This window comes from Dinoponera quadriceps, unplaced genomic scaffold (genome assembly GCF_001313825.1).
Source record: "Dinoponera quadriceps isolate SergipeBrazil2010 unplaced genomic scaffold, ASM131382v1 scaffold3271, whole genome shotgun sequence".
Taxonomy (NCBI): Eukaryota; Metazoa; Arthropoda; class Insecta; order Hymenoptera; family Formicidae; genus Dinoponera; species Dinoponera quadriceps.
In genome coordinates this window covers 1,136,675-1,208,763 of record NW_014557287.1, presented here as the reverse complement: position 1 = coordinate 1,208,763, position 72,089 = coordinate 1,136,675, and the positions used below count along the sequence as shown (strand labels likewise).

Here is a 72,089-nt window from a genome sequence, read left to right as displayed (position 1 = left end):
ATCGGCGAAAGAGATTCCGGTGACGTTCGTTAGGGGTTCACTTTGTGAGGATCAACGAGGAGACGAAAAGTTACGGGGGCCGACTAATTAATTAATTAGCCATCAGCGTTGCATCGGACGTGAGCGTGCAGCCGGTGGCGGAAAGTGCGCGATTTTCGTGGGAATTACGGAGTAATTATCGGCCGCACGTGTCTGGGCATTATTCCGCTCGAGTCTCTCGCAGGTAGCAATTATCCTCGTAAACTGGAAGACGGTAAAAAACGCTTTCCCTCATTACGCCATCAAGTATTTAAGTTGCACAAACGAACGGGACGCGCATTATGCATTTACTTTGGCGTTGTGCTGCCGCTTTCGCGTCCGAAGCGGCTTCTCATTATCCCCCGAGCGTTCGGAAGTAATCGGCGATTAGGATGGACGATTTCTCACGAATTATACATTATGTGCACGTACACATTCAGTCGCAATTAATATCGTGTGTTTCGCGCGCACACACACACACTGCCTCTCTCTCTCTCTCTCTCCCTCTCTCTCTCTTTCTTTGTCTCATGTTTGTGATAATAGCACCAAGTGCAATTTAACACGTTTCGCGCGTCCGTGCGCGCGCGTGTGTGCGTGTATTGAAACGAATTGATATTAAAATTCGTAAGTACAAGCGTTCGATTGAAATAAAACGGGTTTTGACATGTGTCGATTTGCATTTGCAAAAATTCACCGGACACCGGGGGGGAAAGCAACAGACGCAAATCGCCGCGATCCATCGATCGTGCACGCTCGTCAGCGACAAATGAATACGGTAATTTACCGTTTCATCGAGGCAACATCGAATCATTATGAAGAAATTACGCGCGCGCGTTCGGGGGACCGTAAACTCCGCTATTCTACTTTCGCCATTAAAAACTTCCACGGGAGGCAGGATGGAAGTGCGCGCGCGACGTTGAAAGTGGTTCGTTCCGTAACGGAGAAACGCGTCGTAACATTACGATGGGTAGATACAGGAGCTTCTACTTTAAGAACCAATCTCGGCAACGACTCGTGCGCAAATCGGCCGCATTCGTTTCATCGAGGGCAAAAATGTTCGTATGATGCTGTATGATATTGATATTGAATAGAGGAATACCGGATGTGATATTGAGCGGAGTACCTGATATTATATGATATCATATAGGAAAGAGAGGGGAATAAAAGATGAGGATATACTAATTTTTCTAAACTAAATTCTCAAACAATCTAAATTAAATAAAATTCTCATTTATTTATGAGTTTGCCATAAATTTATGTAGATGATGGGCAAAGGGTACTTTATGTGTTCAGAAAAAACACTGATCGTTATATTTACATTATTACGAAAATAAGGAAAAATCGACGAACCTTAAAAGTCATCATCTTATTGCCCTTTCCCTTACATAATTATGTGATGTTACACAATATTATATTATGTGATATTACACGATATCGTGTGGTATTATATAAATATAGAACGTATATGTTGGATTCGACGTTTCAGCAGAAGCGAAGCTTACTTTAACCATGCAGCGTTCATCGCTGCGCGTTACGCGGCGATTACGGGACGAGCGTAATAGTGAGCGTAATGGAATAACGGCGCGCGAAAGAAATAACTACCGTTGTAAAACGCGGAGCCGAGGTCGCGGCAGAAAGTATAACTCGAAAACGCCCGGCTTTTCCGCTTTTTCCTCCCGAGTTGTTTCCCCGACACTCGCGAACGGACGGCTCTAACTGCGACTACTAGTGTTTCGAGTCCCCCGACGAGTACTCGACTCGACCCTGACAGCGGCGCGGTGTAACGGCGGAGTAGCTCGCGCATCGCGCCCGGGGGTTAAATCTCGGTTGACGCGGGTCGCGGGAAAAAAAATTAATATCTCTCTTGTAAGTCGTGGTGGGATCGATAGAGAGACGGACCGGCGATATCTGGTGTATTATACATACGCGAGCGTGTCGCGCACGTAGTAGTGTGTCCCGCGCGCGCGTATGTCCGAGGGTCGGACAGTGCTACTGGCAGCACTGTGCTGATTTCTCGAGGGATATAACAGAACTTGGACCCGTACGTAATGTCAATCCAATCCACGTCCTCCTAATGCCTGTGCCCGACACCGACCTACCTCCTCGTGCTGCAGAATTGCAGTCATTCCTTTAGCGGCCCGTGAGCAGATCCTCCCTCTCCCTGTCGCCCGACCGACCTCCCTCATTCGAAGAGAGATTCCGCGAGGGCGCTCACGGGAATGAACGGCGCGGCTTTCTCGATCACGGGAGGGAGGAAAGCGCGTTTCAAGGGGATGCCGAAAGGTGCGACTAAAGTAGCCGGCGTGTAACGAAGCAATTCGCGGAAGTGCAATTAAAAGTTCCTAACCCGACGGCTCGCGCGATGGATCCCGCGACATGTGCAAGGCCATGTGCGCGCGTCCACACACACGGTCTCGCGCGACACGTGCGATCTACGAGCCTAACGACTTCCGGATCAAAGTTAACCGACCGGCAAGTCCGAGAGCGACGACGGCGAGGAGGACAAGAACGAGGACGACGACCATCCGGAGACGCCTTTCCACTTCACTCTCGTAACTAATTCGTTACATTCAAGTTTGAATAGCGTAATCCGAGAGCGGAGTTTCGTAATTGCCAGGCGGAATCTCTAAAGGGGATAGCCGCCAGTCTTCATGAGGAACTCATCGTCGGAATTACCGCTAACGGTGCCGGCGGTTTATTCGAAATGATCGTTTTCGAGTTTCGCATAATGCGCGTACGCACCACGGTAATGCATATCCGCCGGCCGTTGCTGCCGTTGAAAAAGCCACGCTTCGTCGCGATTTACGCGCCTTAATTGCGAGCGATATACACGAGCGTGTACGTATGCATCGTCCAAATTAGACTCATCGCGGGATTTTTCAGACGCGGGGATGTTGCAGCCCGCAATCCTCGAGGACTACGGCACTCCAGCCCCCTCTAAACCAGCGTGCTTCCAATCCTCTTAAAGTGCGCGGTACTTAACGCCGTATTTCGCGCTCCTCTTCCTCACTTCCGAGGAGCTTCGCGTACTTCTCCGCCCACCTCCCCGCGACCGCCCGACAAAAAAAAGAAAAGGACAAAGATTACGTCGATTGAGTCCTCGATACGATCTTGCAGTGAAGTCTGAATGAATGCGCGCTCGCGAGGTGACGGTTGATTCGGCGCTGCCGATAATTCGGTGAAATCATTTCGCGCGATCGACGAGCGGAACGCGTTGAATTTACTTTCACGCGGTGGAGAGGAAGAGAGATTCCTTTACAACCGGATTTCTCCAGCAATTTTCCGTCGAGCCGTTCATTTGTCCGCGATCGTTGCCGGCCGGGTCAACAAGGCGATTTCGCCCGGGGCAATCATCTCGTATCGAAGATCGGCCTCGCTAACATATTTAACTCGCCAACTTTTTCGTCAACACGGTTATTTTCCTCGAGTCAATTATCCCGGGGCGGAGATTGTTTTCAGAAGGATCCGAGTATCGTTACGAACGAAGGCGGAGGAAAACACGAGGCGGCGGAACTTAAGATCGGGGAGAAGTCCAATATTGTCCCTCTTGCATCCACGGTAACATAGGCGCGCGAGAGAGAGAGAGGGAGAGAGAGAGGGGGGGGAATAGAATCAGCTTTATTATGCTCTAGGATAAAACCTGAAAGAGTAACAAATGGCATAATATAACATAAAATGTGAATACATGGTATGTAGATGTAAATGCACTGACAATCGCTGCGGGGAAAAGAGAAATGAAAGTATAGTTTACAGAAGAATAATGAGAAACTGAAGTAATGGGATGAGGATGATGATGATTTGCTAATGCTTTGTAAACGCAGATTATGACTGAAAATAGTTGGTTCGAAGGATAATAATGAGAATTTTTTCATGGCCGACGGCAGCGAATTCCAACTCGTATGCCTGGATATGAAAAAGGATTTATGAAGAGGAAGAGGAAGAGAGAGAGAGAGAGAGAGACATTGACGAAAAAAGCGGCGTATTCGCGAAGTAGGGCCCCGCAGGGCGGTCGATCGGCCGAAAATCGACGGCGAATTCGATACAGGATGAAATCCCGTACGGGTCCCGTGATGAGCTAATAATGATGACACCGGTGGAATCGAGTAACCGGCCGCGCTGAAGACCGGTTCTCGTGCACTAATTAATTTGTTCGGCCGGCGCAGTTGGTAATGCGAAACCAACTCACGGCCCGACGGCGATCAGCGGTCCCATCGATCTCAAGACGCGCCCCAGAGAGCGCCGGTTTGTTCATTTGCGCGTACCGCCGGCTACATGTATCGTAGATACAATATGCCTAGCAGCCCGAGTCCATTTGTTTCTGACAGACGAATAGGAAAGCCTCAAAAACTTTGCTGACTGGATTTCGACTGACAATCCCGCGAAACGAGCGGGATTGTCAAGCGTAAAATTCGTTCGGCCGGGGGCGGAAAGGAGGGAGGGAGAGTGTGCGGGCCGATGGGTGAAGGTAGGACGAGGGGGATTGGCCGGAAATGGCGGATGTCACGGTTGCCCGAGCTCCGAACGACATGTTGGTAATCGAGAGAGTATTCAAATGCTTGGCTGATACGTGACCGTCGTCCGGAAGCGCACTCGCCGATGTAAAGCACCTAATGGCGTTTTGGATAACACAAACTTCGTCACGGCGTTCTCCCCCTGCTGCGCCCTCGCTCGGGCTCAGCTTTGTCCGACTTAAAATGAAATGCGAATCGCGAGCGCGAATCGTTTAACAAACGCGCATATGGATGCGCGTGGAAGTTAATAACAGTGATGATCCTCCCTTAACACGACGCGGCACATATACGGTAGCGTATTTATTCGCGTTCGCTCGCGACACCGGTCACGTTCCAGTTTGTTAATGAAAATGGAAATAGATCCGTCTGTTTAATCTATGTCTGGTAGAACCGTGAAAATGGCGCACAGGCGTCTTCCAAATAGCATGCATGTAGCGTGATAATGATGAAAATCGCATGTATATCTTCGGAATAAAGAGAAAGCCAATGGTCGACAGCTCGCATGTTTCACAGAAAAAGGTCAGCGCGCCGGAATAACTGTGAAATGTTTATTTTTCTTTAATATGCTTCGTAATCAAAATAGAAATCTGATGAATTATACGCACGTCGCTCCTCTCGAATTTCGTAACGAGATATATGTATAAAGCGTCCCACTTTCACCGCATTATTTTGTGATAGAAGACGATTCAGAGGCTATTTCTGCTCGGGGAAAATATCGAGGGAGACAATCGTTTTTCCCATCTGTGCAATTTTTAACATTTTTAACATTTTATATCTTTGCAAGTCTTAGATCGAGATTCTAAGACGGACTCTGTCTGAAATCAGCTTCGGTACCCATTTTACTTTCAATAGCCTGATTCGAGAATAGAATTTCTATCATTCTAAAAATTACTAATAATTCGACGTTCGTGCGAGGAGAAGTTTCGTCTTCAATTGGTTAATGTATTTAAAGCACAACGGGATAAAAATGGAATATCCCGCATAGGTAAGAATCTGAGAATCTGAGAATTACGTTTTCAAAATCGAGAGAGTCACCGTCTTCCGCCTCGATCGATGAAAGACAATCGAAGGACTTTATCATCAGGTTTCGATCAAACGCGATTTAACTCGCCCGAATGGCTCGCACACTCGCGTAATTTAATCTCTCTGACGTTCACGTCCGACTGCCCCCTAACTTGCTTAAAATTCGGCAGCCCGGGGGGTAAAATTACAGATTCAATCTAGACAGTTATCAGCGGGAGAACCCCCTGACAGAATATTCCGCCGGATAGCACGGCCAGATATCTCGGCTATATCGAATAGCTTAATCAAACATTAACAAGATATCGGACTGCTTAATGATCTTATATCATTTAAGCGACATTATAATCAGTCCGTGTCAAGAGCTATACATCGTATCTCTATATATTTCTCGACCGGAGCGGTCGGACACGCACTATTCGAGGCGTTGCACGATTGCAATGATCGGGAGAGACCGCGAGTCTAGCTCTTCCCCACGGTCGCGCCGTAAATCGACGGATGCGACGATATTGGCCGCGGGTCTTAATTGTTTTCGGGAACGGCGCGAGATCGGCCGGCGGGCGCAGCATGAAAATGCGCGCGGCCAGCCGGTACGTGCGCGAACGGCTGATCTCAAAATCCGTCGCCGTAAATCACGGCCCGCCGGCGTTTCGCATTATATGAGACACGTTCCAATAATCGCGAGAATTGCCCCGAAACCGTAATATACCGCGGCTCCTGCCGATAAAATTCCCTTTTGCCGTCTCCGGACGGTCCATATACGAGGCTGCAACGTGACGAAAGGGTCCTTCGGTAGGTGCCGGCGCGGATATAGTAAGGGATAAATCTCGCCGCGTGATCTATACCACCCGGAATAGATCGCGCGAGGTTGTCTCGGCCGGGCGAGCGAGTGAGCGAACGAACGAACGAGCGAGCCGAGCGAATTAAATCGCACGTCGAGCGTAAAAAAACTCCAGGATATGATCGAAACTTTTAACTAGCCCTCCCCTGAAAACTTGCGCGAAATTAACAGGTGATTAAGCTCCCGTAATGCCGCGTAAAACTTTCATTGGCATATCGCCGTTCGCTCCACACACCCCTCTCCTTTCCCGCTTCGCAGTTCTCTCAGCCCCTCCTCCTTCTCATCCCCTTCTCCCTTCTTCATCCCGCCTCCTACCTCTACTTCAGCTAATTAACTGCGCTGAATTATTCGTCATTTTAACGACGATCTTGGTAAACGCGTCTGGAAACTTCGACGACAGCCACACCGGAGAACCACCTCTGTGCTCGAAAAATCGAGGGACGAATGAGGGATGACAAAAATGCGGATTGTACTTACGCACGCGTGCAGCGCGCTTTTCTCTTTTAGAATCAGCGCCCGGCCGCGGGGCTTTCGTCCGGCAACGAAAGCACAGCTCGCGCCCTCCGCGCCGGCTTTGCGCGATAACGTTAATTGTAATGAATCTCGCGGATAAAAATCTGCGCCCGCCCCCCGTGCTTCCCTCTACAACCGTAAAACACGACTCTCGCGCGACATTCGCGACTTCCTCGTCGCGGGAGTCTCTCTCCGTGCTCGTCAATTAAACGGCGCTTTGCGCGCGCGATAATCCGCGCGAACGGCGACGGGGGGTGAATTTCGCGCCGCGGTCGATCGGATTTCGTTGCGGGATCGCGCGACAGTTTCAATCCGAGCCGCGATATCTCGCCGTCGGGATTAACACGAGCGGCGAACTTTCGCCGGGGAGCTAATTCTACGAAGATATCGATATCGAGCAACGTGTAACGTACGCTCCGCGTAATTTCCGCGGAATATTTTAGCGCGACACGTCGTGCCACAGAGAGTCGAGATGGAGCGCCTAACCCGGGCTGGAGAATTGATCGGCTCCCGGTGATTAAATTTCGCCCGATTGCCGATTCGTGAACGGCAGTAATCGAGCGCGAGAAGTGGCCGCGTGTGTCGTTTACGCTACCGCGCTGATTAGTCGTTACGAGGTCCGTGCACGTACATATACGTCCGTGTGTGCGTGCGTGCCGCGTAATCCGAAGGGGTGTATTAAATCCATCGCGTTCAAGGCCTGCCTTTTATGCCCTCGTTCCGCGAATGTCCGTGTATATCTTTATCGTTCGCTGCGCAGTACAGCGAGTGGCCTGTAAAAAAAAAAAAAGAGCGAGAGAACGAGGACATGAAATATTTCGCTACGGCGAGAGAGCCCGGCCGACCGACGTTCCATTAGTGCCCTCCCCTCGTTCAGCAAACTCATCATTATCGCGAATGTAACGGGTACACACTTGCGAGGTCCATCCTCTTTTATCTTTCCCTCTCGCTCTCTCCTTCCTTTAACAGCGCGCACCGTCCTCGTCCTCGTCTATTCGTCATTATGCGAAAAAATATTAGACGCAGCCGTGCTCCCCGTTAGGTAGCTAAAGTTATTTCGGGCGAGAGAGGGAGAGAGTAAAGAGTAGAGTTAGAGAGAGAGAGANGGGGGGGGGGGGGAGAGGAGCGCGCGCTCGGGGGATGAAGCTTCGTAAAAGTAAAACGTCGGGGCTGCTGGCCGAGGTGAACGAATCGCACGCGACGTAAGAAAGGGCCGGTTTGATTTTACAAATCGATCGCACGGCGCACTCGGAAGAATCCGGATTAAGGCGTCCTCCTCATCCTTTATCCACACATCACGCACGGCGGCGCACAATATTTGCGCGCGCGGCGTTTCGTATAATCCGCTCGTACGACGACCGGTCGCCCTCGACGCTTTTGCATCGCTTCTCTCGCTCTCGCTGCACTCTTGTTTATCACGACGATTGAAGAGACACGCCGTCTCGAATTCCGCCGAACGTCGGGAATTGATCAACGACCCTTGCGGCTCCCGCGACTTATCGCGGAATGGAGAGGCGAAAGTAAACTCGCGCGAGCCGCAGAATTCCAATTCGCTTAACACGAATCCCGAAACGTCGAGGACGCCGCCAATTGCGCCCGGGCTTATCGCTTAGTGATAATTCAGGTGCGAATTACTTTGGCGATTGCACTTAACTAATTGGCCCGTTAAATTATACGCTACACATTTTAATCAGCGATATCACGCCGCCCGCATTCGGACGATATATATATCTCCGCGTCGGCGAGCGTGCAAATTTGTATTTACTGCGAATCGCCGGATAATTCACCGCTTACCCTTTAATCACAGTAATGAATATCTCAAGCAAAAAGTCGCCCCGCCGCCACCGTCGACGACGACGACGACGACGGGTAACCGATGCTTTATGACTCGAGAGCCGTTTTTCAAAGCGCCCGAGGAGTTCCTAATCGGCGCCGGGAACGGGAGGGTGGGGCCGAATAAAGATCTAAGCCCCTTAATTGGCGTTTGATCACCGACTTATAGGAGCGATCTATGCCAAACTGTCGCTGCCTCATAATCAATCAAAGCGGCTGTGATTAATAGCCGGGGATAATGAAAAATGATCGACCCAAGGCGACGCGAGCGGCACGTAACCTGCATTCGCTCGCTTCTCGTATCGCCGTCGCGAAACGTTCTTCGCTAATGGTCGCGACGAAACTGTCGTACGTTTAACCAGAAACATATCCAGAGATATGTTTCATATTAATCGACGTAACCCGACTCGTCGGGATTCCCAACGACGGCGGGAACGTTTAATATTTCGAAGTCGCGGCAATGATGATTCTCGTCTTTCCGCCGAGAATGTTAAACGAGCTAAAGTAACATCGAAGAGGGATCTAAAGACGAAATATTAATTCTACATTTATTTTGCAAATTCTGTGATAATTGAGATACTGTTGGAGAATCTCGAGATATTATACAAGATATTTCTATATCGCTAAATGAGGCATTCGTTGCTTGCAAAATGGAGGACTTTTTTCTTCACACTGATATAAATTACAAATATATGACGGATGTCCCATTTACGCCCCGCTCTTTTCGCAATGTTAAGCTTTAAAAACGGGAAGGATCAGCCTAATTAACTAATATTGGATTATTCCTCGATAAAAGTCCAAATTTGGTCTCGGGATTGCGCGCCGAGTCGAAGTACTCGCTGGGCGCGGTTTAACCGCCCGCCCGAATTCGTTTTACTCGCGGGCGGTTCTTAATTCGCCGAACGTGCCCGGACGACGCGCGTTCGCAGCGCACACTCTGATCCAGTATTTAATTCAGGTGTCACCTGTGTGCTTAAGCACGCGCGTGTAAGTCTCGCGCTGCACTACGCGCCGCTCTACGCGAGCTAAATCAAACAACGCTGCAAATTGCAAATGGGAACTAATTGCTTTCGCGCTTTACTTACAACCGCAGTAACGTTTTAACAAGCTCTGACGCAGAGGCCTCTCGCAACGGGGAATTTAATGCTCATAAAGGACACAAGAGCGCAATACACAGAATTTCCAATTAGTATCGCCGACAAAAGTGAAACTCAATGAGGCGAGCGGACGTTCCGCACATCGATTGCATAATAACGAGAGAAAATCGGTAATTAGATTACAAGAGAATCGCGGTAACGCCCAAACGAGCGCGCTCCCGCATGCGTATACATCTCTTCGTCGCGCGCAGTCGCATAATTATTTTAATGCAACATAATTTGCGAAAGATACAAAGCGCTCGCGTAACTGCACGTATGATCAAAGCGGACGCGCAAGATTATCCTTACCGCTCCTGAATGCGAGGATTGTGTCGCGATTTTCGCAAATATCGCGCACCGGCAACGCGAGATATGTTAAATTAATCAATTTGCGGGGATTTCGCGCGCGCTGATATATATTTGCCGTCGCTGAAGCCCAGTCGTAATTTTAATCGCACATTAATCCTGCAAATTACATCGAGCTTGAAAAATCGATCGGACGTCTCGTGATTTCAATCCCGTGATTTAACAAAGGCTGTTGTCCTCAATGTTACAAACAAGTATCGTTGCTCCATTACAACTGTTAAAAAATTCTCTGTTATCTAGGTCTACTCAATATTCTACCGATATTTAATCTTTATTCCTTCTTAATTTACTTCATTAATTTAGAACTGGAATTTCGACCCGGGGAGCTCGCGGAGATTCCGTTATGTTGCGACACGCGAATTTTTCTACGCTTGAACGACGTAATCGGCCCAACGCGCACACATACAGACACCCACGCACATCAACGATGCTCCCGCTCTGCGAGCGTTCTCCGCTCCATCCCTAACGTCTTTTCCACGGGGCTGCTAGAGGAGGGTGTGGAAAGACGAGGAATTAATTAAACGTATTCAGGAAGATGAGCGAGGAAGGCTTTCTCGCCGGAAGGGCGATTGTATCATCGGCCCTCGTTATGAGTTTATCCCCGAGTCGACGAGCCTTTTCCAATGCCAGTAACGGGCGGCTGCTTATCGCTGCGTCAAAGTAGTTATGAGCTTAAGACGGCCCATAAAGAGTGAAATTTTACGAGGCTGTGCGAGAGAAGAGTACGTCGGAAGTTTACCTCGAGTTTCGCGCGCTCTCTTGATCATGATGGAGATCCATCTTCTCTCCCTCCCCCCCCCTCTCTCTCTCTCTCTCTCTCTCTCTCTCTATATATGTCTCCCCTTCTCACTATCAATCTGACGTCGGCGTTGCGCCTCGTCGTCGTGCGAGAGTACGCGAGTTTACGGAATCTTTTTATAAACTATTTTCCCAGCGAATATACGGAGGCGGCGGTAACGTCGATTCTATAAGCGCGCCGTTAAAGTCGGCGAGGTGAAATCACTTCGCGGATGCGATCTCGCGCTTTCCGCCGCCCCGCCGACGGGAGTATTTTTACGTCCCCTATTTTTATCGGGACCGAGCGAGCGTTTCCGAACGGGGGCGACGGGCGGCTAACGAGGTCCTTCTATCCTCCGGAGACGGTCCGCGCGGGGGGCCAACAAAACGACGCGTCCGCGGGGGATTTTCGACTCCCCGCTATCCTTCGGCGACGCCGCGGGCAACTCCCCCGACGAAGAGTCCTGCTTCTGTTATCGTCATCGCCGCCACTTCCGAAGGACCGGAAGAGCGATTTCTCACGAACGGAGATCACGTGCTGCGCGAGAGGCGGCGAAGGGGTGGCGCCGGTGATCCTCGAGGGGACGCATCGGCGACCGGGTGCGTCGTATAATGCGGAGCATCGACAGCTTTCATCACGCCACACGCTTGTTTGCCGAACGGTGTTTGTCCGCGCGGCTCCGGCTATCGTTAGGGTGTTTACCCTGATGATACAACTGTATGCACAATGTAGGCTCCGCCCGGGCACTCGTATGTTGATGGCGGCGACGTGCCGCACAGGCTGTGCGCACGGCTGGATATCTCTGTTTGTCCATCCGGGGATACGGTCGGATGCGATGTTCGATTCCGTCGTCGCTGTGTTCGCGCCGGAATTATCGAGGAGGAGCCCCTCCGCCACGGATTCTGAGACGAGGCATGCGACGACAATCGTGGACGTCGTCGCCGCGTATTTTATACACCCGCGAGTACGCGTCCATTAGCGCGTACAAATGAACGCACACGCGGTATATACACGCTGAATTATGACGAGCGCGTGCAATTAGGTTGTCATTTAAATAAATATCCATTAATTGCGCGCCGCGCGTATTAGTCACGCGCGTTACGGCAATTACGGCGCTCTCGGTCATTTAAACGTGTTAAAAGTTGCGCCGCTCGGATAAATATCTATCAATTAGACGCGTTATTACACTATGTTTTAGTTATCCGCGCGGGTTAATTAATACGTATGTATTTAGTCGAGCGGCACGAGCGCTCCGACGTGCCGAGGAAGAGAACGGACGCGCGGTTTCTCCCTCCCTTTCCTCTTTTCCTCCCTCCCGATTTCCTCGTACGAACGGAGCCTGAAATATCGCGCGGCTCGTCACGGCAACGCGTATATATACGTATCCGCGGGTATTGGCTCGGTAAGTGGTGATTTTCGAAACAGGCGCACTGAAATACGGGGCCGAATGGAGTTGCCGGAAAGTATTAATGCGAGGTATGAAGTAAGATAAGTGAACCGCGGCGGCCGTTACGCGTTCCCCCGCGGCCGGATATCTGGGATCGCGAAACTAATTCCAGCCTCTAATGGTTCTGCCAATAGCAATTTCTGTAAGACTGAATAGTGATTCTCAGATATTAAGAGCGAGAAACTTTCCTCCGGCGTCGCGAGGGCGAACGCAGGTCTCGCCCGTGCAATTTCCGTGCGCCTCCCTCTCTTTCTCTGTCTCACTCTCTCTCTCTCTCTCGCTTTCTTTCGCTTCCTCTCTCCTATCCTATCCTATCCTTGTTCCGTTCTTCTGGCTATTCCCGAACGCCCGGTAGAGGCATTAAACACCTAATGGGCTTTTTTTCGATACGTCGATAGCGAAAAGAACCGCAATGATTGATTTTCGTCTAACTACGGCGAAACTTTTTATTCCGGGCGCCGCGAAGAACAATTCAATCTAAACCAGATGGAAACCGCAGCGCCGTTTATAAACGTCCACCCTTAGTCAATCGCTATAAATGCTGTTCGATTATCGCTCGCTGAGGAAATCAATGGCGCTGAGGGTCCGCATGAGGAGTTACACAGGGTATAGGATATACATGTATATATCAGGTTGTTCATTTATTATTTTTGCTTTCCTCTCTTTTGTTAAAACAGCTTGTATTTATGAAACACTAGACCAACACAGACGCGCGCCACACGCATTTAGCTAATTACTGTGGTGTGAAAAAACAGACTTCAGTTTGCGCAACTGGATAAACGCCAGACTAAAATTCGTCGACGAGGAAATGATATCTCTGTTACCGTCGAGGGACCTCCGCGCGTGAGCGATTTTAAGTCGCGATAAAGTTACGTAAGAAAATTGACCAATCACAGTTGATTATTCTCCTCGAGAAATCATCAATCGCGCTCGGGCAATTTTCTTGCGGATTTACGGTCACGATGGGAAGTCGCTTACGTGCAAAGGTCTTAATCCGCGCGATGACAGCCGCGGCTCGGCGTAGCAACGACTCGAGATCGAGATTTCAAGACGGCCGATCGCGGAAAAGCGGCAGATAAAAATTTCCCACCCGCCGCCTCTCTTTTCCGAGGTGGTTACTCGTATTTTCGCGCGCAACGGCTATTCGCACCCGCGGCATTCCCGCGTTTCGATAATTCAGTCGTCGCTCGCGCTGCGACGTGATACGCTCGTAAATAAATTCTCCAATTATCTGACCTTACCGTTAATCCCACCTCTTCCGGCGTCCGTCTCTGATCTATAGTTTCAAGTTTCGACGCGCGTTATCGTCCGGCCGTATTTCTTCGGCGCGTCAATTTCCAACGCGCGACACCTGTGCGACGTAATCGGACGATTCATCGGGAACGTGTCGCGAGATACGTGACAATGGTTATACGGCTGTATCGTGGAAGCGAGAACGCGCCGAGTGCCGCGAAAAGGCGCAGTTTTATAACAAGATCTGGGAAATAGCGAGACGCCGGGCACCGCGTCCTGATTGCGTTTCTTTCTCAGACCGTTATTCCGCGTGGTCGCGCCGCAGAATTTATCATTTCGCCGTTCGATGTACAAACGATGCGCGCAGCCAGTGTGGTGTGAACGTACCGATACCCCACTTCCGGCGAATCTCGAGAGATACAGCGTCCTATCGCGACATGCATCAACGTCGTCGGCAATTTCAACGCGGTTGCCTAAACTCGCTCGCGCCGCTCGTGCATCTTGAGAGCTTATCTCTTTCGACTTCCCGTTCCCGGACGTGATTTTCAATTTCCTCCTTCCCGTCGTCGGTGACGGCGGGCCCGATCGAAATTTTCGGCGAGCCCGGTGATACGAAATGATCTTTCTTTTAAGACGCACAATTTACGAGGCAATATGGCCTCTCGGTGTCCAATAAAGGATTCTCCTCGGTCGAACCTCGCGAATAACCGCCGGCCCTCAATCGCTCAGCTCCTTTTGTATCTGCACAAAGGTTTTGCCCTTCGTCTCCGGCGTAAGACGAAGAATCACGGCGGTGCATATCACCATGCACACGGCGTACGACAGGAAGGCCGGCATCGGGCCGAAGCCCCAGGTGACGGCCGTCAGGATGTAAGTCTTGGCCACTAATATGTGAAGGATCGGGCCGACGATGCCCGCGAGGCAGGTGCCGAGCGCCTTGATCTCGGTGGCGAATATCTCGGACTGCACGGTTATGTGGATGCTGATCGGGCCGCAGTTGTTGAAGAACATCAGCACTATCATCGCGACGAACGGTATCAGGGAGCAGGCGGACACGTCCATGTCGAGGAAGTCCTGCGCGTAGAAGAACGCGGCGATCACGAAATTAGCGCTCGCGACGATCACGCCGGAGACCAGCAGCAACGGCTTGCGGCCGAGCCGGTCGACCACGCAGGTGGTGATCAACACGGAGATCACTTGCACCACACCGAGCACTATGGCGGTCGCGTAATCGGAGATGACGTTCGTCATCGACTGGAAGATGAGATGGACGAACGCGAGTATCGTGTAGAAGCCGCTGAACTGCATGGCGCACAGGAAGACGTTGTTGATGATGAAGGCGCGCCGGTTGGCACGTACGGTCAACAACTCCCGGAAGCCGCCGCTCCTCTGCCGGCTGTTGGACTTTACCGTCTCGAGGATGAGCTCGACCTCGTCCGAGACGTCCGTCCTGCCGCGTATCTTCTCCAACACCGCCTCCGTCTCCTCTATCCTGTTCTTCATGGTCAGGTAGTACGGCGACTCCGGCATGAAGCAGAACGTGATGAAGAAGACGACGACTATGCTCATGAAGATGCCCGCTGACAGCGAGGTCGACACGTATGGTATGATCACGAACGCGATGAGGATGCCGATGTTGAACATCGTTATGGTTAAGGTCAGCCCCGCACCTCGTAAGGATGGCGAGACCACTTCCGCGAGGTAGATCGGCAGCACGTTGATGAACATGCTGCAAGATACGCCGCTCAAGAATCTCGCCACGTAAATCATCTACGGCAAGAGCAAACTTATTAGACACTCGTACGCTCCGCCAGATTTCTCCTTTTCCTAATATAACACCATATCTCGTCGCTATTTTTGTCAATGCGGGGGAAATCCGTGACGTCCGAAACGAGTCGACCGCTTTGTGCCGGCTATTTTGTCGCACGAGCGAAATAGACCACTCGAGACAGTAGCGAGGATCTGACAGCCGAAATATATACATGATGCTTCTTAATTGGCGCTCACTAATTAAACAGCATCGTTCCCCTTATTAAAAGACATTTTTAAAAATGTCCTCCTTTTCACGCGCAACATTTAACGATATAATGAAGAAAAATCGTAATGAAGTGTTCAAAATAATTAGTAAGTGAAAGGACTCGTTCGCACTGGCCTTTTTAATCAAGAGAATTAGTGAATAAAATTCAGTCAACCGGCGCTGCGCTTCGTACGAGTCCGTATAAGGAGGTGTAATATCCGTATAAAGGATGCCGTTGACGGGCGCCAATTAAGAAACATTCTGGCCAGTTGCGAAACGAAAGGAAGCTTCTTCGACGCGCGCGCGGAGATTCTCGGCTGTTCAGCGGCCGATGTTTCAAGGGGCGATTCGCGCCGACACTTGCTGAGAATATATCCGCCTTACCCAGACGTTCATGACGATCGTGATGAGACCCCAGGAGACTATCATCGGCAATGCGCTCATCAACATGATCTTCTTCCTCCCTATCTTATCAACCAGGTACATGCTTATCGGCGTAGTCATTACGTAGCCGATGGAGACGAGGGCTACCAAAGTGGCAGCGTCGGAGGCGGTGAGGAGAACCGCCGAGCCCGGCACCATGAACGCCATGGGGCCCGGCGAGCTCCATCCCTGAACGAACCCGACCTCCATAGTCATAATCATACCTGAATTCGCAAAATTGCGCTGCGTAAATATCACGAAACTTCGGATGCAAACGGAGGTTCAAGACGCGGCGACGGACGCATCCGTCACGGAAAACATACTGAAGAAAAATGCTACCGTTCGAGAAATATTTTCCCGATCCGAATAAAGTAGTTACTCCAATACTCCTTGGAAAATATTTACCAGAGGTAGAAATATATGACTATATGAAATATGATACCTCTCTCCTTCGTATAAATAGATATTTACGTGTATGTGTTAAAACAATTTTGCAACGAACGTCAAATTCGTGATATATTGAGAATATTAGAATTTATCGTTTTTGATAACACCACTGGACAGAAAATGTAAATTTAAAACCACTAGGTGGCTCCTCCAGTGCAAAAGAAGTATTATATAACTCTAGTCGATACTATTTTAAATTTAATATCATTTGACGCTTAAATTTTCAGTGACTCGTTTACAAATTAAAATATTACTGTGTTTAAATAAGTGCATTTACTATATAATCTATTAAAAAAATATGCTTAGATTGATGAAAATATCACTTCACCGACGTGGCCGAAAAATCGGCGATTACGTTCGCTTGATTCTAGCACTGTTTTCTATGTACGAATCGCTCTTACAAGTGAAGCAGACTAGGTACTCCCAGGTCCTCGAACCTTCCGGCTTCATGTACTTTCCCCTTTCGGCGTCGGCATGTAATTCGGTAACCATGTCTCTCGGCGATGTGATTCGGCAGCGCGTAGGAGCACGTCGGAAACGAAGGGAACGGAAGAGAGCACGAACAACGACAAGTTGAGCGAACCTGCTCGATCTCGACGTGATCCGATACTGAAGCGCGCTATCCTAAAAAGCTACGAACAGCATGGCGTGCTGCATTACATTTCTGCGTGTGTGAACCTACGGAATTATCAGGATAACGCAAGAAATTGCCCAGTCAGAATGTGACGACGCCTCGACTCCACATGTATTTACGAGCGAGCGTCTACAAGCGCACACCAAATTCGAAATCTCGTTGGTGTGAATCTCGATTCTCCCTTCTTCTATCCCCCTTACACTTTCGCAATCAAACACACTCGTTCGCCTGCGACGTCACAGTATATTCGCGCCATCTACGTGAGTGTTACATCTGTTATTTTGATTGCGCCGATATCTCTCTCACCCACCTGCTCGCGATTGAGCGGAACGGTGTCGATGAATGCATGGAAGCTGCGCTTCGATAAACTCTATTTAGCTCGCGTTAATGTCTCGTAGGAACTTAAACATGTCATTAACAAAGTATACCGCTTCATGTTGACAGTTCGTCGATCTCTTGCGTGACCAGAGAATACGCGAAGGCTTGTGCAAATATCACCGGGAGTGCCGATGAAGATTGCTTTTACAGGTGTAGAACAGATGTGAATCGCGCATGCGATGAATTACTCACTACGGCTTTGCTTCTTTTTTTCTCATCACGCTTTATTAATCCCCAAAGTACGTTTATGAAATATGCTTGTCATGCCAAGACATTAAATATTGCGATACAATTGAAACGAAACGCACCAGGTCATCGTGTTACGCAATAATATATCCAGAGGTACTCGATTAATAGGCGTTCGATTTATTTTCATTTATTCCGTATCACCCGTAGTCGTCACGTTTTATTCGCCGATTTTCGCTTATTGTAATTCATTCGCATTTCGCAAAGAGTGCGAGTGCCCTTCTCTCTCTCGCGCGCGCGAAACACGTAACACGTATCCAGAAGCATTAAGTAACGAAACACAAATATTAAGAATATTTATGACGGTTTATTTGATATTTATCAGCAACTTAATGCGATTGTACCGTTGTGGCATCTGTTTTGTCGAATTTTTAGAGCGCTGATAAGTAAGATGCATTCCTTTTGAAATGGTATTTACGTACGTCTCGTCAGTTTTATCGCGAAAGTCTACAAACGATCCTTGAAATTGTCACGACGACTGGATAGCGCAAGATACATAGTAAGAAATCTTACATCCAAATGTAAAAGTTTTTTTTATTTACCAACTTTTGATTATTACTTCAATGTAAAATTAACAGTTGATTTGTTACCTTTCTCGTGTATTATTGATGTCAATTTAGTAGCGTTTTTTGTGTATCATTTAACAAATGAAATATTATTTCGACTTCTTCTAACACGATTGCTTAGTTAATGTTGTTATTACTATTTTTATGATTAAAACTACAACGAAGCTGTAGTTGACACCAAAAATAATTAGAAATTCTGCTTGTATTACTCATTAATGACTTAATCATTCGCTTAAGGTATGTAGACCCTGTTAATACCATTTCAAACAGAACGTGATATACTTATCAGTGGAAAATTAATTCTCCCGATGACGAAATTATTTCTTCAAGTTTGCTCACCGACTGACTGTGCTTGATGTTACAATTTAATTTGGATACACTTGCCTCTTGATATGTGAAAAATGATTTACATCTGAACATAAAGAAATATTATATCATACATTTTACGCACTCACTCTTCAATTAACTTTCTATATTCCATTGGCGGTTACCTATTATTAGTCTCGGGATTGTTGTTGTCCCGGTTGTTGTTGACTCCAGGTTATCTTATATTATCTTATATGGCTATGTAAACAGAACTGTTTGCACAGCATCTAGATTTCTTGATTTCATAAGGTGTTTTTTTTCGCACGATTTTAGACAGTCATTTACATTAAGGCTACTTTACGTTTCTTTGATTCGTTCCTATCTCGAGCGTGATATGGTCACTTTAACGAACTTTGTATATCAAGTAAATTGAAACTGTGCAGCATAAATTTTCCAAATATGCCTCTCTGAGATATGGATTTCTTGTGAGTATTGGTGATTATTACGATTATTCGAGTGTTTCACTTTTGCTTAGCCTTCATCGTTGGATTTCCGTAGGTGCTTAGCGGACGTTAAATTTCCACAAAATATCATAAATTTCAATATCGACTGTTCTAGTTTACTTTTTAATATTGACTTTAATCCTTGTCCTAAATCATTCAGAACTGTTCCGCTCTTTCGTCCTTGCCCATTCAGAATCCAAATCAGAATAACTAATATTGTGTGTTGAAAGAAAATGTGTCAGTGTTAATTTATTAACATCTTCAATCTGCGAACAAGCGAACACATTCTGACGAGTAAGTTATTTCGACAGAAAATTTGGAGTGGGAATTCTGGGACATATGAAAGATGTTAAAATTGACATTTTATTTTTACCGTGTACTCGTTCAAGCATTAATTTTTTGTCGAGAACGAACCAAGAATGTAGTAACATTTATAAGCAAATAAAATGTTTAAGAAACGTAAGAATAGTCATGACTAAAGATCACGGGTTGACCTCATCTCGTGTGTTGAATCGGGTCAATGATCGGAAATAAAGCGCGTCAATTGAACTTCGATATCGCGTAAATTCCGATATTCACTTATCGGATTTGAAGATACACGAAGTTCTTTAATAATTATCCTTCTCGCCTTGACAATAGAATTTCCAGGTTCGACTCGTCGATCCTTGATATTTCCAGTCACGTTCATTCAACCTCTAGACAACGTTACAATTATTTCATCACAGCGGAGCCAATTCTTCCGTTTTTAAAGTTCGCGGCAAAAAGACCATTAAAAAGGAGACGTCGCCTGCACGCTCGCTCCGGAAATGCGCCATTACATCTTTAAGCATCGTAACACGGCGTAAACCGGCGGCAGGGAGAAAACCCGGGACACCGTAGTTCCATTTTCCAGTTTCATCGCAATACACACGGCCGGCCGCTATTGGACGATTACTCCCGGCAGACAGGTGCAGTTTTACATACTTTTCCTCCTGCAATGCTCGCACTGATTCTCCGTTTTCGTTAGAGAAAAAACAACGCGCGCACGCGGCGCCGCCGCCGCCGTACGCTATTGTTTGCACGGTCCGACTCCTGTTTTTAACGTAGTCGCGCTGTTAGTAGAGCAAATATTTTTACGCGAGCATGCTTGAAACCGATGCGCAGCCACCGCACTGTTGGGATCGTGTTAACCACGTCGAGGCGTCTTCCTTCTCGCGGCGACCGGAGGTGCAGAGACGCGATTTTCCACCGACTAATAATACGATAACGCGTTCCCGCGTTGGAAACGGAATTACGGCGGTCTAACGGCCTCTAACTGAAATTCGGCGCACAGCTGCGAGATCGTAGGCTAAACTCGGGTTTAATCTGTGCGGCCGACTAGTTATATATAGAACTGACAAGCACGCATTTGGCGCCGATTATCGGCTCGTAATTAATTCGATGTGTAACGGCGCCGGGTCGCGCTTAAGGGTGGCGCTTTTGAAAATTTCACGTCTCGCAAAACGCGCCCGAGCGAATATTTATACACCAGAAGAAAGATATATTTGTAATCAGAACTAATTTTTTTTAGTAAGTGTTACTATCGAGTATCGGCGATAATAACTTTACGTGCATATTGCCGCTGCTATTATTGTGGTTAAAATCAAGAAAGGATATAGTCGACATCGAAAATAACGAATTTTCCTCCGTGATTCCTCTCTATGATGATCTCTCTCTGTGATCGATGAAAATGTTCGGTTCTCGATTGTTTTCGGTGAGATTTGACTTCGTTGCATTTAGGTGAAAACGAATTATCCGTCGTCCGAATAAACGCCGTGATCGTTTGTAATCTTTCGGCAACGTTTGAAAATCGCACTTCCTTGGCTGACCCGATGAAAGTACAGGCATGCAAATGTGCATTCGCGGTCTATGGGAGAGGAAGCTTCGTTTCGCTCGTAATGCTCGGTAAGAGGAGTACCGAAGAATCCGAACGAGCGTTACGATCTAGCGAGAAGGGCTATTACGCGATTATTCAAGGGCCTAATTATTCTCCCCGCTTTTTCGCCGTTAGATCGCACCAATTCGCGTTTACGAGAGCGGCTGACGATCGAGCGACGCGCCGATTCTTTCCGTTCCCCGCCAGCACGAGGCAGCCTACAATACAATTAACCTATTCTAAACAAGGTAGCGCGTTTCTCAGAGATCGCGATATTCGATCGGCAAATTCCCAGCCGTCTCCCAACAAGGCAAAAAAAGAAGATGCACGGAAGAAAGAAAGGAAGAATCGGCGAGCCTTGCCGATGACCCGCCTTGTTAGGGAATTCGGGGTCGCCTCGTCGTGTGTGACCTTTCGAGACGTATTCGCCGGGAATAGCGTTGCACTACTCGCTCGAGCGTGCGAGAGGGACAAACGCAGTGGAGGGACGGAACGCCCGAATCCCATCACTTTAGCGGGATATTGCTGCCTCGTCCCCGAAACAACCTGCTCGAGAATCGATTGGTCTCTCTCTCTCTCTCTCTCTCTCTCTTTCTCGCCGGGCAAGACAGGCTTCCTACATTGATATTCAGTAGCAAGCGCCGTCTCGCCGAACCGTCAAGAAATTTTACCCGGGGCATCGCAACACGCCTTCCCCGTGGAATCGCTAAGTTCCGCGTCGACAACGGCGGGATATCGAATAATTATACGAGTCGACGTAAGTAACCCGACGACGAGCAGAATTCGTTATCCCGCGCGCAGCCGGGCTGACGCCGGGACGGAATCCTCGGACGGTTTCTGTTCCGCGTACGGACGGGAATCGATTAATCCGCCGCGTCGCTAATTACGCGAGCCCGCGGAGCGGCGAAACGATCCGACAAAACGCCATTGTGTAGACCTGGATTTTCCCCTATTGATTTTCGCATTCGCCGCGATATCGCGTTACCGCGCGTATTTATCTCGATATCATTATATCCCGCGAGCTCGTCCCGCGATGTTCCACGGTCGTTTGAACGCGATATTCGCCATATTTCGCGGAGATTCGTTTCCTCGCCCTCCCGCTCGCGGTCGGCGATTAGTTTATAAACGTATCGTTTTAGGACAGGTAGAAAATATAACCGGAAAACCGCGCGCTTGCAATTTCATCCGGGTGACGTAAGGCGATAGCGGCGACCCGATAGGGTACGCATATTTGTTTGGTTTTTTCTATTTCGCACAATAAAATCCATATCTATACCCGTTCCAGGGCAACAATCAAAGAGCGAGCGCGGCTGATGCAACGGAATAGCTTTGATTGTTCTATTAAATATACCTTGTCTATTGTGTAAATCCATACCGGCCGCACGGCTATATACGGGCAGTGGGATATTTCTATTCGCCGATGAAAACGATTGTTGATATTCCGGCCCACTTGTGATATCCCCTCACTCTCTCTCTCGCCCGATCCCTGGGACGAAACCAGGCGCATTCGGATATTAAAACCGAAATATCAAATCAACAGCGAGGAGTGGCCGTGTATCCGCGCGATTTTGTAAATGCGTCTCGATCATCGGACACGGCCGCTGCGGAACAGAAAACTATTGCGCAACAAACCTCAAACGGCAATAAAGCTGTCTCGTGTAAATATTTATTAATTTTCAAATATTTAGCACTGACAAAACCAGCCGATGCACGACAGCGATATCGGCGACACTATTTTCGTGCAATTTGTTGAAAAACATATCCTCGTATAAAATAAAAACAAAAATGAGAGGAAAGGTGGGAGAAAGAGAGAACACTACTCGTCGATAGATTGTGCATTTTCGCATCATATGACCGCGTTTCTCGTGCAGGGGAGGGTGAGGGAGATTTGGTATCGGGACAGTGTTAATTTCTTTCTAACATTTTCTGGCTGTGTATTTTTGACCTTAGACAGCTGATCTGTCTTTACGTCTGTGACGTGTAGGAAAACTTAGTTTCAGTCATGAAAACCAAATTGTAAAGATTCTAATTTATATATAATAAGTCAAAGCGAGTAAAACTATATCCGAGCATCGAGAGTGATTATTTCCTTATTGTAATATTTATGATATCTCTTTTGACGCCTGGATTTTACAAGAATTGGGACAAATATTCGACTGAACAATTTTGAAAAACAAAAACTACAGAAGACAAAATGTCAAAATTGTCTCAAATTTTCTTCATCTCCCTTCTGTACTCTACACAGCTGACAATTATCCGAACATTTTTGTCGACCTACGCCTACAACTACATAAGCACATTTATTGAGAGTTGCCAACTTATATACCAATTATACAGCCGAGTATGGAAGCAATTACCGGGTAGGAATCAATCTGTCCGCCGCTTCGTCAATTTTCACTAATCCGATTAATATATCGGCTTTGGGACTGCGCGGCGGCGGTGCACATTCAACTGGTGTAAATTAAATTATTTATCAAGCATTATATATATATACACACACACACACACACACACACATATATGCAAAATGAATTCGAGCATCGCCCGTTCCCTTTCGCCGCTTTCTCGCTTAATGACAAAATCGTGTTCGTCGCGCGACCCTTACGACGAATAATAATCGCCTGTGTCGTCAATAACGTTCCGTCTAAAGAAAGGAAACACTCGTGCGGAAGAATACGCGTGAGACATTTATCAGCTGCGGGATATTAATAAGAAGAAAGGGGTAAGGGGTGGAAAAGAAACGGGGGGGGGAGGGGAAGAAAGGGTAGAAAAACAAAGAAGGAAAGTGTAAAAGGGGGGAAATCGATGAAAAGTTAATAGAACACGAAACGTTCGCGAGCAGCGAGGAAATCCCGATTGGCACTTGAAGCTCCTCTGAAGGCGGACGGGCTTGATATTAAATTAGAATATTCTCAACATATACGACGGCCCGCGTAGATATATTCCTCGGCGGCGGTGAGGCAGCGCGCTTCCACCGGCGGAGATGCGAGTGCATCCACCCGCCTTGAATATCAATTCCTTCCGCCGTCGTAAGACGAAAATCTATATTCACGCGCGTCCACCTAAAGACCCGTGGCGTGCTGAATTTTTCTCGACTGATCGATCACCATATTTCATATTTAGAACGGCTTTCACGTCGTTGGGAAGATCGCTTCGCGAGTATGTATTTAGGGAGCCACACACGCACGCATATGCGGACGTACACGTATCGACAGATCTCTCATTACAAGCGACCGAATCAGCGATCTTACAGACGTGGATTCGTTAACAATCGCAAACAGAGATAAGACGCCCGTGCGAGGGTTTGCGATAAAAATCAATTCCGAAGTATTCGCGAAAGGCGATGTCGCGGCTGGTTGTGCACGATCGCGGCTCCGAGATTCCGAGGAGCGGAAGAAACACCTGGCACGCGCGCGTCCCTCCTCGTACCATTCGCTCGCGCGTCGAGAAGCTGCATGCGTGCATACACACACACACACACACACACACACATTCCCGTTATCGCTGCGGCACGAATAATAACGCGCGTATCGTCACGCGGATGGGCCGTCCTTTCCTGGCCCTTCCCCGCTATGAAATTCCGCCGTAGGGAAAGGCGCGCGAGGGTGGCGAGCGGTGGCGAAAATCAAGCCGGCCTGGCGTGTCTGCCGACCGTAAGAAATGATAACACACAGGCGGAGAGAGTCCGCGCGAGACCGGCCGCGTGCGCGGCGCATGCATAACGCGCGCGTCCGTATGCACCCCCGACGCGCACCCCCGTGCAGCGCCGCGGATGCCTCGCCGCGGATGTATGGCTCGCCGAAGGGGGATATTTATGTGCGCCGTAGCGTGAGTACAAAGCATACCAGCTCCTGCCGGCGAGTGGGTAGGTAAAGAGAGAGAGAGAGAGAGAGCCCTTCTTAACCCCGCGGCCGGCTTCAACCCCCTTCTCCTCCCCCGGGCCGAGCGTACCGCGCACGAACGAGCGAGAGATCGGGCGCGGTCGTGAGGCCGTTACTTCGACGTGTGTAATTCGCCAGATTACCATCGGATTGAGTAATTTCGCCCTAATCGCGCGTATGCCCGAATCCTTTCCGAAGGGGGCGGGGGAGGAGGGAGTTCGACGTGCATAACGGGCGCCGGCCTTCTGTAATACGCTCGTCCCATCGTCGCATGCGCCCACGCCAACCGTCGTTATTTCTCGCCCTGCTGTTTTTAATAACGTCCACGTCGGTCACCATCGAGAGCTTGCGGCCGAGCTTATTCGGCTAGTAGTTGCGTTCACGGTCGCGAACACGCCGAGCGATCCGTTAGTTGGCGCGCGAGCTTGTTAAACGGTTACGTTCGAAGATATCGCGGCAATGTACGATAAGCGGGCCCATTGCGGGTATCAAAGCGTGTAATTGGGCTTTCACCTCTCTTTCTCCGATGGGGAGATCAAGTCGAGCCGGACATGCCCGATTCTTCATGCCGAGAGAGAGTTTTCTGATCTCCCATCTTCGCCAGCTTACTTCCTTCCTCGTCGATGTTTTTAATTACAGCTACATCTCTTTATTTTTCGTCATTATTATTATTATTATTATCTTTGTTGAGTATGAAATATATATTAGCTTGTTGCATTATGTAATAGTTTATCATATCGCAGGACGAAAATGAAACATTCGAAAGGCGGTGCGGCAGCTAACAGCTGACGTCGGAGCCAACCGTGTATAAAGAAAAAGTACAAGGGCAGATAATTGCGAAGAAAATGCGTAAATCAGAATCTCCTCGAAGCGATATATAAAGTCTCCATTCGTCGGAGACACGCGTAGACGCGTCTGCGGATCCTTCGTGGATGCTCGGGAGAACAATCGCGCGAGTATTCCTCGAGAAAGATCACCCTCACTACTCCTTAGAAAATTACGGAGAACTTCGTTCGGAATTGCGTTCGCGTCGGGCGAAGGTGCAGCGGTGTCTCCTTCCATCGTACGTGTGGATACATCACGTATATATGATAGAAAGTGATAGATGATAGAAAAGAAAAATGTATACGAGCTTCTCGTCGCGTCTCCTAAAGCCTCCCTCTTCGGGAGACCATCAAATAACGTTTCGCGAATGTACATGTGCCTCGGCCGCGTCGGAAGTTGATCCTCTTCGGGACTGGTATCGCGACTAAATCCATGTGAGGGTCCGAAACGAGCGTTTCCCGACGACGAAGATCCGACCCGCGTCTCGCAATCCGCCGTGATCCAACTCGACACATTTAATAGATTCCGGGCGGACCCCTAATGGCAAGGGGCCGCGGCACGGTCAAATGGTTAGTCCCGATGACGACCGGAGCAGGCTCAGAAGCGATGGTCGCGACGGAGGCGTCGTACGGTTCGGGATTAATAGCGTGTGAACTAATTCGAATGTCTAATAAATCCCGAACCGTTCCTCTCTCTCTCTCTCTCTCTCGCTCTCCCGGCGATGGAGGAGGCGGCTGCCGATCGCTTCAGTTTGCACCAGCTGAATTTCTCCAGGGTTCCGGAAGAGAGATTGAGACAGGGAGGGAGGGGAGGGAGAGCAGTAAGATAAATTCAATTAACCTCGCGAGTTTCGTTAACAACTAACGTTCAACTAACGCGATTACTTCTAATTCCAATTTGTCACCAAGAAGCCGTTCGCGGCGAACGGCAACTTCCGCCCGGCGAAGAATACGGAATTGAAGCCTCGAACGAAGGAACGAACTGGGTCAACCCGCCGCCCCCTCCCTTTCTGCTCCCCTCGGCACTTCCCCGCGTCAGCCGCGGGCACGCGACGAAGTTTCGAGTCTCACGGGTCTCTACGTGTAGGTGCGGGGGTATCGGCTCCATATTGTTATCGAACTGAATGGCTGACAAATTACTCGCCGACGAGTTGCCCAAGATGCTATATCGAGCGTCGAACAGACGCGCGCCGCTCTTTTCGCGATGATGCATCGCGATCGGTATTATAGCACGCGTGCATTCATTACGGAAGAATCGCGTGCATCGCGAAGAATCCCCCTCCCCCCGCACCGGCGTGGGGTAGAGTGAAACGTCAATGACTTTTAAATTCCACCCCCGGAGTCCGACTCAGTTTAAGACGCGACGTTGTAAGCACGGATTTCGGAATCTCCGAATCTATTCGCGTGAGGAGAAATTAACGTCGCCTTTCTCGATAAATGATGAATCTGATAACTGGCGCGTAAAATTGGACGCGTCAATGTTCGCGAGAGTTTCTCGATAACTCACGAATTCGATCGATTCGTATGTCGCGAGAGATTTTCAGTTCATTCTTATTAAACAGTTTTTTAAAATTTTATTTGACACAGAGCTTCCGCACGTGCTTCGTTTAAAGAATTACGTTTACGTTTGGAACTTCGGAGACTCGCTAATTTCATTCTCACATGTTTGAAAAGTATGAGATAGAAATATGTGTGTTGCCATAACCCCTTACTAATCTAATCAGAAAATATAACGGAACGACTGCTGCATTTCAGAGAAGTCCAATATTTTAACTTTAAACGCGTCTCTCTCGACATACTATTCCCTGTGTTCGTGGACGAGATTTCTCGAGCACCGTATATCCATATGACTTGAAAGTTTAATATAATGTCTTTCGGTAATCTTGTCTGTCGCGTGAGGATGTTCTGCTAAATTGTACAATTTTTTATAACTTCGAGAAATGAGCCACGAAATTTAAGAAAATGAGACGGATATTTTAAATTTCGATAAGCGACATTTGATTATAAAAGCGCTTAAACGAAAAACTACTACATGATAGACAAGATTCAAATTTATATCTTAAATGTGTTTGCACTCTTTTTTTCCTTTTATAATAGCCGCTATATAGAAAACCTGTGTCCACCGCCGAACATATCTACGATGGACATAATATGCCGAATGGCTGCAGCCATTGCAATAATAATCAAATCGAGTATTTAAAACGATTATAGCTAAAGATATTTAATGTTAAATAAAATATAATTTTTACTTGACCTCCAGTTGTGATTTTTCCAAAAAAATGTTTTGCTGAAATATTTCTCATTTGTGACCAACGCATACATACTTTTTAAATTGTTTTGCTTAACTTTTAACGATTTAATTTAACGTGCAATCGGGGCTTTCATATTTATTTCAATAATAAATGGGAACAAAAGTCAAATCGATCTATTATTCGATCGTACAATTGAAAAGAATTTTGTTTGATACGATGTTGAATCTTAATATTTGAAAATAAAAAACCTATTTAAACTGTCATTGAATCGAAATTTGTCAAGCTGCACCGCATGAATGACAAATCACACACAAATAACGTTTATTCTATTTAAAACCGCGTATCTGACCCCTTAATTTGCTGAACTATTTAAATTTGAAAAAAAAAAATTTTTCAGCTTTAATCCATTACAGAAAGTGAACGAATCTGCGTGACATTTGTTAACAGACGAATAAAAAGCTTAGTTTCCTATTTAAAAATTTTTTATGTAATATTTTTTATGTAAAATATCCGCTAAAAAATGCTGTTAAAAATTGAGCGATTATCACTTTCCTTTTAATTTATTATATTTTAATGAAAAATGATAGCAATATTATGTTCTTGATATTTTAAATCTACAGATTTAAAGTTGCAAAATGGCTCTTGAACCATTACTTTGTCGTCATTTTTGCCAAAGATACAGTCTATTGAGAGAATTTTGCATCTTTCTTTTAATTATAAAATAATAGAACATCTATAACTTATTATTCAGTCATCTCATATAGCACATATATCCAAAAGACTTTATGACACAACCTAGAAATATCCCAGAGATATTCGGATATCCTTGGGACGTCTCTAGGATGTATGTATCTTGAACATCTGTGCTATTTGGGATACTATGTGTGCTCGATTTCTCATTAAAGACAATGGTGACTCGTGGCGGAAATTTGAGAACTACTTTACTAATACTTTATAGATTAGTAACGCGTTTAATCATATCTGATTTTTTTCTTAGATTTCTTATATTTCTTATATTTGAGAAGCCTGAAAGAATCCAACCGAAAGGATGCTCATCCGACCAATGTCCGATGAAACTGGTCGGTAGACCATCTGGCGTCCTCTAGCAGTGTTGAGTTCATTCCATCAAAAGGGTTTGAATCTCGGCTAAGGTTCGAGTTTCGGCTAAACAGTTATGCAATTCTGAAGCCTTCAGCTACGAGCCGCCACTGGTTCTATGAAATGCGACGCTCACAAATTGGACAAATCCCAACGCAAAGGATTTCCATCAGAGGGAGCGAGAATATCAGTGATGTAGAAACTACCTAATCTATGGCCGATATTTGTCGGATCTTAAATTTAAAATCGTCTCAAGTTCATCTTCAGGTGCGGATTGTTTCATTAGTAACAATGCGTCTGAAAATAAATTTAAAACGATCTTAAATGTAAGATATGACTATGAATACCGGCCTATGCCGCAACTCCGATCCATTAGAATTAACACACATGCGAAAAGACAAATATATTTTTTTATCACACTTTAGTGCAGTTTATGCAAGATCTTCCCTCTCCCCCTTCTTCTTCTTTTCTCTTATAGATGTACTAGATCGTTTTAATTAAAAAAATCATATCGGTAACGTACCTTCGTAAATGTACACTATGTCTCCTTTATTATCGCTGAATATATTTCGTGGCTCACATTTTACGCTGCGATTGCGAAACGGCGCCGCTGCGATCGGGAAATACTTCACGACGGGCGTTTTGTACGAAAGATATCTCGTATCACGTGTCTCTGTCTTTCTTTCTCGTCATTAATATTGTTGTATACGCGCACTTCATAACAAACGTATCAGTAACTCGAACGAGTACAAAATTGTGTGAAAAAGAGAACGAGAGAAATGCACTTCGGCGACCGTTCCAGCTACGTGATCGCAAGTCAATTGCACAGATTCAGCAGCTATCGTAGCCTATACGTAAGATTGATTAGTTCCAGCTTTCCAAACCCGTTCTTATTATGAAGTTGTTGCTCGGTACTTATGTCCACGTAGATTATACAATCGTATGATATATAAGAACTTTCACAAATCATATATTATATAAAGTGTGTATATACATATAATAGAAAAATCAATATATATAATAGAAAACAATCATTATTACGAGTGGATCTGGTGGGATTTAATTCGTTAAACTTGATCTCGGTCTTTCGGCGAGAGCGTATTTCGTGCTCCCTCCTTTCTTCCGAAGACTCCTGACGCGTTGACTGCCGCGATGGGGGTCACCAGCGACCCGCATTATTATTTCACCAAATTCATTTACGCGTGAAGCACGCCTAATTGCACATAACGAATTAAATATGAGACCGAATAGGAAGTTGAAATAATTAAATAAACCACCCGACGAATATATACAGCGGAAAATATACGTGCTCATCGTGACTCTGGTTATTCGAATTTCAGCCTGGCTTTGGAACGATTTATGGGCGTCAGCAGCGATGAGGCAATACCATAGACCATTGGCCTTATGGGATTTAGCGTGTAGTGAAATTTCGCTGTTTAATAACCTCCAGTCGATAAATTGCCGATAAGATTATAAGCGTAGATCGACGAGTAAAATTAATACTCGCGGTATTCGTGAGAAAATGGTGAAACTTATTTTCAATCTGAAGACTCCTTCGATCTTGCAGCGTCATTCAATCTCGACGAAACGATCTCCGGATAAAATCGCGTGGTATTAACGTTTTCTCATAATTTCCCTCATAGATCGTTTCGGTTAAGAGCGCAAATTACGAGAACGTGAAAAGGTTGACGATAAATGGCATGCGGAGGCGAGAGGGAGATTAAATAACGAGATACGCCAGGCGATTTGTATAAAATACCGATACTTTATTATTTTCAATCGATTTTGCGGCGCCGCGCAAGGACGCGCAAAAGTATGTACACAGACGGCGGATCATTTACACATTACACAATTCTCACCTATGCATTAAAAAGAAGTATTTATGTGCTAAGGTATTAAAAGTAACGCATACAAGTGTCTCGTTTTCCTCACGGAGTCGGTAAAAATTACGGTACGTTCGGGCTACAACGGGTCGGTTACATTCCGGGCGAAGTGTGATCTGAGGTATATCAGTGGTACTCTATTGCGCTATTACGAAACGAAAAAAAAGAAAACGACGGAAAAAAAAACGAACGAACAAGGAAGAGAGAAACGGAAAAAAAAGAAACAAAGAAAAAGAAAACCAGTCGGCACTTGGACAGATCGAAATGACGAGTTTCGTGAAAATGTATTGTGAGCATATACAATATGTGTCCAACCGAGTGTATGTGTATTCATACTTATATACGTGTCTCCGTGTGTATATGTGTATGGTTTTTTTTTTTTACTTATAAAAACAACGTGTATTCGACGATAGTCTCCGATAGTGGGAGCTGTACAGTATCATTTCTACGCGCGTGCACACGAAGACTATATGCTTCCTTAGTCAGGACGAGGTTACGCGTCTCTCCCGAGCTACGCGCGATCTGTCTCCTTCTCTCCTCCGTCCTTATTAAGAAAAAAAGAAAATATATAAAACTTAATACACTGATTCTGCGTCGATTCTATATTTACATCGAGTCCTGTGCTATGTATTTTTCCTCGCTTTTCTCCCTCATCATTTTCCCGATCATCGATTCTCATNCCCCCCCCCCCCCTCTTTCTCGCTTTCCGCGGTCTAAGTAAATATCGGAACCGCTTTGTCCGACCGAGGAAAGTCACGATTGGCTTTTACACGATCGCTCAGTTACTTTTTTTCTCTCCAAGACGCCTATCGCTTCTATGTACACATCTCGTTGCTTAACGAAACGCTCAAGTAACGCGCTCGCGGCCCACGTGTGAGGCGACTGCTCCGTCTCCTCCTTAGGAACCGATTACAAAAGTTCTCGCGCGCGCGTGCGAAACGCGACGCAACGTTGGATTCGTTTGCTTTGTCTCTCTCGCTCGCATATTACATTAGTTACATGTTATGTACACGCGCAGGATGAACAGTTGCGCCTCTGCTTCTCTCTCTCTCTCTCTCTCTATCTATCTATTTATCTATGTATCTATCTCTCGCATATGCGGTCGGACGACTTTACACAGTTAATTACTTGAGGATAAGGAAAAGAGGGGAAAAAGAAATCTCGACGAAGATGCGCGTCGAATGACGAAGGTAGAAAACGCAAGGAAAAACACAAGCGAGGAAGCGAAGGGGGAAGGAAAGGGGGAAAGAGGGAAATTAGCCGCGCGGGTCTCCCGCGATATCTTTGTATTATTCGATTCCTAGTTACATTGTACTAAGATTTGGTCAACTGACGATTATTTACGTACTAACTAGTTTCTGTTTCGTGGCACTGGGCGCTTCCGTTCTCTCTTTTCTCTGTCTCACATATACACGCTCACTTTCCTTTACCGCGGCGGCGGCAATCGCGCTCGAATTCGAGCGGTCAACGTCGCGGCGACCTCGAGTCGATTCCGACAGACGGCCCACGAGTCTCGTCGAGATCATCGTCCGATAATAAATCACCGGAGCAAATACTACTACAAACGTTCGACATCGTTCAACATCGCGTTCCACCGCGCACGCCTCGTCCTCCGGGATCGCGATTCGGCCGACTCGCGAAATATCCTTAGAGCTACGTGGCGGTGCAGGATGCACATATGGTATGCATAGATATCATAAATACGTTCCATCCGCCGGTATCCGCGTCGTTTCGCGCGTCAGCTCGGGAGCCGGGCCGATCGTTCGCTCACGCAGGGATAATTGAGGCAACACGACGCGTACAGACACGACACTCGATTCCGCAGGAGAGCGAGAGTTGGCGCGAAGCGAATGAACGACGATGGCCACGGCGACAACGACGACGTTCTTCCGCTTCCCTCCCGAGGTTCTCCCCACTCGTTAAGTACTAGCAATTCCATTTCCCTTCGCAATGTGCACACGTACACGTGTCACGCAGTGCCTTCCGTCGTCGTATTTTTCGCCACGTCGTCCCGGATAAGAGGCTGTGCAGGACAACGCAAGGATCCCCAACGCGCGCGCGAACGAAAGGACGAAAGTAACCACCGCGATCGCGCGTCGTCCTTCGAAATTCTCGATCGGCAATCGTTTCGGAACCGTTGCGATCGTGTCCACTCACGTCGTTCATTATTTCAGGCTTGCTCCCCGTGTCTCTCTCTCTCTCTCTGTCCTTCTTAAACTTACGCGTTAATTCTTAATCGTACGCTCTACCTACAAGTATATACAGCCGCGACGACGTTCCACGGCGGACGCTCGTGAGATACAAGTCGCGAATTTTCCCGATTTTGCGACGAAACGCTCGAAAGGGGGAGAGTCGACTTTTTTTGGTTTTTTTCGCTCGATCGTCCTCTCGCTACTCTATTTCTCTTTCTTTTTTTTCGCTCTCGCCCCTTTCTCCCACACGCATACGTACACACGCAGCAGCTACGGCGGCACAACCAACACGCATACGTTCGCGGAAATTCTCTCGCTCTTTCACACTTGTATTACTACATTACGTACATTACGGCGGGTTACAGCGCTGCGACCCTTCCTAGGAACCGCGGGGTAATAAGAGATAACGAACGGTCGCGCCGCGCAACACCAAGGATGAACAGACTCGCGTCGCGCATTTCGGTGGACCTTAGCGGACTTCCCGAGACGAAACTCTACTGTGGCTTTTTTTTGTCGAATACGGGACGGGAGATGGGATAATTGGAGAAATGCTTCTACGTTCAGGAAATCCGAGGAATGTTTACATGTCTCAGGATCGGTGACGAGTCGCGGACTCGCGCGTGTGTTCGGCGCGTTACGTTTTCTCGAAATCGGAGGCTCCGTATTCCCGGCGGGGATTGAGGGGTAACCAAAAGAAATGCCTCCACGTTCGGGAAGTCGCAGAGAGATATTTATTCGTCTCAGGATCTCTCGGTGATGAGCGACTCGCAATCTGACTCGCCGCATATTTCAGCGCGACGCCCTGGGTCTCTCGCGTTCTCGAAGTCGGTGCTGGGTGTTCGGCATCCTCGGCGCGAAACGTAAAACCTGATCGAGTCTTTACATGTTCTTACATTTGGGAGAGAAGAAAAGGAAAGATTCACACGCTCTCGAAGCAGCGTTTTCGAGCACACGTTTCCCGCAGAAAGTCTATCCGAAAGTCCTTCGACGATTCTTCCGGGCATCTTCCGAGCGGAATTACGCTTCTTCTTACTGAACGAAGTCGTCCGTTGAAATTTCGTGCGCTGACTCTCGAATCATCCTCGATTCGATATCGCACGGTCCGGGTATCCCGCTTTCTTCTCTATTTCCGACCGCTCCGCACTTTCTCTCCCTCTCTTTCTCTCACTTACACGCGCCACGCACACACACACACACACACATATACACGCACGCATAATCACACAAATATATATAGATATTTATATATTTTTTTTTTCAATATAATATATATATATATATATTCTCATTTTCTTTTTATTCGTACGCGTAATATCTATGTACAAAAACGCTAGATGACTCGATATGACTACGTGAATTTTTTTTTTTCTTTTTAGTACTCGCGCGCGCGCGGAGGGACGAGTCTCCCCCTCGTAACATACGTTGTAAATCGTCCCTGTGTTCTCGTGTTAATCATAACGGAGCGCTTTAGTTTCCTCGTTCTAAAAAAGACAAGTTAAGTGTATGTATTCCTATTACGAAATTATACGATGCGTAAAGCGTATTGCATTGCCTTCCCCCAAACAGCACGCCTTCTTGATTCCTGCGATCGTTTTTTTTGTCTTTCTCTTTTCCCCGCCTTTTTCCCCCTTCCTCCCCGCTTGCTCTTTTCCTTTTTTTTCCTCGAACTACGGGCGACACACGTCGGAACGGCGCGGATTCAGACACAATGGGGACCCCTCTCGCACGGTGGTCCACGGCCCACGTTTCTTTCGCATCGTCTCGAGCACGCCTTAATCGCGGCGATCGTTCGTCTCCTCTCTCTCCTTCCGTTCATCTTCGATCGTCTGCCGTTCACGTGACCGACCACGTGACGCGCGCGCTCTATCAACTCGAATCGCTCGTCCCTCGATTAGAAATCAAATCAGAATCGCGTTGTGATTACAATATTCGTATCGTCGTAAGCAGCGCGTGGCAAAACAAACCTTCTTAAAACGCTTTCGGAAAACGTAGTTCGCGAAAATCGCGCGTCGGCGACGGGTATAGTACGAGTGCGCACGCCAAATAAATGCATAATACTCTCGGAGACGCCGTCTCGTCGTGTGCGGACGACGCGCGTGTGAAAGAATAAAAACAAAAAAAAAACAACCAAAAATTTACCCGCCGCGCATCCCTCTCCCGACAGGCCGGGACACGCGCACCGTACACGCCCCGGCCACGTCTCGCGAGGTGGTTCCGAGAACGCCGAAATTCCTCCTTGGCGCGGCCACGTCCCGGTCGGATTCGCGCCGGGAGATCGATCTCCGCGCTTCGAATCGTGCCGCCGGCGATGTGGAGCCTCGCGAGCCGACGGGACGCAACGGGGCCGGCTTTCCAATCGAACGCAATCGATCGACGAGCGATTAGGCTCGGTCTCGAGATTCTTCGGGAGAAGTTTCGCTTTCCGCACGATCGGGCGGCGGCGGATCCGCACGTTTCCCGCTCTCGGGAGGACCTACCGCGCTTTTCTCCTCCGAGGCACTCCTTCGCTTTTTCCTCGGCCGCCCGTCGGTCACGTCCTCCTCACCGCCACTGCTGGAGCCTATTCCCTCTTCCTCAGCTCTCAGACTCACCGGCGGTGTGTCGGCCCCTGCGGAGTGTCCCCCTGCTACGGTTTTCAAAAATGTACATCCCTGACATCGGTCGGCGTGCCCGCCTTCTCGTGCTCCAGTATCTTTTCCTGGCTCGTGTTCTGGTCCCCCAGCGGCCTCTGCGGCGCGCTCGGGCCGCTGCCGGTGCTCGTCACCTGATGCCCGCTTCCGGCGGCGACCTCGGCACCCACGTGCGCCTGAACCATCTCCTCGATCTGCTCCAGGCAGCCCTGCAGATAGTCCTGGAACAAACAAGACGGCAATTAGTTCGAAACTGTCGGTAGCCAATGGCAGATTCTCGACGGAGGGGGGGGGGGAGAGGGTTCTTACGGATGCAATTATTTCTGAATAATTTTATGTGAAAGGACGCGCGGTAAGCCCGAATTTCTTCGCTTCCGCTGCGTCTCGCTGCACACGTCAGATCGAAATCAATGTTCTCCGACCGGAGAAATCGAATTCTACGTCGTCACTCCGCGCTTCTAGATCTTATCCGGTGGCCCGAAAGTGCACTCGCGAGATCGGTCGTCACGGGTTAGCCTCGTCGAGCTTGAAGCTGCGAGACGTTTCCCGAAGGTTCGTCGGGCCCCGCAAATAACGGCTGTGACCCGAGGTCATGAATGAAGATCCCGAGAGAGGCCGGATGGTCTCGAGGACGGCGTCTTCCTGCTCGGGGCCCAAACACATGAGACGATGAGCGCGGACCGCTGAAAATATTGCGCTTACGGGTCACGGACCCCATGCCGAGCCATTCATTCGCGCGGTTTATTTGTACTAGGCGTATAGAGAAAGAAAAGAAGCAAGAGGGAGGCCGAGGGAGATGAAGGGAGAGGGAGAAAATGAGAGACGGAGAAAGAGAGACGAAACTCGGCGATCTCGGACTCGGACGCGCATGCGGGGCCCGCAGAGACGGCCCCTTTTTTCCCCCGCGTATGTGCGAACATGTGCCCGGCACCTGCTGGCCAACCACCCACCCTTCCCGCGCGCTTCCCGTCGCGCTTTTTGCGCCCCGCGAGCCCGCTCTCTCTTTCTCTCCTTCGCTTTCCACGGACGGACTTTTGCGAAGGGCGTCCTATCGTTTCTTGCCGATTTCGTTTCGGCCTCGGCAACCAGACGGGATGATCTCATTGAGAAATGTCCCGCGTTCTCGCTCGAAGGCCGCGTATACGAGACATTCCGAGGAACCCGAGAATACCGACGGCAGAATTGAATTTTCACGGGGAATCGCGATTTTCGCGCGAAATCTTTCACTCTCCCGGTGGGGAGGGGGGTGCCGCGAACTCCCCGAATTCGAGCGGTCGCGTAATTGCCGCGACCGTGGAGCTGAAACGCGAAACTCTCTCGCCTTTCAGCCACGTAGGAAGAGTTACACGGTTTGCCGTCCAGCTGTGCCGCGGCTCTGCGAGGGGTTGGGGAACTCTCGGCTATCTCATAATGAAATCTTACGTTACTCCACCTCTGCGTACTATGTGGCACGTTTACTCGTAACTTGTAGTACGCTCGTAGTACGTTGCGCCTCACGAGGGGGAGACGGGAGGGGTGCGGGGATCAGATCCGGTGACTAACCTGTTCGATGGCAGTGATACGGGTGAGCTCGTCTAAGAGACCGGCTAATCCGTAGCCGGTCTTCCCGGTCCAGTCGAGTCCGTGCAACGCCGCCGCAACGCTCGCCGCCGCGATCATGCTCGGCGTGTACATGGAAAACTTGTATTCTGCAACAGAAACAGGAGGTACGGGGGTTAGACGGGTGAATATTCTCGCGACGCTTCTCCGCGTCGCGGTTTGCGCATTCGTATTCGCGATTAATCCCCTTCGCCATGGCTAGGCGCGCCAGCTCCGCCGCTTTACGCGCGCAGTGGGTAATAAACGTCTATTACTCGACACCGTGTAATTTAAGCGGCGGCTAATCAATTATTGGCATTCGTACTTGCGATATTAAAACGGACGGAGAAAGCGTTGCTTACATTGCCGGGGGGGAAACATTATATATGTCTCACGGAGAGATTTTTCGGCGTCGAGAAGAATAAACGTAATTACAGCAGCAATTGCAGCGGGGAAAAGGATGTTTCTAGTTCCTGCGAAACTAAATTCGGCTCCTGGAACGAGAACGTTCTGTTTCCTTCGACCGAAACGCATTCGGTACGCTCGTTGTTACTTTAATTCGACGTTTTTCCTCCGTAGGTCAGGAAACACTTCGGGCAGTTCTCTTGTGAGAATTTCTTTCCCAGGTACAGCAGTGATAAACTATCCGTTCTCAAGTTACAGGAGATAACTAATGTGACGGTTCGCTCTGAACGACTGTTCAGCAGACAGCCGTTACATGACGGTGTCTGGGTCGGAGAAACTTTTTAACGGAAGGGAAGTCTACGGCGGAAAAATTGAATATACCGCACGAGTCTCTTTTAAAAACAGAAGACGACCCTTTTTCTCTCGTTCTTCAGCTCTCCGCTTCATTCATACCTCGGTTCATTCAGTCGACCCCGTTGTCATTTGTACGCCATAGGTCGCAACCTTTCGATCTTATCCTCGCCGACCGGAGGGAACCCTTCGGACGCGTTCCTACAAGTTGGACCTCGGAATCACGTGGCAGATTTACGGGAAACAGAGCGGACCAACTTCCGGAGCACGTGGTGCCTCCTCATCCGTGGAAGTATCGGTGAGACCGGTCACTTTCACCGGAGGAGGTACGCAATCCGTCCGGGGACTTTTTAATGTTTCAACGTGAAGAAACAGTTTCAAAACGATGCCACTGCTCCTCCGACGGCGCGTTGATGTCCACTGACTCGAATCGCGGCACATCGGCGCGCTTTAACGTCATCGCAATTTCAGCATGCTCACAGAGCCTTTCTAATGCGCTCTTTAATGCTTCGCGGAGTCGCTCGACTCGAGAGACAGAGGAAGGTGAGAATCACACACCAGCCACGTCGGTGTTTCTCAGGCTACCCGGTGTAAAACGTGCCGCAAAGGGGACGGACAGATTAGCATATTTAAATTACGACTTGAATAATTCGAATTTAAATAATCGACGTTTAATAGTCAATCAAGAGTTTAGTCATTAAATCGAGACACTGAGACACACACGATCTTGAGGGAACGTAAGATTCGTCCGAAGATTTAAAAAGTCGCGGTTGAAGAAAAAAAAGAGAGAGAGAGAGAGAGAACCGTATTGATAAATCGTCCGCGGAAAGCTCCACGGTTTATTAATCAGTGAAATTAAGAGCGTGCACTGAGGACGGATACGTAGAACCAGTTTGAGAGAAAGAACGAGAGAAAGAGAAAAAAAGGGAGAGAAAGAGAGAGAGAGAGAGAGAGAGAGAGAAGGAGAGAAGGAGAGAGATGAGTACGCAGAGACGGGAGGGTGCAAGGCTCGAGATAGCTGCGGAATGTGAACATCAGACGAAATTATCGCAGTGCAGCGGTAGTGCGTACCGAAACTCAAGCCTGAGAGGGAGAAAGAGAGCGAGTTTAGCTTGCATAATCAAAGCCACACTGGCGCAATCTCGGGCGCCGCTCCCGGTGCGAACGATAAATAGGTATGTACGCGCGCGTCTATCTTGCCGACCGCGTAAATTAACCTTGCCGAGTAATCTATATTTGTTACTCCCCGATACCTGTTCATCCCTTTTGCCCGGAGACAACCGGTTTTACGGACCGTCGATTTCGTGGAAAATTCGACGCAAAACCACGTTTCACTTTCCCCGCTACGCTATGGATAAAAAAAAAGAAATACGCGTCGTCCGAGAACGGCACTGCCTACTTTGGTCCGTGAGAAACGATTCACGGTCCTCATCCTGACGAGTCCTCTCCTCCTTCTCTATTCTACCTTCGGTCTATCGAGCCCCCTCCGTCGTCTTCGAGCAACACGAGCACCAGGACCACGAAGCGAAGGACGAGGAACCTCCCGGCGCACCGCGTTTTTACCATCGCGGTTGTAATAACAACCGAGCGAGACGCGGACTTCGCGGAGAGACGGAGAATCGAGGAGGAAGGCAGAGAGGAACGGTCACGAGGAAGGAGGAGGACGAAAGAGGAGGATGAAGGAAGAGGACAGCAACCGTGGCGACGCGTCCAGGCATTTAAACGCGCTCGATCTTGATCTTTTTTAGCGTTCCACGCGGACTATCAGCCGCATTTTATCTCGTTCCTTCGCCCGCCCGGGCGGATTTTCTCGGTTTTCGTCGCGACGAATGCCTCACGCGACAGCTGATATCTCGGCATCCTTATTGTTTACGGCAGCGAAGTGGAAGTTGCAAAATTGAAAAAAGAGAGAGAAAGGAGCGACGAAGCAAGAGAAATTCGAAGAAGCGAGTGTTAAGGGAAACTATTTTCCTACGGTGTCGTGGACATTCCAATTTTCACCGACGTCGCATCTTTCGCCGCGTTATTCCAGCAGAAAGATAGAATACCAGATTCCAACAATAGCGGTGACGATAGCGGCGAGTAGCAGCGTGGAAAAATTACACCGTTCATTTTTTTTCACAGGTCCCCAGCGTCCCCTCCTTCCTCTTCCTCGAAATAATGATAGCGCGAGTAATAAGGACGAAGGGTGTAACAGTAATAATAACGGGCGGGATTATCCTTCCGTGCGACGCTCGGCGCTTCTCCGGTCGCGCCGCGCGCTATTGGCGGCCTCGTCTATATGCATATGCGTGACCCATTTGAGAAAGAGAAAAGAGAGAGAGAGAGAGGAAAAGAAGCGAAAAGAAAAAGAGCGATATTCGTGCGCGCGAGTCGCGTTACGTGACTGCTTCCGCCGGGAGTGTGTGTACGTACGATGTGCCACGACCGGCCGGCGTATATTCATTAACGCGCATGTTAACGATGCACGTAGTCCGGTTGTTGTTTACCTCGCATGTACGGTGCGCGATTACGGCGCGGCATCGGCTGACAACGAGTTGCGCAGCGCAAGGTGCACAAAGGAACGCACGTTCGCGGATGAGCCTCGCATCGTGCGCGGCCGTGCTCGCTCAGACGATGTTAATGCGATCCACGAATGAGGCTGATAACTACTGAATAGCGCGTGAAATACGCGGGGCGAAAAGTCGGCGAGAGACTTATCCCGATCCCCTTTCGCGAATTCCCAGCGGTCGATCGCGCTTCATTCTCGAAATTCCGAAGTCCGCGAAAATCCTCCGGCTCCTCGTCGATCTCGAATTCTACCGTAATCATTCGTCCTCACCTCTCGCGCTGAGAGCGATGAAGGTCTGCGCGTGCCTCCTGACCATCACGGTGTCCCAAGTGCTAGGCATCGGCAATCTGCTGAGGATGTGCATGAGGAAGTCGCCGGGCGTCACTGCAGACAATTCCCATTTCAGTTTCGAGACGACCAGCTGCTCCCACCTCTGCAACAATAAATCGGGCGCATGCCGCTCGTTTAATTTCGCGACAGACGCTTCGTTCCCGCTCGGTGCGAGAGAAGTTGAGGACGGCACTCGATAGATGCGTCTCTCTTCTATCGACTTCATTTCTCCCGCTCGATAATTATAAGCACGATCGCAGCGTAAAGAGAATACGCACGGGTGACGTATTGGTAATTGTGCGGGTTATTTGAATGAAAAGTCGGTAATTTCGCGCGGCAAATCCCGAGAGGGGGAGAGATTCCTTTCGGGATTTCGTTTTATTTCGTATTGTTAGAAATCTTTTTGAATTTCTATATTTGCGTCGCGCGATTGTACTTTAACGAGGCCCCCCGAGTTCGCGTATTGTATTCTAAATAATACAGTTCTGCACGTATGAGCGCCTCGGCAATAGGAAGAACCGCTTCGTGAATTCGCATCGAAAAATCATTAGACACACGTTTTAGGTCCTCTTTAGATCCTCTTTTAGATCCTTTTCATCGCGAATAAACGGCGAATGCGCGCCTCTTTAAACGCGGAAACGTCGCTTTTAATTGCCCGTGATTGCGCTCAGGTGTGACAGCGAATCGCTCGCGCGTGCGTCGACGTCCAAAATCAAGCAGCCTTGGCCTCTCTCACCGTTCCGAATGTTGAACACGAGAAAAAAGGAGAGAGAGAGAGAGAGAGATAGGCGAAGAGAAAGAGAGAGAAAGATTAGCCCTTTCTCTGGCGAGGTTACTACGTCCGCTCTCTGGAGTACGTCGTAGTATCCCCGTTCTCTCTCGACCGTGAAATTACACGGCGGGAGTAGCGCGACGAGTACTACGTGTCCTTCGTCTTGATTAAAAGTCCATTGAATTCGGCGAGGCTACCACTCTCTCCTCCCGTCGCTCAGCTGTGACGAAACACGGCTCCGCCGAGCGTGCTTCTCGAGGTGTCTTCGTCGGACAGCAGAACGACCGGCGCGCGATTATCTCCGTATCGCGCGTCCATTTTTCTACGCTGCACTTCGCGTCGCGTCGTGGCGAATCACGCCGTGCGTTTTTGCACGATCACGCGATACCGATCGCACATTTAAGGGAACAAAACTGTCCTGACGTAAACCCAAGGATGAAATGAAATCAATTGAAACGACTGAACGATCCCGTTTTTCAGCAGAATTGTAATAAAATCGCGTGTAAAAGCACAGCGGAAAGGAAGAAAGACGGTCTATCCGTCATCGTAGTCATCGCGTAGTACGAGTCAAATTAAAGTCTTCGAATGGAAGAGGATGTGCGCTCGAGGGAAGACAAACCGAGGGAGTCTCTCTCTCTCTCTCTCTCTCTCTTTTTCCTTCTCTCTCCTCCTCCACGGCTTATTCTCATCCTTGAAGGGGTTCCGCACTCGAGTGCGTGCGTGCGTACGCTCGCCGCTCACGCTCGCTCTCGTTCCCGTACGCTCCTCTCTCGTACGAGCGTCAGGAAACCGGTGAATGAAACAAAGGCCCGTACACACCGAAGAGTGCGCGAGCGGCGACGTAACGCTCGCGTCGGTGTGTAAATCACTACCGTTCCTACCGGCCGTAACGAATCGTCCGCCGTTCGTATCGTGCGCTATCGTTACTTTCTAAACACGATGCAGTTTATCTCTCCGGTGACACGGGTCGATTAATTTTCACAACGCGATTGTACGCCGTCGCTTGGGCGAAAGTAAATCACTCGACTTCGTGCGCCTTTATCTACACCGCGCGACGTAATTCGGCGAAGTTCCAACGATACGATTATCCGAGCCACTTGGCGTCTCCATTCTTAATCTGCGCCTTGCATTTCTGCCCGCATCTTGCTCGAACAGAATGAAGTTACTCACACAGCGCTAAAGCACCAATTGCTACATATAATCATTGCACACTGAAAGAAAGAAAGAAAAAAACGCTACCCTCCAGTAATATTCACCTAATCCAAGGGAAATGATCAATAATCACTCCGACACTCCTCAGGGAATATTTCCTTAAAATGTATAGCACTTTCTTCTTCCAGTGCATCAATCTTTCGACGCGCTTCGTCGTATTGTTATTATTATTCGTCTTCTATCACCTCGGATCACAATTATTACACGGACCGTAAACACACTGTGAAATTATAATGAGACGATAATTACAGCTCTTCCCACACGATAGCCCGTCTCATTTAACAAAAAAAAAAAAAGAAGAAGAGAAAACCACAATTTATATGAAAATCCACGTATATGCGAAATAAATATATAATGCATGAGGTATGAATTTTTCAAATGCGCGGTACGAGGTGCGCGTCGGTGGGTGTTACCATACACGTAAAACGCTCGACGACGACGACGCGCATCCCGTCGTCGCTCGTCACCGAGCGGTGTAATCTACGATGTAGCCGCGGCGCGTGCACGCTACGATGCTCGCGCGTACGTAACGACACGTAATGATTCACAAGGGGGGAGGTGGGGGCGGACAATGATCTACCTCAGGGATAAAGTATGAACGCGCTCGGTGTCGATAAGTACGCGCACACGCGGGCATCGATAATAAAGCGGCGCCCCCTTCGTGTTCGTCCTCCGGGATACATTCGATGTCCCGTTTCCATCGCAAGGATTCCACGTGGCGCAATTAACAGTGACAAGTAAACGTGTAAATCGCTCGCACACGCGGAGTAGTCTAATTGCCGCGGAATTAAAATGGAAATTGCAGTACAGTAGTCGCGAGGTTAGAAGCGTAAAAGAGTTACGCTCGGCGATAAAGAGCGGTCTTGCCTCCGGGGGCTGTGTTTCTCCCTCCCGGCGTATTAAAGAGTCGAGCATACGGGGTGAAAAGTTTCATCACGAACGGCCGAGCTAAATAGTCGCGTTGCTCGTGTCACTCGTGACAGCGAAATCTCAGCGCGAGTAACTTCAATCTGCGAGGCCCATTCATCGAGCTGCATTCTACGAATTGATCCTCGCGTTCGCCCTTAACCTTGGGACTTCCGGCCTACGATCGGCATGCGCGTCGGAAATCGATACTCGAGCGACATCGGATCAAGAGGCACGGTGAAAAAGAGGGACGGCCGGGCAAAAAGGTGTCGAAGCATGCCGTGGGACACGGTAGAGCAGGTGCGAGTTATGCGCCTCTCGTTTTCTCCGATGCGCCTTACAATAGGGGGTCCTCCAGCCGAATAACCCTCGTAAATGACCCCCGACATATTTTCAGATCGCATCCGTGAACCCCCTCCGTACGCGAACGCTGTAATTATACGCGTCCATAATTCACGATAATTCCCGATTTGACGGTGCAATCTTGGGTGTCACGCACACGGCCGCAGATATTCGTTAATATCCTCTCTCGTCCTTCTTTCTCCTCCCGACAACGCCGCACGAGCAGAGCGATCGTTAATCGACCCTCGTAAATCGCATTAAATGTTGCGCGCACTCAAAGAAGTCGGGAACTGAATAATGCATCGGAGAACGAACTCTATTAACGCTCGTGCGTACTCTCGCATGCGTGCGAGATTCGCGCGGAAGGATGAGTGCACGCACGCACGCACGCACGCACATTCGAGCTGCGTTCTGATATCCATTGCCTGCGTTGGAAATCTACAGTATACGTAACACGAACTACACCCTCTACTCCGGCAAGCCGGTCGGTAGTGACTCTCAATCGTGACAGTTTGCTGCGCTCCCAACTTCATTGTACTTAAACCGCTTTGCAGCCGAATGTACGCACACACGCGCGCGCGCGCACACACGCATAGAGCACGCGCAATTTAATCGCGCGCGCGCGCGTATGCGATAAAGGTTGATTCATATTATACGATGACGCCGTTGCGCACCGGCAACGACGAGGCAGAATATTATGCAGCATGGAATAATGAAGCGGGCCGCGTTTATCACGTCCGAGATACAGCGACAGTCGGAATAAAAAGAAAAAAAAGAACAAGAAAAAGTCGAACGAGGCCAGACGCCGCGGCGCGAGCGAAAGGGCTGCGAATCACGGGCAACGAGCTTACTCATTATAACCGAGCCTACTCGTTACTGAAAAGTCGTTATTAAGGTTTCACACTACGAAACTACGTTCTTGACCCCCTCATCTCGCCTATTAGACGCGCCACGTTTGCCAGAAAAGATTCCCAGCGCGAAACTCGCGGTCGCCCGTCGACCGGATTATTTTCCCAGAATTCAAGGGGACATTGAAAACTCCGGATGAAAACACTTATTCCAAAATTCGACATTTAATCAAATTCTTTAAATCGTCTAAACTAATTAAATTATTCATATCAGCTGGATTTATCAACATCGCTTACATTATCGAGTGATTTAAATTTAGTTTAGGTCCCTGGAAAAACATCACCCTCTGCAGAATGCATTCTTGATCATTTTTACATTCCCACGCCAATAACCAAATACACGCTTATAGATACGTGGATGAACAATGACCGTGCAATGACCTTACGACACATTGACGTAAGAAAAAGTAATCGTTCGAGCCAGCCTCGGGGGAATAAATTTCCCCGATACAGGTTAAATACTTTCACGGCAGTTACGTTTGCATTTCCGGTCTGGAATTTACGGCCGCTCTCGATTCTCGCGTCGCTACTGCATCGGCTATAGGCTAGGTTAGGTCCAATAACTATCGGCCGATCGATAGAGGAGAAGCGCGGTGCGGTGCGCGTTTTATGCGTCTCATTCATGCGGTCCGCGATCGCGTTCGCACGGTCGTCGCTTTGAATCGCGCGCACCTTGGCCGCCCTGCTTTCCCGAGCGTGAGAAAGATAATCCCGACGCATGTGGCACCTTTTTAATGCTCGGTCCGCCGAATATCGTGACACGTCGTCGACACCAGGTAGGAGAGAAAGAGAGAGAGAGAGAGATGATACGTCGCGATAGCGACTTGCGGGGTGAAAACGCGTAATTACGGTCATTAACCGTAATTACCGCGTATATCCGCGTGGTGCACGCCGAGGACGCGTCCTCCTCTTCCTCTTTTTTCACTTTTTAGTTCGCTGGCCGTCCAGATGCCGGTTTTGGCTTGTGGGTGGTGAAATCGTCGACAGGTGGTCGGCGGATACACGGGATACAGAGAGAGAGTAAAAATAGTAGTAGCTAGAGCAGGAGGAGGGGGAGAGGAGGGGGGAGGAAGGATGCAGGGAAATCGTTTAGTAATCCCGTCGAACGAATGACGCTTCCCCCAACCCTTTCCTGCGGTACCGAACGGGGGATCTGATCTCACACGCTTCAGCTCTGTACTTCGACCCACAATGAAGCCTCCGTCGTCGCTAAGCCCGCGATAAGAGTAAACCGCGATTCCGCCGATGTTAATTTACTCGCGCGACTTTGTGGTGTTTCATGATCAGTCGCTCATTAGTGGGCTGTTTCGCGTCCTTACAGATGTGACCGCATTCGGAAGATCGTGCCATTGTGACTCGGTCCCATCGAAAACGGCGAGAGTCGACTAGACTCCGTTTCGGAGTGTATCAGCGTGAGCAGCGATACGAGAACAATGGAGCGAACAAACGGGAGTAGGAAGGGGCCCCATTTTGTGCCCATGTCGCTACCTGGTCGGTTCCGAGAAGCAGGGGGCCTTCGATTTATCTGGTTCGCAATGAGGGATCGATAGGAGGCTGGAGAACACGCAAAGGCTAGGAAGAGCCGCGTGGTGAGACTCGGGTGATATTTCGTCCAAACGTCGCGCCGAGATAAAGCGTAAAATTTATCTGCTTCAACGTGGGTCGAAATTAGATAACGGCGGTCTTACAAATATCAGGACCTCAGCTGGCGCACGATTCTCCCGCGAATTGTTCATCCTCGGTACACCATCGAGGCCCTCTTGGATCCAATATTAGCTTTCGATTGTCCTTTACAGCATTCCAGCTGTTTATTTAAGGGTCGATTAGTAGCTTTTATTCTATCAGAGATCTTCAGTTTACTTTCTTTTCTACATTACGTTCGGCTTATTTATTTACTTTTCTTTAGGATAGAACTCCTTCCATCGTATAATATGATACACCGAAAGTTGAACAAGGGCCGAGAACGCCCCGGAGGTCGTGATTTATACACAGTTTGAATCCCTGTGTTTTGGTATCGTTTGCTTTAAGCAGTTTAAACTTGCTTTATGAGACATAATAAATTTCAAGTGAAATAAATCTCAATAAATCGTTCACGAAAAGAAGCGCTTTGTAATTCCAGTATGTTAGAATCACTTTTCCGGCAGGCCGTAAAATCGCATCGAAACGTGGCAAACGGGATCTTTATTATATTATTCTTATTTTATTAACATTTATCATAATTTATATTCATAATTTCTTATTTATAATAACAAACGAGATCTCGCCGGTCGAAGTCGTTTCACGCGGAAATCTCACGATTACGCGGATTCCGAGGTCTCGCCGCTGTGTAGCCCGGTGAGAATGTTATCAGCGCCAATTCTACCCCAGGTGGTAACGCGGAACGAGAAAACGAGATGACGACGCGGGGATGCCGAAAGGAGAGAGGAAGACGGCGCAAGGCGGCGCGGGATCGAAGGGCGGCGCCTGTGAGAGCAAGGTGTTTACCATTCCGGCCAAAAATAAAGTACAAAGGCCAAACTCCCTCTCGGCCCGGCATAACTGGCAACAAAAACCAGAATCACCGTCCGTGCATTCCTCGCCCACCATTGGCGCGCGCGGTCAGACTTCGTAAGCCACTGTGCGATTATGCGTGAGTCAATAGGTGTCAATATGTGTTTCTGTGATCTGGATTTTCCTCCACAGATAAATGCATCGGGACAGCTCGGTGTCGACGGAAGTCAATCATTCCCAATGTTAACAAACCGACAAAACCGTCAAACACAGCACGGTAATAAACTTGTTATTTTCACACGATAAGCGCAACATCGCGAAGTGTCATGTAATAAAACTAAAGTAAAAAGTATTAATCCAAATATGGGAAAAAAATTGGTAGAATTTACAGTGAACAAACCAGAAACGTTTCGGTGAAAGAGAACCGAAATCTCTGATTCTTCTGAACCAAATTGGATTCTTGTAACAAGAAATCGCAATGTTTCGTGCAGGAAAACGCAAAAACTCTTGCGATGTACATCTACGTTGTACGCATGTCCTGTCGCATGTATGTTTCACACAGCAATTTTCACCTAAGTTAGTTCCGCTGGTGGAACTTGACGCCTCGCATAGGCTGCAATTTTGACGCCGATCCTGTTTATCGACTATCGCGGGCCTAATCGCCCGTCTCTCGAATCGGTGAATCCGTCAACAATGTGAGGATAATTATAGAGGACGCCGATAGCCTGAAAATTCAATCTCGAGTCCTTGTCGCATGAGAGAGCAAGAGAGCAAGAGAGAGAGAAGGGGGAAGAGTGAGAACGCGACAGCGGAGGGGGTCGAAGGGGTAGTTAGAGGAGCCGAGATTCGATTTAATTGACGTCGACTACGCCAATGGAGTCGGCTCCTCTCGAGGTTACTTCCAGGAACCGCCTTTTGCGGGACACATCTGCTCCGGTTACCGGAGCATACCCCGGGTCCTTTTTCGCACATAAGAAACCTCCTCTTCCTTTCCTCGCCTCAGTCGGGACCGGAACACTACTCGGCCCCGGCGACTTTCTCCCTCCCCTCCTCCTTTCTCCTCTTTCTCTCTCTTTTATTTTCCCTCGTATCCTATGCGAACGGCAGGATTCTAATTTTCACAGAAGCCATAAGACGATTTAACGAATCCGCAATTAATAACAGGTGCCTAAGAACACAATTCGGGACAATTCGACGAGATAAGAGCTGGATCTATGTCTTAGCGGCGGAAAGCCCGCAGAAAGCTCGTGAGAGATGATTCAATCGGAATTTTCGGGACTTTATGTGGGTTAGATCCCCTCAAATCGAATTATACTCGCGTGAAGACCCTCCGTTGTCGCCCGTATACGAAGGGTTTTCATTTTAAACAGAGCCGATTCGCTGAATTTAATATCGCGTGCGAACGAACCGCCACTGCTGTCTCATGTCAAGAGAATATATATATATACTTTTCGCTTGGAATGGATCTAAATATCGTATACAAAAATTATTTAGCGAGAGAGGAAGTGTCCGGTTTGATAGAGAATATGCTCGTGCACCCATGAGATACCGACGCTTTTAAAAGGCACAACGTCGACTTCGGCTCGCCTTCGGCACGTCTGACGTAGCACCGGATGTAACTACTGATTCTCCATTCAGAGCGGAGAGAGCAGGCGTAACTTCTCAGAACCTATCGTGCACGAGACGGAATCCTTGCATATTTTTTTTCCCTCGTTTATCGTAATATATGTATATTCCTAGTTCGGCATCGCGGAATTGCGGATTCTATTTGCGACTGCGAATTTTTTATGCACGTTTTACATGAAATTTTTCCACACGAGAATTCACGGTATGCTCGGGGACGGGATTATCGCGTCGCATTACGGTGAGAGGATTAAAATGAACGAAGCATCGCTACCGGAAGGAGAATACTCGTTCTCTCGACAAACGACGATACGCCGGTCACGTTAAAGATGACGTTAAAATGTGATTTATGACGTTCTCCGCAAATCACCATTCGCCCCGAGACGTCCGCTTAATAACGTGACTCAAGTAGGCTCAATTGCTCGCCGGGATCTTTCCAGGAAAATATCGATACGCACGAGCACCTGAGTACGGGTACCCGCATGTCGCCATGTACGAGTCAAAAAAAATGTTTGGCTCATTATAGCAAAATTAACAATGATCAAAATGCGCTCGTATCGCTCGGAACGCGGAATATACTGTTACGACAAATAATACGGGAACGAGCGAAACTTTTTGCCGATACGCAAGACATCAAAACATTCCAAATAAACGGCCATCTAACGAAAAAACAACAAAACCGAATGTCGCGAGAGAGAGAGAGAGAGAAAGAGAAAAAATTAATTTCCTATTAAAAAGCAGTAAAATACGATTTCCCGGCGCAGTTTTCATATTAGCGTGTAATCATCCGTGAAACTTTCCGTGAAAGAAAATCGATTTCTTTCTTCAACGAAGAGACATCCCTCCATCTATCTTCTGGTTACATCCCCGAAGAGTGAGACGCGGACGGTTCTCTCAGAAAAGATATTTACTCGATAACGACGGATGAGCCGATAACACTCCGATAAAATTCCGGGTTTCCGATTTCGTGGTGAGAAAGAAAGAGCTCGTAGGAGTATCAAACGGCAGGATCGCCTTTCGTCCGGCCTCCTCTTGTATGGGCTTTTTCGCGCGACGCACATGGTGGGATTCGGCCGTGCTGTGTGCCGCCGGCACGTCACATCCGCACTCGAGGCCAGCATACGACACGACGACGAAAGAAAGAATCGGCCCGCTTGTTGGTTTTGAAGTTAGAAAGTCGACTCGCGCGACAAATCGCGCGGCCTCGGTCAATGTTTACGCAAATCCGACGGTATATGAAGACGAACATTTCGATGCAATATTAGATTTCGCACGCCGCACACTGTTTCTCTACTATTTCATTCCTTTCCACCACCGTCCGCGAGGACCGTATCACCTCGGGGACCGATTATTCGTTCATGCTCGCGACTTTTGGAAACATCGAGGGCGATCGAGCGATATCGCACATTTTCGAAGGTTATCACAACCGTCCGATTATATATGCGCACGTCATCACCGTAAATATTGCATCCATATTCAAGAATGACGAGGAGAAGCCGGGATCGGCCGTTCATTAGCTTACAAATTAGGAAGTTCGTTCGCGACGTCGAGAGCCGCTCGGCCTCGAGTGCCCGCGGATCGAGCAACATTCCGCTAGCCGCGTTTGTTCTTTTAATTAGGCGGACAAAAGCCGGGAATCCGATGAGACGGAGACTCGCCTCCTCCGTCGCACACGTCGTCGGCCCCGATTGCCCGCGCGATCCGACATTTCCCTCGTGGATACGCATAAAACGGTCATGAAGAGGCGCAGTAAGAAAGGGGACAACGTCATACATGCTGTATAATTCTTCAGATCGAAACTTTTTAACGCTGCACAATTATATCTGTCACCGTAACAGCTCCACGTTGGCACGTACCAAGCACTGATATTACAACAATTTCGCCCCGCGGCGCTTATTTCTCCGATCGTTATCACTATTTCCAATCTCGAAATATCACTTTACGTTAATTACTCCGTCAGCTGTGACGTGAAACGGCACGAAACGAAGCCATTAGCGTCGTTCGCTCGGCATTCGGCGCGTGTTAACGTCCAGGAGCGAGCGCGCACGGCTGGGAAATACCAGTAACCTAATTACACCGCGCGTTAGGGCTATTACGCGCGTGTGTTTCACGAGCGAGTCAACGCCGGAACACGGATTCTCCGCGCGCGAGCGCGTTTCGATCGGGAGGTCGGTGCGTTCATTATTTTTACTCGGTTTCGCCACACTCGGTAATGACGTAACGGCGGAACGCGGGGTCGGTGCGCTCTCGGGGTTTCTTCATTCGCGCTTCTATTATGTTTCTACCGCTTGTGTCCGGCGACTTCTAACGGCGACCTCGCGAAACGGACCCGGCTCGGATCCCGAGTAGTCGACCGGTGAGAAGCGATGCTCGCAGACCTCTAAGGACCCACTTCTCGAATTCGGCGCTCGCCCGATCCATTGTGTCGCGTCGTCGTCGTCGTCACGGCGGCGTAACGCCGATTTCGTCCGCGTGCGGGCATTAGAAATAGTTTCGCCGTGAGGGCATCGTCGCTCGAGGGCGGTGACCGGCTCGAGGCCGCTTCAACCATCGCCTTTCGGAACGGGCTTTCTACTCCCGGGCCGTCGTGCCAAAATCCGCCAAGGTTTCGCACGAACGCTAGAACGTTTCTGCGCGCGCTCGGTGAATCCGTAAACCACCGGGCCGGCTCGTTTCAAAATCGAACGACCGACCGCCCCGACCGTCCGAAACGGCCGTCGCACCGCGCTCTGTCTGGGAGAGTCGAGCGAGAGTTAACCGAGGGTTAAACGGACGGAGCCGAGAGATTCGAATTCTAGGAGCGGAACGGCCGAACTCTTGTACGCGACTTCTGGCATTCGCCTCGCTACTTTGCATAACCGCCTGAGAGACGTTCTCACGATGTCGCTCGTCGCGCGGCGAGATAACCTGCCGTGTGTATCTGCCGTGTCAGCACTATCGCGTGATTCCTTTCGGGCGTTCGCGTATCGACCGTGCGCCGGTGAGCAAGTAGACAGGCCAGACAGCCAGGCGAGCTGGACGAGCTCGGCATTGATTCTCGTTCGGCGAGTATTCCGTCGACGAGAGATTCAATTATCGAGAGTCGAGGGGAGTCCCGCGATCGTAGAGACATTTTTTTCAAATTCATTGTCGTCGGAGAAACTACGCTTTCTCTCTCTCTCTCTCTCTCTCTCACACTGTCCACCTTTCCACGCGTGGATCATCGGTTGCCGGAACGCGGGGAATATCGTTAGAACGTATCCTTTTGAGCAGCGTCGACTAAACGTTACGCCGCTCGTGAAAAGTAGCCGAGGTCAAGTCGTCGATTCACGCGGACAAAAGACCTCGCGTCTCTCCTCCGCGCGTCGCGTCGCGCCACGGCACGGACAGAAGACGAGTCGAGAGGAGAAGAGCGAATGACAAAAAAAAAGAAGCGAACGAAGAAAAGAGAGAAAAGAAGACAGAGAAAGAGAAACGGAGAGATCCGGTCGCGCGACCCGGGGATGAGTCTCTCTTTCATCCGAGTTTCGTCAGAAAAAAGAAATTCAGAAATGGCAGGAGAGAGAGAGAGGGAGGGAGAGCTCGCGACGCACCTGTCGTCCAGCGAGCTTAAGCACGCGGTTCTACGATTGGTCGGGGGTCGCAAGGTGTGCGTTTTGCGAGCGGGTTATACGCGTGTTGAAATAGCGTGGCTAATGAGCTTTCGTTAAATCCCCAACGATCATAGTTACGCTCGTAAACGAATTTACCGCCGATCGTTTGGATAACATCGTTCGACGCGATTGTCACGATGTTCGGCGGTCGAGAGGACCGCCGCTTATCGATCTATGAACATCCGTTATTAAAATTATCGCGCGTCTAGTCACGAAGTATCGCGTGAAAAATATCCGAGATGTAAACACGAAGGATTCTGTCCTCCGGGTGAATTTCCGACAGGTCTGCCGTTCAAGCGAAATTCAGACAACGGCGTTACGTCGACGTAAAGACGAGAGAACAACTTCGTCGAGCTCGATCAGCTCATTCCGAATCGCCGTGATCCGTGAGCGATGTGTTCGCGGTAAAAGTGTCGACGTATCGTTCGATCACACGCGGCGCGGAGCGTCCGTCGTCATCGTCGGTCTCAGTCACGCCGAAAACGGGAGCGATTCGGCGGAAAAAAGCGACGCACCTGTCGCTCGTCCACTTTAAGGTAGGGCGCGCGCGTCGGGAAAGGTGGTGTATCAAAAGCCGCAAGGTGCATGTTACGGATGCAGCAGGTTACGATAACATGTGGCAGCGACGTGTTAGCAAGTTGTGTTCCAAGTTGCAGTAATTCCCAACATTACTCCCGACCGCGAAGTGAGAAAGAGAGAGAGAGAGAGAGAGACGCGAGGCTGAACGCGAACACGTGTCTCCCTCCGGCCACGTATAATAAACGTCGCCTAATTAACCTCGCTCGATCGAACGCGCATTTGCGTATCCCGGTGTATCATCGGAGAACTACTTTCTGTCGTATTTATATTTCCTTATCTACTAATTATCTCTTTATACGATCGTCACCGTCGGAGTGACAAAGTCGACCCCACCATCGTCAGATGCGTGGCAGCGCGCCTTAGCCGCGAGCATTCGCGAGAAAGAAAGAGAGAGAGAGAAATATGTCTATATATATATTTAACGTAACCGCGACGCGTGCGAGCTTGAGTCGCGTGCTCGTTTAATTGCCGGTGGCGGCAGGTGGGCAGCTGCGTGTCCACGCAGCCCGACACCCCCTCGAGAAGCCGGGTTTTTCGGCCTGACGAAATGTTGCGTGAAAATAAGCAACACGCCGGTGTCGCTCCGTGCGCGACAAAGCGCAGCGTCCAAGGCGAACGAACCCCGTCACTTGTTCGCCCGTTGCATCGTCTAATGCAGGTTGCATTGCGGCAGGTGTACGCGCAATTCCTTTTTTCCCCCCAGACAGCAGAAGGCCGCCGCGCGAAGGCCCGATCGAAGGTGTAATGAAGAGATCGCCCGATGACCCGCACATGCCTATATCGGCGCGCTTCCTCGTTTAATTGCGCTCACCGCGACTACGAGGCGACGATAAGATCTCGCGTTCTCGGTAATGACGGCACGCAGCGGGGGGAATGCAAACGTCGGCGAAGTAATGATCTGACGCAATGTTTGGCTTCTTCGTGTCACGCGCGAATGTTGCAAATTCGAGCCGTCGTGCTCGGATCGGCGAGGAAACTCGTTGAACGCAACGCGTCAGGCCAATTTAGAGCATAATCGCGCTAAAATTATAGTCACTTTCGGCAACTCTTCCGCGATTTTTCACTCAATACATCGTAGTAGCACGTGCATAAAAGTCATCATCATTGACGCTATAGTAACACTAGCTAAAAAAAATCGCTCTCCTGATTATAACTCTTCCACTCACTCGATCGCTAAGCCGAATATAGCCCCGTTTCTTTTTCTTTAATAAAAAATATACACACAATATTTATCGATTTTCCAATACAATCGATCAAGTATGCGCCGTTTCGATGATCTAATACTACTCGAGTGAAAAGAACAGCGAGCATTCTTCTCTCCGAGCGTAAGAATCAGAGGAAGAGGAGAGAACTCGAGATGGAAGTGTCTCGAGACTCGAGTATCGATTCGAGTATCGTAAAGACTTCCCGTGGCGCAGCCGCGTGTGCGTTTCCCCGAGACTCGCGAAAGTCCGAGAGAGACTTCCCCCGCCACCTCCGTCGCGACAAAAGCTCCGAAAGAGAAAGGGGTCAAAGGCACCAGCTGCACCGGGCTCTCCCCCGCCCCGCTTCCTCTCTCGCGTCGGGCGCGCATGCATTTCCGAACGACGCGAATTCGCACGTGTTGCGCGCCCGTTATGCGCGCGAGAGGGAGAGTCTCCGTCGAGCGCAAGGATCAGAAACGAACCGGCGTTCTTCCGCGGGGTTTCCTGACTTCGCGGGGAGGGTGGGAAGGTGGCAGGCTGGCTAGCCAGGCAGGCAGGGGGCACGGCGGCAAGGGGTGCATATTCACCGGTTCGCGCAGATGCAGCTGCCGTGGCGCGCGGGACGTCGCGCACGGGCCCGGTGCACCCCTCTCGAAAGGACTACACTCCGCGACGGCGCGCACCTGGCCCTCACCTGCTCCCCCCTTTTCAATACCCGCGACGGACACCGCCAACCAGCCGGCCCGGAACATGCGAGTCTATACGCGAGTAGATATGCAACGCGTGCTCCACATAGCGCTGCTCCACTATCGAAACGCACGCACTCGATTCCGATACTCGAGGAACCCCGAGCGACTCGCTATTGAGGCGGTCTACCAGGGGATATACGGGGGTTCGAGACTCGGGGCTCCTCCGGGGAGCGTCTCAGAGATGCGCTCGACTGTGGGAGCGAGCTCTCTTTCCCGAACTGGACTATTCGCACTCTGAAAGCGGGGGTAATAACGGAGCTCGAGGTAGCACTTCGACTTCTGTCGAAGAGGCGATCCGTGAATTCGTTCGAATCAACACGGATTTTGCTAATCTCGTCGCGAATTTCAGGAAGCGAAAGTTAGAAGTCTCGCTCCTTTCCCGTCGAAACTGTTATCGTTGAACATACAGTTATTCAAAGATAAAATATACGTATTCCGAGAGTAACTAAAACGAGATTTCCTACGTTCGATGAGAACAAATAAAGAACATATTTGTAAAGCATTCCGAAAAACCTTCCTCCTCGTTTCCTCTAACAATCAAGAAATAACCGTTAAATACCGTTAAATACTTTCTTAGCCTGTTTTTTTTTTCTTTCTCGTAATACTGTCACGTTAATTTTACGGCTCTACCACAGCGTAATACCGCAACGTCAATCACCGGTAATCCCCGCGTGTTAACGTGTTATTCAACGTGTTAACTTTGAATGAAGATCGTCAATACCGAGCGGTTTTGCTGGAATTGATCGTGGGTCTTCGTCTCGCTTATCAGTCTTATCGACGGCGATCGAAACCACGACTCCACCAACCGGCCGACCAATCGATCGGCTTCTCACGCATGACATAATAGACACGCTCTGTCTCCGAAAAGCTCTACCTGTGGATTCGGCGGAAATTTATTCGTGCCGACGGTGTTTTGATCGCGTGTGCACCGCACCGTGGTGCAGGTGCGTCACGCCCTCCTGTTTATTTATCGACGATTAGTCACTTTTTTCGTGTTGCCAGACTCGCTGAAAGCACCGGGCGTGAAACGCCACACAGCGCGCGGTGCGGCGCGAGGTTTTTACGACCCCGCCGAATTGCCCTCGAAAACAGCAATTACTCCCGCAACTCCGTTTCGACTGTTTTACGCACCGATTATCTTCTCCTCCTCACCCCCTCCCTCCCCCCTCGTGGCCTCCTATGCAGCTGCGAACCGCGCGCACTGTCCGAAACTCCACTTCGTTCCACTCCCTTTAACAACTCGTTAACAACCCGACCGCAATCGCACGCGAGAGACAAGTGTGACTTTTTAAACCACACGCGTGCACAGATATTCATACACGCTATCGGTTCACTCTTTCGTGCCAATTTCGGATTTATTCCTTACGATTGCATTCGATCACACCGATCGGGTCCCGATTGAATCATTCGTTATGGCGATTGGAAAAAAACGAAGTAAAGGAGAGAAGAGAAGAATCACGATGACCGGTAAAAATTATTTTCGAATTCGTATTCATATATTCCCGTTCTGCTTAGCGAGGCGGGCACTTTTTTATCTTCTGCAGGAAGTAGTATTCCTTGGGATGTTATACGCTCCCCGGCCGTTCTCTCTCCCTCCCTCTTTCTTTCTCTCTCTCATTCTCGCTCCTCACGCCAGAAACGAACATGCGAACGTATCTCTCGACCGGTAACGAAACAGAGGTGCAATTTATTTGAAGAGAGTTTAAAAGCCACCGTAGGCGGGGCAGGAATTTCGCGTAACCTTGACGGCGGTTTAAACCAGAATCGAGCGTTCGCGCACGTAATCGAACGAGTCGACGACGACGACGACGGTGGCGGTGGCGACGACGACGACTACGGCGAAAGAGAGAGAGAGAGAGAGAGAGAGTCGCTGAAAATTAAATAACGTTTCCCGTATCAGCTGTTATCTATTTAGGCTTGCTCAGGCTATCGCGTGTTTGCCCGGGAGCTCAGAGCCGTTGAGTTCTCTCTCTCTCTCTCTCTTTCTTTCTTTTTTACATTTTTTTCTTTCTTTCTCTTTCTCATATTCCTCGAGAGAAACGGAATTCGTCGTCGTCGTCGTACATGTCAACGCGTACACACACACAGACAGACACGTGCGACCACCACGTGTCAGCGCTGCAAGAGCATTTAAATTCACGAAGCCCCTTCCGTGCTCTTCACATACGCAACGTCGATCGATCGGTTGGTCGGCCGATTGGGTTGTTTGTACAAGTTGCAGTCGGAAACTATCCAATTTACAGGGAAAACGGCCGACTTCGACGCGGACACGTCACGAGTGGAACACGAACCGGCCCTTTCGACAAGGGCGTGTTGGAGTCCCGGTGAATGGAATTTTTCGAGCAACAGGCGAGAGAACACTCGTTCGTTAACTCACTCACTCACTCACTCACTCACTCACTCGCTCGCTCGCTCGCTCGTTTCTGTGAGTGTGACGGTATTCACGAGTGTTGTATGGGCTGACTCATAAGTATCGCCGTCCCTTCTGTTCAAGGATCGATCGATAGGGAAGGGCTGAGCGCGCGGCAATGATGTAACGCGTCTTTTTAAAGCAACACGTAAAAATCACATAGGCCGGAAATGTATCACTATAGATTCATCTTCTAATAAATCCATCTAGTAGATCCATCTTCTAATAAATCTACGAAATTTTATTAGTCTTTTGACCAATTGAAGTTTAAATTTTTGTATTAAATTAAAATTGAAATACATCAACCTCGAATTAAAATTGATCTCGATGGGAAGGATTTCTTTATCGCGGAGTCCCCAATTTTGGCAAATTCTCTTAACGATTCACCCGCGATTTCCACACGTCACCGTGGATTAATTAAGATTTTAAACGGAAATTATATGCACGCACCAACATCGCGTGTTCGCTGTAAAGCGACTGTTAATGTAGGCTCGAGGTCGAAGCCGCGCGATCGTAGAGCTCGTTTTATGTGTCGACTAGAGCTCTGCGTAGTTTGATACCCGATACTCGTCGTGATTATCATATTGAGTTTCATGTCGCACGGTAACCCGCAGAAGTCGCAGGATGTTACAATTTTTGCAAAAATATGGCGCGCGATCTCGTTGTCGCGGCGAGAATGCAATAAGATAAGAAACAGAATATCGACGAGAGGCCGAGATGCGCGATTTAATATTAAATCACGAATCGTCATTGAGCCGTAGAACTTCATAAAACGAAAATTTGCGACTTCCAATTATGACTATCCATAAATAAAAAAGATGTAAAATACACTGTGTATCGGGATATCTGTCGAATTTCCAAAGACCGACGCCGAGAAATAATAACCAATTAAATACCTTCTCGCCTTTGTCGTAGAACGTAGAATTTTTAATCGCGGGCTCTCCCTCTCTCCACCTCTTTTGCAGCCCGACGATAAAATACTTTCGTGTCACTCTCAACGCGTTATCTTTATCTGCTTTTATCTGTATTATCATTTCGAGAGTCCCTCATCAGTAGCAAAACGTGCTGCATTAATACGCGATACGCCAATATCGCGCGTAAAGTTTGTTTCTTTCTCGTTCTCTGTTTCTTTTTCTGCTAGAAAAACCAACCGTGAAATACACACACAAGCACACCCGCGTCGTGTAAAGAAATACGAAGTCATTCGTTGATCCGCAGGGATGGTCACGCGGGTCGAGACGGATCGGCGAAGTAGATACGCTACTGACGGATGACGAGTTATCTGCCGTCCGACCAATAGGAGCGCTTAGACGAGATATCCTTGTACTCTTGTAAAACGGAGGAGCAAACGCTGATGTAATACTTTTTTCGCGTTTCGCTGAGGAGCGATCGATCGTAGTAACACGGGGCGAAGTATGTGTAGCTTCGCGGGACGATCAATAAGAGATAAGTCCGCGCGCGCTGTGCAACCTGTGATAATGATACTTGAACTTTTATTCGGCAGACTTTCCAGGTGGCACAGGCAATCGTCTTTAGAAATCCCGACGGGGATTTCGGTGCGAAGGACCAAGTTATAGGCGAGAAAGACAGTGAGAAAAATGCGCGACGGAGCGGGCATTTATGCGCGTCCAAGTGCGCGGGCAATAAATATCGCGAACGTATCCTTCGACGTTCGATTCATCCTTATCTCGGTCCCCTTTTATTCCGATCGACATCGGCGAGACCGAAATCCATTCACGTCGCGAAATCGTTTTTCATTTTCTCTTTTTCCCTTCAATGTACCTCACGACATTATCTCAAGACGCGGAATGTCGCGCGAGACGCTCGGAATGTCACCGGTATAATTAACATTCGCCGAGGATTCGCCGTAGACGTCTATTCCGACGCGAGAGCGAGAGAGAGAGAGGGGTATCAATGCACGATTAATTGCTCCGTCTGGCGCGGATGTGGACGGCGATAACGATATTCAGACGGTGCCATCACGCGCGAGTTCCTCCGCGAAAACGTGCGAGACGCAGGGAAGGTATTTAACTTTCGAGGCCGCAAAAAGTCGCGACGTCAGAGCGGACGAGAGAGGGAGGCGGAAGAGAGACCGAAAGATACAGAAAGTAAGAGAGAGAAAGAGGACGCAGATGATCGCCATCCCATTATAGCCGAAGACCGCCTGGCACGACCCAAAATAGTCCACGTAAGACTACGTCACCGTCGCCACTGGACTACCTCGCGTCGAAAACGCGCCGCTGTGAACGAGACGAATCGCTCGCCTAACGAACACGATGCGACGCGGCTTCGTCTAATGCACGCGGACGCACTCGGTGCACTCTCGAATGCACCGACGTCGGTTGATCGGGCATATGTATATACTCGAGAGTCCATCTCGCGGTCGCCGGAGGATCTACAGCGGATCCCCCCCCCCACGCGGGTTTCACGTGTTACTTTGTCCTTCGATTTTCCTCGTTACGTACTTTCACTATGCAAACAAGCATTAATAATTCCACGCAATCAATAAGACGTAAACTTTGCGGGAAGGGAAATATGAGTAATCCGCCGGTGAAGCCGGTTTTCAAGCATAGCAGCATCCCCTTCAGTCGAACGAGCTAGGCGCGCAATTAAGGAAACGGAAAACTCGTCCGGAGGTCCTTTTGTAATCTAGCCGATAGTGAAAGCTCCTTACCTCCCGTATCTTCGGCGGAGATATTAGATAAGATCGGGACCCGGTAACATGATATTTCCGCTCCGAAAGAATGAAGGAAGATGAGACGTTTCGCTGACATTTGTCCGTATTTTCGTCGAGAGTCGGACGATTCGTGGAATTCACGTGTAGTACGCGACGTCGGGGACACGTCGTCGCGAATCACCGGCACGAAGAGAGCGCGAGAGAGCGGAACACCTTGTCGAGCGTGCGAGCGAGCGAGCGCCCTTCTCGATGCCGGGCTCGAGTACACACCGAGTGTGTACGACGGGTCAACGATCGTGAAAACAAACAGCAGGCTCTCCTCTTAAATGCGAGTTTCGCCTCCCCCCTACCGCGCGGCCCGTTCGCGCGAATCCGAATTAAAGAACCCCAAATAGTCGCGGCGCTCCTCCCGGACGAGCCGTATAAACAGTCGCGTCGAGGGAGCCGGGGAGGTAATAATCGAGTCGACGAATTCCCGCCTTCAATTTCTCCCATGCAATTTTCATGACGGTCGCGCGCGAGGGAAAGATCGGCCGAGAATTAGCCCGCGCGCGCGCGCGTCAATCTTCCGCGCGGCGAGGAGAGGAGAAAGAACGTATCCGGCTGCGGATCTCGCTCGTGGAAAGCTCCGAATTCGCGACAATCGCCGGAACGGTCGGCCAGTCCAGATACATATATGCATTCGCGGATGGCCGGTCGCGATACCCACCGCCGCCGCGCGTTCTTACACTCCGCGCATTCTGCACGCAGGACGGGGCGGTAAAATCGCAACGATATCGATCGATCGCCGGCGACGCTAGCGGCACTGATCGATCTCTCTTCTCTCCGCGTCGGCGAGACGCCTACTCGCGGAATTATGCGGTAGATAACCGGCGAGAGCAGCGGTACCATGCGTGTGCTTTACTCGCATGCGCCGGCGAGAAACGCTAGACCGCTCTAGAATTCCGCCCGGTCCAGTTTTCGGCCGTGGACCGCGCGAACTAGTTACGCGCCACGACGACGATCTAGATTTCTCTCCGCGTTTCGCGCGCATGCTCGTCCGTTCAAGCGGTACCGGATCGACGTGTGTTTGAAAATTATTATTATTAACTTATTGTCACGGTTCTCGCGCGAGATAAATTCACTCGCTGCAAAGACCTTTTAACGGTTTCGCGAGATAAGATAATGGCCCGCGATTCGCGTCTATATGTGGGTTAACGAGCTAATTACGCAGTTGGCGGCCACAACGGCGATCGTTGTTGCCGAAAAGCAGCGGACACGATCGAGGATGATCCCTTCCGATGATCGAGCGGGCCGATCTCGTTCATTCCTTCGTTTCTCCCCCCCCCCGTCGCATTCGTACATTACTCACCCAGAGATCGTCCAAAGTGATGGAATTGTCCGTGTAGAAAACGAGAACCTCGGCGGCGAGCGGCGATGTCTCGCGCAGTTTCGACGCCAGTAGGAGACAGGCGGTGCCGAGCAGCTGCAATTGCGACTTCCTGATCGGGCAGATCGACAGGAACCTGTCGACGTAGTTCATCGACAGGGGAAAGACCTCGTCCTGGCACTTCTGCTCTTCGCATACCTGCAAGCAGGACGAATGAACTGAAGATGAGGAGAGCAACGTAACAAGCAATGTCGCAGCCGTGGCATGAGCGACAGGGCGGCGGGAATCGCGCGCGCGTTTCAAGGCCGCAGTGCGATCGGGACGGCCGCGATAACGTCCGCACGCACTGATGCCCGATACGCGCCTTCCCAGCGGTGGATTTCGCGAGTTACTTAGGTTGCAAGTGCGTAAATGAGTCGGGCGATCCCGCACGGCAGCATGCGCGCCGAGACGGAGGAACGCGCGCGCGCGGTGACGCGCTGAAAAACAGGCTCGATCGGCGGGCGAATCGCAGTGAGATCATCGAGACCGCCTCTTCGACGTTTCCCCGGTACAGTCGCGTATTAGCGGTCTGATTCTAGTCGGAAAATGAATCTCTCAAGTTCACGTCGTCCGATTTCCCCATTACCAATCCTCACCACCGGCGCACCACGCTCATTTTCGCTCCTTGTATTATTATTCTCGCTTCGAATTAAAACTCTTCGAATTTACCGTCCAATTTTCCCCTTAACGTTTGTCAGACAGCCCGCGTATTTGCACGTACGAGTGTTTCCAAGCAGAAACACGCGAACGAAAGGAGAATCGCCGATCCTATCCGGATCGTTTTCTCCCGATATTTCTCCCGGGTTTGGAATTTTCCTCATTTCTCGACGCGGACTGTTGAACGGTTCGAATAAAAAGAAATGTATTTTCGCGCGATGCGCAATCGCTGCTGCTAACATAGGCGTAGGCATGCGCGGGTATCGCACCGGATTTCCTCCGATCGTATTTTAACGAGCGCACGGCCACCAGCGACCACGGGTCGATCGCCTTTAGTCGCACACAGGTCGGAGAACTTTTCGACTTCAGGTTTCTCTTTCTCTCATTCCCGTCGGCCGAACTCCGCCGCTCGACGATCCCAACGTCGGGCGCGAATCTTTCCCGAATTCCCACAGCTTCCCCGAGGATCTCTCCGAAAGAGACGGAGAGATCGTGAATCAAGAAACGAAAGAGAATTCCCCCCGTCGCGCCTTATCATTATAATTCATCGCACGCATCGAGAGTGCAATCACGAAGAACGAAACGAATCGCGTGTCGCGATGGTCAAGCACCCCGGACCGAGTGCGAGCGTCTCTTTGAAGTTCGGGGACCACTGAATTGCGGCAGGATCGCGAATTAGCTCCGGCGGGACGCCTCGGGGTGCCGAGGTGGCGGCAACGAACGGACGAACGAAGAGGAAGAAATCGAGGAAGAACGTTTGCAAAAAATAAACACATATTATATGTACAGACATAAAAGCAAGAATTTACTACACGACTACTGCTAATAATAATAGATGAATATTTCATAAATATTCATAATATAATACGCATTTATGAACGACGAATGTACTATAAATCGAATGTTCCGTTAAAGCAGATTTTTAATTCAATAGTATATGTATAAGTTATACTTGTTTTTAATTTTTTTTTTTTTTTTTCGTTATACAACAGTTTTTGTCGTCAGTCATAAACGGAACGGCTGTAGCTTAAGTTTAATTCTGGACACAAGACAGTCGCCATACGTTACTTAAGACAAAGATTTAAGACATGAAACGTCTTGAACTGACAACCATTCTGCTCGGGCCCGAAGGAACGGACGGACCGGCCGACGAACGAACGAACGAACGAGCGGACAGACGAAGGAACGAAGGAACGAACGAACAAATGGTCGTCGTCGAAGCGCGAGAGAAGAACTTATTGAGCGTGACCAACGATCGCCAGCCCTCGGCCGCACGCACGCACGCACATATAAACTCACTCACTCGCGCACTCACTCACTCACGCATGCATGCACCCTCTCGTAATTACCTCGCCGCCACCACCAATTAGCAGCAGCGGCTTAACGAAATAATCGCGCTACACGTCGGCGAAAATCATACGTAAGGCCTCGCCAGAAAGAGAAAAGGAGAGAAAGAGCGGCGGAGAAAGGAGAAAGCAGGGGTAGAGGGGAAGAGAGAGAATCGAACGAAATCGCTTCGAGAGTATAATCGTGCATCTGTTCAAACATCGACGAAAGCCGATCGAGACGAAGTCGGGGTGAAGGAGGACCCACGGAATTCAGGAGCGGCGGAACGAAGCCCGCCCGAGTCGAAGGGTTCTTCTTGGCTGCTCCTCACGATTGTATCAGCACGACGTTTCACATCTACGGCAGTATTATTAAAGGTGCGCGAGTGGCTTTTCACATGTAACGAAATGTTTCTTATTAATAATAAACCATGGCTGGGGTGTTAAGACACGACGTTCCTCGCTAATACGATACACCGTGGGATAATGCATGTATTTAATAGAATATCGCGTGTTAACGCCACGGTACTACCCGTTTTCACAATTTCGATGGGCACCGCGTCGTTAATTTATACCGACGAGGGGATTCGCGCGCGTGGTCGGTCAGAATTTTCATCATACCGGTCGTTACTCGAGCCCGAGAATTCCTCAGCTCGAGAACGAGCCGATCCGCTAGGGCAATTAGCGAAAGTCATTGCGCCGAAACCGTAACCCCCGCATTTACATGCGCGATCCGTATGTTAATTGGTAATCGATAAAGTAACGTCTCGGCTTGCTCCGCGAGAGATGAGCTGCCCCGAGGAATTCTGTTACTCTTATCTGCGTGACTTTATCGAACCCGCTGATCTTTCATAAGTTCGGCGCCAATTAAGCAGAATTGCCGGCGATAAAGGCCGGCCAGCAGGCCGGTGTTATGTCTCTCATACGTCGATAATAATCGGGCCGGAGAGAGGCAGCCTCGTCCCGGGCGTTCTTACTTAAAGGATAAGGAATCCAGGACGCGAAGGAAGTTAGGAAACCGGTCGACGAATGCCGATCGGCCGGCCGCGGGTCTCGCGAGCCGGTAATTCAACACCTTCGCTATCAACGAAGGTTGCGCGAACTTATATACAGGGTGACACGAGCGAGAAGCGAACCCACTCGAGAGCGCTCGTTCGTCGGTGTACCACCTGTGACGCGTGTTGTGTTGAACAACAGCTACTCGCGCAAAATTCTCGTGGGTGGTTGGTTCCTTTCAATGGAGGATTCGTGGCCGTTTAATCCGCGCACCGGAAAAGAAGAATCGGCTGTCCGTGTAGTATAATTGAAATTTCATCACCGGACTTAGTTTTCAGCTAAAAGTGGGGGCTAAAAGCTAGGCACCGGGACGAAAGGAACGAGCTAAATTAACGAAATTTCAGTAGTATCACACGGACAGCTAATTTTCACCCGTAGAAACTAGTTTTCAGCTGTGGGAGCTACTTCCCTCCTTCCGTGCGCGATGTTTATCTTCCCCCCCCCCTCCGTATTACTCGACGAACAAATTATTCACGCTTCGTAAAGTATCTTTCTCTTTCCCCGTTCGCCTCTCTCGTGCGACTTGTGTCGCTCCACGTGCTAATCCGCGGCTCCTGATGAAAAACGAGAACGTAGATCCGTTTAGCACATTGTCGGCTCATTCGGGCGATCTCGAGGCCACCACCCCGTGTGTAATCGCGAGCGGCGCAAACGGCGATCGCTCCGAAAAGCCGGGTACATTCCATCGACACGAGAACGGCCTGTCAATGTCGTGCCGGCCGGATCGACGCGTGGCCTAACGTCGGAGAATTCGTGATGGTTACGAACGAACACAGACACGCGTGCACGCATGCACGCACGCGCGTATGATGCGCGCCGCCACTCGGGCCCGGCTCGCTTTCGTCGCGAAACGCGCTGCCGAGGTCACCGCGCGAATTTGACTGTTGCAATTAGACGTCTGGGGCGCGAGAGCAATTAAGCGCTTGAAGAAAGGAACGATGCTAAACAAGTATGATGTAACGAAGACCGAGACGAAGCTACATCGAAGCCCGGTGCGATGCGTGCATAACGACACGGCGCCGATATCTTCCTTCCGATATAACAACGAGGTAAAGTTGGCACACCGACAAAAGTTATATATAAAGTGTGACACGTACACAGGGGATGAAGCAATAACTATCACCACCGTGAGAAAATATCTTCGAAAAATCAAAGTTCTTTATTAACGACTAATGAGGATGAAAAGAGCTCCACAGAAGGTGTTCGAAGTGATAACCACTGCATTGCAGAAGAAAGTATTTAAACATTTATTTGTGATATTTATTTATCTTAGGCCGAAATAAATCTTATTAATAATAATTATATAAAGGTCGATGTCGAAATTTATCCAATTTGTTTTATGCAGTTATAAACTTTTCTTGTAGATTGGACGGGAATAATTTTGTTTACAAATGCGGGCAAATCGCGGAAAAATGAATGCAAAGTGAATTTTTTAGAAATTCGCATTTCGAAATGCTCACTTGACAGATTTCGGCGTTTCTTCCTCGCGGCAAGCCTCGACGGCCATAAATACCAGCGTTTCAATTATCTCTATCGCTTGGTAAATGTCTACATGTATCAGGAAATATCACGATGATTCGATCGGGTGACCAAACGGATCGTTCAGAACGATAGACGTATTTCCGTGCGATCGGCGTGTGAGATACACGTTTTCAACGGCGCCGAAAGAAAAATTCGGCTTTATCAAACGCCTACCGTCGCCATCGTCGGCTCTCGTCGACGGGAAGAGAAAAACAATCCGCTTCTGCGGCGGGAGAGAGAGAGAGAGAAGGAGAGATAGAAAGAACGAGAGAACGAGAATGTATATCGAAGCTGCACGCACACGCCGCCGGGACGTGAGCGCGATATAACTCGTATCGTTTCGCTCCGATTTGAACGAGAGCGAGGTAAAGCGAGCTCCGAAGGAACGACACAACAATCCGGTCCGGAAGTGGAGGAATTCATTACCATATCCGACGAAGAAGGAAGTCCAGCCCGGAGGCCGCACAGGGAACGCCGCTTAATTCGTCAGCGCGACCGATCGTCTCTTTCCGCCTCTCTCGACGTGAGTTTTTTACTTTCGCTCGACGATTCGTTCAAAATCATCGGTTCACGCCTCGTACAAAGAGAAGGAGAAACATAGATCGAACAAATGACAATTAACATACAACATATAAATTAATATGACACAAATAAATATGAAATAAATTATCACATATTACATTATACATTAAAATATTAATATGAATCGACGTGTAAATTGATTTAGCTGCTGAGATAAACGAGGAATTGTCGCGATCAAAATTCCTTCGATCCGTTGCGGTAATCATTTTATTCAATTTCTTTTCTCTCCACCTCCTTTAAAAATATATCGCATCGCGAAGTGTTCGAGGGAACAACTAGTCGCCTCCGTAAGAATCGTGCCGATCAAGTCCGCTTAATCTACCGTTTCATTCGCCGAAGGCGAAATCGTTATCGACGCGGGCCGTCTAATCTTAACTCCCTAAAGAATATACTTAATTGGAGCGGGTGTAATAAACTACAAATAAATGACCCGCGATAGCTCGCGAATACACTCGTGAGCGGTATCTTTATCGTAAAATTGAGAATAGGATCGACGAGGATTGGGGGTGCTACGTGGCTATGCCGTCGCGTTCTCTCTCTCTAATCCTCTCGGAATACTCGAGGAGCGAATTCCTTTTGTCTCGCGACAGGCGCGGCCTTTAAATCGCCAGGATCGGATCGGGAATCGATGAACGCGCGCCCAGTGAGATCACCAGCTACCGGGCTCTATCGTCGGCTGCTCTTTAATCGACGAGCACACACGCTCGATGTCAATCGCGGAGTACAATTCCGTTATCGGCAGCTTTGGAAACGCAGCCGGGTGACGTAAGTCGCGGCTTATCGGCGCCGGGCCGAATTTCCAGCTCAATGACGACGAAATGTCAAAATCGCCGTTACGTCGCGTCCCGATCGTCTCGCGATTGCCTCGCCGAGGGAATTAATTGTCGCCGAATTACGAACTCGGCCCGCGATCAACGGGGAATAATCGTCGCGGAAAGAATGTGATTATGCGCGCGGCGCTCGTTGCTCCCGGAGAGCGTGTCTCGGAATTAACATATACGTAGATTATTTTACATATTTTAAGAGAGAATAGGAATAGATCGAACTTCTTTGGCGATCTCTTGAGAAAGAAGAGCGGCCTCGTGTCATTCGCCGGATATATCCCCGCGAGCGGGGCTTGAGAAAGGCCGATTTACGACACGCCGCTGCCTTAAACCTTTGATATCTATTCGGACACCCGGTGTGTCTGAGTATCTCGTGTATCTAAATTCGCATATTAAAATGGAATAAATTTGATCCCGCCGCGAGTATTTTGCGCCGACGTCGGGAGACTTCGCACTTGCGCGTTCGCTCGCCGGCAAAGAATTCCGCGGAATTTCGGGATCACAATGGGCCCCGTTGGGACAAAAGAAACGCGGCGACATGTTCCCGATCGGAAACACTTGACGGTCCCCGTGCTCGCGCGCAAGACGATCGGTTGCACTTTAATCGCGGGCGATTTAAACGCCTTCGCGAACACGATGGGCCGATAAGGACGCGGCAGCTTCTGAAACAGCGCGCTTTTGTCTACGAAGCCGAAGTCTACTCGACTGTCTTTCATCGGGACGGGGGGACTTGACGACACACGTCGTCGCGTGCTCCGCGACGCGCCTGTAAATATTCGATTTGCGGAATAATTAACTTTCGACGGCGCATAATTTCCAAATCATCGACCGCGCAAAGTACGACGCTGCGAGACTAAATAAGGTGAATTTCAATGCGGTATCGCGACGTATAGGGAGATCCCTATCGGTGCGCGTGAAAACGCACGTCGATGAGCTAGAGAGAGAGATACGCATTAATTTTCGATATAATCGCCGCGGCAAAGCGGACGCGTCCGTGCCGACTACAATGTAAGCGATCGTTGTCTCGTCCGATTGTTAATATCGACTTTTGGAATTTCCTTTGTTGATATCAATACAGACTGCGAAATTCAGTCCTCGTGCTACCCGGCTTACCCTCGCGTCCTCGTGAAACCCAAGAAGACGTAGAGAATTCAAGTAATGAAAAAGATACGGATCCCCTCGCCCCGCTGCGCGAGGGAACCGAAAATTCACACGCCGCGTGGAAATTGACCTTCATCCGTCCGTCGGGTGTATATTTAGATACAAATCAATTCAATTACATTGTTCTTTAAGAGCACCGATCCGACACGGTTTACCTTCGGTGTTTTTAAATCGACGAATAATAATAAATCGCGGTCGTGGCCGAGAATAAGATTCGCGAGCGACGACGACAACATTAGACGCGTCGGCGCGAGACCTTTAACTCTGCAGCGGTGACATGATTTACAATAGCGATGTATCCTTCTTACATAAATATAGGTACGCTCGATACATAAACTCGGAATAATTCTTTTCGGTTCTCTCTTTCTCCCGCTGTCTGATATAAAATAAACCAAATTATTACTATCACACGAAAAATGTGCAGACACCGCAGTCCGTCGGCCGTCGTTTGGAAACTTTAATTTTAGATCGCTTACTCTCTTTTGTCGTAACCTCGGTGGTCTCTCGAGAGGAACACGTAATCGCTTACGCGTCTCACGGCCGACCGGGCATTTTCCCGGCGTCGATTAACATGTAATCGTGGCTCGATCGTCTCTATCTTTAGCTTCCACCTTAGAAAAAGGCGAGATCGGCTGAAGCGCGATCGAAGTTAATCGCGGTAATCGACTCGATCTCGTCAAGTGATGCCGCCCGACTCTTTCAACAATCCCATTCGACGGAAAAGCTCGGCAGGTTCGCGATACGCGGTCTCGTCAAAAGCGGGCGAGCCGTCGCCGCTGTCTCGCTTCCCGGTAAAGAATGCCGGCGAGCCTCTGACGCGGCCAGAAGAAGCCGGTTCGGTCCTCTCGACGAGTTTACGTATGCGACAGGCGGCGATGGGCGCGGGGCTGACGTCGCGACACGTGAACCGGAAGCGGCACTCACCTCCAACATCCACTCGGCGACGATCTTGCGCATGAGCGGCGAGATGTCCCTCTGCACGCACTCGAAGTACGAGCTGCTGGGTGCGTATCGTTCCTCGGTCTGCAGGAGGTTCTGCAGCACCCTGTCGTCGTCGAGCAGCGCCGGGTCGGCGTAGGCCCGGCAATTGTTCTCCGTGGTCTCGCAGCAGAGGAGATCCATGATGAGAGAGAGAGAGAGAGGAACCAACCAAGTGCCTTGACGACGACGGTGCCCGGTCGACGACCACCACACCCTCGGCCTGCACTTCGAAAGTCCCGTTCGCGTTCCTCCGGAGGAACGTTCCGGCTCGATGTGTGTCCTGTCCACGTGCTCGCTCTCTCTCGGCGGATCTCGCCGGTCTCCGCAGAAGACGAGAGGATAGCCAGAGAATGAGGAAGGGGGGCGCGGAGACGGGAGTCGGGGGGGACACTTAACACTTTTTCACAGCGGCGAATCGGATGACGATGACGACGAGCCGCTTCGTTACGGTGGCCCGAGACGCGACGGATCACTCACCTCGCGACGAGTCGCGAAACGCGACGACGACGACGGCACAGCGTATGTGCGCGCGGCGGCGTGTGTGCGTGTGCGCGCGTGCACGCGTGTACGTGCAAAGTCGCAGCGAACGAGACGGCTGCGAGGAAGAGAGAGAGGAGGGGTCCGTTTCTCGGTACAGTTTCTCACGCACTACACATTTTCCTCGCCTCTCTCTCTCGCCTCCGGGAATCGATTTCTCTCTCTCTCCCCCTTGCGTACGACGACGCCGACAGATCGTGGACTCGTATCTCCTTCGTGCTCTTTACTTCCTCCTCGGTGGCCGCCACGGCTTACTCCCACACGTGTTACAGGCACAACGTAGAGACAAATAAATAACCGCGGGGCGCGTCGACGGGACGCACTGGGAGGGTCCTTAATAAATATGCGTTGCGTGAACGTGCGTTCCGCTGTTCTCGGCCACAGTGCCACTAAACTTCGTCGCTCGACTCGCTCTCCTCTGTCAGTCGGTTGCGCGCTCCGGCCGATGTGAGTCCGTTTCGTTTTGCCGGAAAGTCGTGAGAGGAGGGGGAGAGAGAGGAGGGCGCGGGCAGGCGGATAGGTTTCTGCCGATTCGGTAGCGACTGGTGAGGAACGGTAGGTGTGAAGGACCGACGACACGTACGGGGGGGGGNGGGGGGGGGAGGAGGAGGGGGAGGGGGGGAAAACGCTCTCCCTGGAACAGGAGAAGCGGCAGGAGAGAGAGAGAAGGCCGAAGGCGCACGGTCGGTCCCGTCTGGCCTGCGGTCGATTTAAATGTCCTCTGCAGTGCGAGGAGCGCGAGAATCCCTCTCCACTTTCTCACGAACCGACACCGACGACTTATCAGGTCAAAATGCCGGCGATGCTCGACGCTAGGCCGCCGCGTAGCGCTCCTCTCCCCACCAGCGCGGCGCCAGCGTGTCACGTGGAACGTAAGTGTACCACCACCACCGTGTCTGCGGCGAAACGACGGAACAGCCGTGGCGCCGGTTCAGTCGGGGCGCGGCGATGCTGGCGGGAGGAAGGAGGGTGCGCGCGCTGTGTGTGTCGCGCGAGCGACCGACACCTAAAGAGTCCCCGACTTCTCTCTCTCTCTCTCTCTGCGCTCGCCGAAAATGTAGTCGACGTTACGTGGCATTCCTGCACAGGTAGGTACGCCGCCGCTAATGGATTCCAACTCTCCGCTGGCCGGCTCCGTATGCTCCGTCGAAAGGCCCGAATTCAAGCGAGGCTGACTGTGTCGTCCCATTGTGCGCGCACGTATGCGTCCGGTAAGCCCGGCAAGGGTAAAGAAGCGGCAGGAACATCGGCGAGAAATCCCGGGACTCTGCCGATTGTCATGAATGTAGAGCCCTCGTGTCGGGCTCCTCCCCCAAGGTGCGAGGAAATTCTCCCCGTCTCTGCTACACGGTGTTCCACGTACCGTTGGGACACCTGTTGCCGACGATGACAAGCCGACGGTATTCGGCAACGTTCAAAGGGAGCCCGGAGCCTTGTACCTTTCATGATTCTATGAAGCTTCTAA

General features: G+C 49.5%; 2 protein-coding genes across 2 annotated transcripts; both read right to left on the bottom strand.

The window, feature by feature from the left end:
• Positions 1-14,413: 14,413 nt before the first annotated feature.
• Positions 14,414-17,075, bottom strand: LOC106748889 (facilitated trehalose transporter Tret1-like). The gene is made up of 3 exons (XM_014627807.1): positions 16,985-17,075; positions 16,098-16,360; positions 14,414-15,466 (listed from the first exon to the last, which is right to left on the bottom strand). The coding sequence occupies exons 1-3, from the start codon at positions 17,073-17,075 to the stop codon at positions 14,414-14,416; spliced, it is 1,407 nt and encodes a 468-aa protein (XP_014483293.1).
• Positions 17,076-34,489: 17,414 nt separating this feature from the next.
• LOC106748961 (G1/S-specific cyclin-D2) lies at positions 34,490-71,176 on the bottom strand. The gene is made up of 5 exons (XM_014627930.1): positions 70,031-71,176; positions 61,921-62,136; positions 41,026-41,188; positions 37,413-37,558; positions 34,490-36,091 (listed from the first exon to the last, which is right to left on the bottom strand). Exons 1-5 carry the CDS (start codon positions 70,226-70,228, stop codon positions 35,876-35,878), a joined length of 939 nt encoding a protein of 312 aa, XP_014483416.1. The 5' UTR covers positions 70,229-71,176; the 3' UTR covers positions 34,490-35,875.
• Between the last annotated feature and the right edge of the window lie 913 nt (positions 71,177-72,089).

Bases quoted from the DNA above. Each gene is read 5' to 3' on its own strand.
- LOC106748961 (XM_014627930.1), bottom strand. From the start codon at position 70,228: ATGGATCTCCTCTGCTGCGAGACCACGGAGAACAATTGCCGGGCCTAC. The intron at 62,137-70,030 runs GTGAGTGCCGCT...TCCTGCTTGCAG, and splicing joins TCGCCGAGTGGATGTTGGAG to GTATGCGAAGAGCAGAAGTG. The intron at 41,189-61,920 runs GTGAGTAATGTA...TTATTGTTGCAG, and splicing joins TCACTTTGGACGATCTCTGG to AGGTGGGAGCAGCTGGTCGT.
- LOC106748889 (XM_014627807.1), bottom strand. From the start codon at position 17,075: ATGGTTACCGAATTACATGCCGACGCCGAAAGGGGAAAGTACATGAAG. The intron at 16,361-16,984 runs GTAAGAGCGATT...TTGCGAATTCAG, and splicing joins GTACCTAGTCTGCTTCACTT to GTATGATTATGACTATGGAG. The intron at 15,467-16,097 runs GTAAGGCGGATA...CTCTTGCCGTAG, and splicing joins CGATCGTCATGAACGTCTGG to ATGATTTACGTGGCGAGATT.